Source organism: Euphorbia lathyris, chromosome 5, assembly GCF_963576675.1.
Source record: "Euphorbia lathyris chromosome 5, ddEupLath1.1, whole genome shotgun sequence".
In the NCBI taxonomy this organism is placed as follows: Eukaryota; Viridiplantae; Streptophyta; class Magnoliopsida; order Malpighiales; family Euphorbiaceae; genus Euphorbia; species Euphorbia lathyris.
Window position 1 is genome coordinate 84,330,059 of NC_088914.1, and position 67,251 is coordinate 84,397,309.

Genomic DNA, 67,251 nt, shown 5'->3' on the forward strand with positions numbered 1-67,251 from the left:
AACGAATAATATGTACTAATATCTATAGAACACATGAACAATTATTTAGAACAAGATTTTTTAGATTATGAAGAACATAGAAATTATGAAGAACACATGTACCTCTTTCAATAGTTGAAGACAGAGAAATTTCATGGTTATCATCATTCTCCTGTAGATCATTGTCTATTATTTCATGCAATTCCATTGTTTCGGAATAGAATCTGAATGATTTCCAATCTGTTTCAGATTTAAGCAATATCTGAATAATTGTAAACATAAAAAACAGAACACAATTTAATATTCATTTATAGTTGTTGGAGATAAAATTACCTGATTGATGCTATTTCTTTGACTGTAGATCGTTTTTTCTTAATCTAATTTGCAATTTTAGATTATTTTTGGAGTGTTTAATGACGGAACGTTGATGAAGGAGGTCGATCTAATTGACGATGATGAAGAACGATGATGGAGGAAATGATGGAGAACGATGATGAAGAAGATGATTGAGATCGCTGATGAAGAACGATGATGAAGAACGGTGATGGAGAAGATCTGAGAGATTTGATCGTTTTTTGATCGTGATTTTGCTGTGAGTGATTTGCGTGATATTTCATTGGATTAGAAGGTGTTTTGTAGAATGACCAAAACGGCGTAGTTTTATTTGGTTCTCACCTATCAAAGTGTCCTCATCTAAGGGAGGGTTCTCACTTGATCCCTCCCCTATATATATATATATATATATATATATATATATACACACACACACACACACGCGCGCGCGCGAAGATTTAAAGGCATGTGTGCGCGAAGATTTAAAGGCTATATGAGTTATTATAACAAGAAGATTTACAAAAGATATTTAAAGAGATAAATAAAAAGAAAATCAATAAGATAATTAGGGATGCAAGTGGGGTGGGGATTTCCCATCCCCGGGGTGCCCCACCCCGATGGGGACGAGAATCACCGATAAGAATCCCCATGGGAATTATTCCCTATTATAATTAAAATCATGCTTTAAATATTATAATTTATAACAATTAACTTAAATTAAATAGACTTATTTTCAAATAAAAAGTTAAATAGAATAAATACATATTAGCCAAAGACTAAATGGATATTTTTCCTAACCTAAACTAAACTAAAGGCATAGTATCTCTGTCATTCTTTCGTACAAAATCTAGAATTATAAAGGAAACGAGAAAAGAAATATATACTTATTTAAAAAAAATATAAATGGTGATTCCCCGCGAGGACTGGGATGTGGAATAGGAAAATAGTGTTTTTAAACGGGGATCGGGATTCCCCACAGGACGGGGATGGGGGACAAATCTGTCCCCATCTAACTCGCGGAGACGGGGACGAGGAATCCCCGACTAGTCAAGGATGGGGATGGGAAATGCATTCCCCCCCTGTTTGCATCCCTAAAGATAATCATCCTTAAGCAATAGTTATACAAATCGAGTTACTCTTTATCACTAAGTTCCCATCATTCAAAAACTCTATTTCCTTTATATGAATGCATAAATTGAACATCCCACTACCGATCCCTGATATTTTATCAACGAGAAATCACATTGGTTTATCACAATTGTTGCTATTTACTGTTTGTAGTTATTCTTACTTCTTTGTTGTTTGTTGTTATAATATGTGATATATATTTAATTGATTTTGCCATCCACAAAATATTTTTCAATCACTTAACCAAACACTTTATATATATGCATATATATTAAAGGTTTCATACATCATTTGCCCCCTGAACTTGTCCAAAAAGCTTGATTGGCCCCCTGAACTTTCAAAGTGTCTTGACAGCCCCCTGAACTTGCATAAAATGTTCAGTTAACCCCCTGAACTTGCGTAAAATGTAATCAATTGATCACTCGGTCGCAAAAAAATAAGTTAAATGTGGAAGATGTATTCCACGCATCTTAGAATGTTATTACATAATTAAAAAATAGATTAAAAATGAAGTTATTGATTGCTCAACTATACAACTTGTCTTTTCTATTCTAAGCACCGTATACTCCGATTTCGGTTATTTTTTAAGACTCGTGCAATACATCTTCCGTATTTAACTTACTGATGATCCGCGAAGCCAACCGGACCGAATCATAAACATGGGCCCAACCTAAACTTAAGCCCACGGTTCAAGATTAAATGGGCTCCTAATAAAGGAGGAGGCTAACCGCCCCGAAATCCTAACAAGGCACTAAACCACCCACTCAAACAAACGAGACCACGTTTGTGGCCACGTAGAGGACGTGGCACAGAAAGAGTAACCGCCCTCGGCGGTTACCTAGAAAGGCTTATAAAAGAGATAAGAAAGCCAAAAGAGGGGTAAGTTCACATTTTTTCCTCAATACGATTATCAATCTACTAGAATTCCACATAAAACTGACTTGATCATCGGAGAGTTTTCCCGGAGATCCTGTCTCCGGTTTTGTTTTGCAGGTAACTACGACGAGGATCATCCAATCAAATCTGGCAAGTTATCATTGGTGCGGTGAACGTGGACCTTTTTTACCAACATCTGGTTAAAGGTACACCAAGAACATGTCAGAGCCATCACGAACAACCGGAGTTACAACCAGATCAACTAGTATGAACTCGAGAGGTCCACGGACTGTGAGTTCGCAGCCTGCGAGTACACAGCCTGTGATACCCAGCTCGACGAATCCTTCAGGACAGTTGAGTCCATTATTGGAGGTCCAAGTGCAAACTGAGATGGAGATGTCGAATAGTGAGTTTGTGCAAATGGCAGGATAGGTCTTGGCTACGAATATGAGCCAAGCGGCTGGAGATCGAATGATTAGTTTATTAACTGCAATCGCAGATCACAATACCGCTGTAGCGGCTGCCCCACAAGAACCCGTTGTCACTTCGACACAACCATCGACTATTCCTGCCGTATCTACGCTTCCGCAGTCATCTCAAGAGACGAATCGGGTGGGTCCGAGTAGTCGCATGACACCACATAGCCATCCAGGCAACTACTCGCACCAAGATCCTAATATGACGGTCCATCCGACCTGGCAAACATCCCAACCGATGTCAGGAATGCAAGGAATTTTTCCGCTACAACAAACGGAGCCCTTTGTCCACAGACATTCAGAATTGATGACATCTGGAGCGAATGTGTCTGGGGGGGAGCACACTTGGAATTTTGATCCTATAACTGGACAGCGGTTAGACCCACAGTGAGAACAAGTGTCGACACAGTATGGCAGGTGGATATCACCCAGAATTCACCAGCAGCGGATGGAAGAAGTTTGGTGGGAACCCAATACTGGATTGGAAGATCAACTGCGAAGCATGATGGAGCGAATGGGGTACACCCCTAGGGCGAGAGCGGTGGTGCAGAGTGATTCGCCTTTTGCCCCATCGTTGCGGGAATTTATTCCAGATCACAGAATAAATGGGGATCCAAATTCTGACCCTAAGGCGCATGTCAGGAACTATAGAGAGTTAATGGATGTTGCAGGAGCAAGCGAAAGCATAATTTGTCGATTGTTCTCGACCACTTTGGGTGGAGCAGCATCCGATTGGTTCCGATCTCTACCCACCGAATCCATTCACAACTGGACTCAGTACAGTCGTGATTTCTGTGCAAAATTCGTGGGCTGTAAAGCGGCAGATGTGACGGATAGGCAGCTGAAAGAGATCAAACAGAGAAATTATAATTCCCTAAGGGAATTTGTTGTAGCATTCAACGATATTCTGGTGCGGTTGCAGAACCCAGATATCGTGAGCATTCGCAATATAATGGCAGATGGAACCACAGATTGGAGCATGCGGGAGGAAATCATCCGCAACAAGCCACGCACAGTGGCCGAACTCATGAAGATAGCAAATGAATTCATGGAGGTGGATGATGTTAACAGGGAACATAGAGCTCAAACCCGGCGAGAGAGAGATGCGGCTAGATCCACTTCGGACAATCGGCGCCATCAAAATCAAACCCAATCTAAGGGTAATTTTGTTCGGAAAGGCGATCGCTCCTTTCAATGGGGGGGATATCAAACACCATTGAACACGACTCGCCATGAGGTGTTACTTTGGATTGAAAAAAACCCCCAGAAGAAGGATGTGCAGTTTCTTGAGGCGAAAGGTCGAACCAGTTTGGGGCGATATCCTAACAAATACTGCAGGTTCCACAGATTGAACGGCCATGACACGAATGATTGCTACGAATTGAAGAGGGAGATTGAAAAGCTGATTGAGAGAGGAAAACTGAGTCAATTCGTTAGAAAAGAAACGATTGATGAAAAAGCAACACTCCCACGTGAGATAGAAGCAAGACCAGAAAAGAAGTAGAAAAAAGGAGTGATTAACGTAATAGCAGGCGGGATCTATGAGCCTCCAACAAAAAGGGCTCGCCGTGAACAGCGAAAAAGCAACACGAGTAGGGGGGATGCCTTCAATTATTCATTTGCGTGAATCACGGAGCCGCATGCGGATGCGTTGGTGATTACGGTGGCCATTGAAGGATGGGACGTCAAGCGGGTCCTTATTGATACAGGCAGTTCTTGCAATGTTATTACTCGAACTGCATTCAACCAGTTGGGAATTAACGACGAGCGAGTAGAACATACGTTCATGGATGTAACTGGTTTTGGAGGTCAATCATCTCAAACAAGTGGATAAGTGGTGTTGGAGACAGAAATGGGCGATAAGAATCTAAAATGGAGAGGTGATCTGGAATTCGCAATTGTTGATCTCCCATTGGCCTATAATATAATTCTGGGGCGTCCGTTCCTGTCGGAAACGGAGTCGCTCATTTCAATGAAGCATTTGACATTGCATTTGCCAACACACCAAGGGCGAGTCATTATTGAGGGTGATCAACTTATATCTCAACAAGCTTATACATTGTCACTTGAAACAAAGCCAGATGAAGAAGATAAAGTTGATGAGAAGTTGCCGGCTGAAGCGTTAGGAGAAACAGAATTATTCGCCATTTCAAATGACAAGAAAGTAAGGATAGCGGCAGGACTTCCAGAGGAAACGAAGAAAGCCATTACCGAGGTGTTGATCAAATGCGAGTCGGCATTCGCCGCTCCAGATGAAGTGCTGAAGGGGATAAGTCCAGAAATAGCAACGCATCGTTTGAATGTGGACAAAAGTGCAACCCCAGTGCGACAGAAAAAGAGAGGACATGCTCCAGAGTGGTAGAAGGCGATTGAAAAAGTAGTGGTGGATTTGCTAAAATCAGATGCAATTCGAGAGGTCACTTATCCGGAATGGCTAGCCAATGTGGTGCTAGTCAAAAAGCCGAATGGAACGTACAGAATGTGCGTAGACTTCAAATATTTGAATAAAGCTTGTCCGAAGGATATGTATCCGCTACCTAACATTGATATATTGGTAGATGGGACTGCAGGATTTGAAGCTTTGTCATTCACCGATGTGAAATCCAGTTACCACCAGATACCAATGGAGAAGGCGGATGAGATCAAGACGTCATTCATAACTCATCAGGCAACTTATTGCTTCAAGGTGATGCCCTTCGGACTGAAAAATGCGGGAGCAACCTATCAACGGATGATGAACAAAATATTTTCAGACAAATCAGGCGGGAACTTCTCGATCTATGTAGATGACGTGATCATTAAAAGCAAGAAGATGCAAGACCACCCGCAGGATATTAAAGAAATCCTGGAAGTACTGATCAAATATGGCCTCAAATTGAACCCGGAGAAATGCACGTTTGGGGCGAGAGCAGGGAAGTTCCTGGGTTTCATTGTTAGTGGCAAAGGAGTTGAGGCGAATCCTGAGAAGGTTAAAGCAGTGATGGAGATGAAGACTCCAAGGAACATAAGAGAAGTACAGCGACTCAATGGGCAGTTGGTGGAATTAGGGCGGTTCATATCATGCTCGGCTAGAAGATGTCTACCTTTCTACAATGCCATTAAAAAATCTAAGTCCTTTGAGTGGACGCCGGAGTGTCAAGAGGCATTCGAGGGAATAAAGCGATTACTATGTTATCCGCCCTTAATGAGCAGGCCAGAGGATGCAGAAGATTTATTTCTTTATGTATCCATCACCAGCACGGCGATATGCACTGTAATGGTGCGGGAAGAAGAAGGGCAACAATATCCGGTGTACTACGTGAGTAAAGTCTTAAAGGATGCAGAACTTCGATATTCGAGGTTAGATAAAATGGCCCTCGCGGTGATAACCACGGCGGCTAGGTTGAAGCCATACTTCCAGGCACATACTATCATTGTGAGAACTGGAATCCCAATGCGAAAGGTATTGCAGAAACCTGACGCATCCGGGCGATTAATGGAATGGTCAATTCGCTTGGGAGAATTCGACATTCGTTATGAAGGAAGACCAACTTTGAAAAGTCAAGTACTTACCGATTTCGTGAATGAGTTCACGTGGGATGAAGACGAATGTCCAAAAGCACAAAAAGAAGAGTGGAGTATGTTCACAGATGGGGCGTTATCCACCGATGGAGCTGGACTGGGAGTCGTCATCAAGGGTCCGGACGTTATTCGCCTATACTATGCAGCAAAGTTAACATTCAAAACTACTAACAATGCTGCAGAGTATGAAGCAATGATATGCGGATTGAAGTTGCTTAATGAACTTATGCCAGAAAGAGTGGTAATCTACAGCGACTCTAAACTCATGATAAATCAGATCACAAAAAATTATCTGGTGAAACAGGAAGATCTGGTTAAATACCATCAGGTTGTCGGTAGATTGACGCAGGAGTTAACACATAAAGGAATCGTCTGGGAGATGGTGCATGTTCCAAGGGGCCGGAACACAAAGGCTGATGAGTTGGCGAAAGCGGCAGCTAGTAGGGACCCATGGAATCAGAAAGCGTGTAATTTGGAAATAAGGTCGTCACCAGCATTTGAAGCCGATCAGATTATGGTCGTTGATGAGCTAGAAGATGATGAAGATTGGCGGAAACCCATTCGTCAATATCTGGAATATGGGGATTTGCCGGTTGATAAAAGTGTGGCCAGAAAGCTAATTGGGCAGTCATCAAGATACTCAATTCGGGATGGGACTTTATACAGGAAGTCATATACATGTCCATGGTTGAAATGTATTAGCCGCAATGAAGGAGATTACGTGCTGAGAGAACTCCATGAAGGAATTTGTGGTGCGCATGAAGCATCCGCGGCGTTGGCGAGAAAAGTCAAGTTGATGGGATATTATTGGCCAAAGGTGGTAGAAGATTCCCAGAAAATGGTAGCGGAATGTCACAACTGTCAAATCCATGCTAATGAAAAGAATGTCCCAGGAGGCGAACAAGTAACTATAATGACGGCGTGGCCATTCGCAACATGGGGGATTGATATAGTGGGGATATTCCCAGAAGCAACAAGGAAGAGGAAGTACTTGGTAGTCGCAGTGGACCACTTCAGCAAATGGGTAGAAGCAGAGGCAGTAACCACTCAAACACCTGAGCGAATGATCGAGTTCTTATGAGAGAACATTATCATGCGGTTTGGAATCCCACAAACGCTTATAACCGACAATGGTACCCAGTTCAAGTGTGTCAAATTCAAAGCATATTGCGAAAGCATGGGGATCAAGAATCATTTTTCCTCCGTAAATCATCCCCAATCGAATGGTATGACAGAGGTTACCAACAGGGCCATGATTCGGGGAATCAAGAAGCGACTAGGGGATAAGAAAACAGGTTGGGCGGATGAGATACCTCATATGTTATGGGCATATAGAACTTCTGTAAAGGCAGCAACAGGCGAAACACCTTTCTCGCTGGTTTATGGAGCCGAAGCAGTCCTACCTGTTGAAATCAATTCGCCTACGGATCGGGTAATTTATTACTGCGACACCCAAAATCCTATCAACATTAGAGATGCATTGGATTCTGTTGAAGAACGAAGAGAAAAAGCTTACATGCGAATGGTAGTATATCGCAATAGAATCAAGAAGTATCATGACAGAAGGGTGCGAAAGGTGATAATCAATGAGAGCGATTTGGTCTTGAAAAAAGCAGATAAAATACAGTCTAGAGAAGGCAAAGGCAAATTAGGCGTCAACTGGATCGGACCTTACAGGGTATCCAAGAAGTTGGGACCATCAACTTTTGAAATAGAAGAAATGAGCGGCAAAAAGCTCCCGCGCACCTGGAATCTAGAGAATCTACGCCTATATAAACAGGCCAAGTAGTTCAGGGAAATGACGAGTACTCTTTTTCCTTTTATGAGTTTTTTCCCACTGGGTTTTCTGATAAAAGGTTTTAATGAGGCTTGGATCCCACACAGTTTATGTATCCATGTAATGAAAAGTCTTTTTCTTCAATAGCAAAATAAAGACATTACAACAGTTACAATTATTCAATATGTTACAATTGAATGCAGGTCCTTTTGAAACTGATAAACTTAAACACATAAATGTGTTGTCTACAACAGAAAGGCGGATGCATTATGCATCATTCGCAAAACCCTATGGTTAATCTTAAACACATAAATGTGTTGCCTACAAAAGAAAGGCGGATGCATGATTACGCATCATTCGCAAAACCTTATGGTTAATCTTATGATTATTTGAAAGAAAAATTATAAGGCATAAAATTAAGCGAATAAACGAGTACTCAAAAATTGCAAAAAGGGTCTGGCCACCCTAATAAAAACAAAACTAACTACGAAAAATTACAAGTATGAAGTCGGCAAAAGGCAAGGGTCGCATACGAAAATAACCGGCATTAAGGCAACGAAGAATAAAACAGCAATTGCACATATATGAAAAGCGGCAGGTGAAGAAAGCAAAGTCGCTCGATTGATATATATACTGGCAGTTTGTTACATACAACAGTTCAGATATAAATAAAATTATACTACAGTTCCTTCTCCTTCGCCTCTATTGCCCCCTTCGCCTTCAGCGGCTCCTTCATCTTCTCTAGTGGGGTGCCCTTCGCCTTCAGCGGCTCCTTCATCTTCTCCAGTGGGGTGCCCTTTCGCCTTCAGCGGCTCCTTCATCTTCTCCAGTGGGGTGATCTGCTTCAAGCGAATCCCCAACAATCAGATCAGTAACCGCATCAGAGCGAGGTACCTCTTGTTCAACGTGAGAAACATCTTGTGGTGCCCCTTCTTCTACGTTCTGATTTGGGATCTCGCGGCTGGTTGGAGAGTCATTGGGACTCTGCCAGTCAAGGAGAAGTACCTCATCCATGTCAGCATCCTCCGCCTCCAACTTGTCCCATTTTTCAGCTAAATCCTTTTCAGGGATGGAAACTTTGGGGCGGTTGAGTACTAGCTCTGGATTCCCATGTTCATAAGCTGCATGGATTCGCTCTCCATACCAGTAGATACGGGAGCTATCTTCAGATATGGTCTCCTCCGTCTTCTTCTTTTGCATCTCCAAGGCTTCCTTGGACGAATTCAGGTCATCAATTACTTTCTAAAGCTCATTGGATTTCGCCTGAAGTAATTTAAGAGCTTCCTCCCTCTTGCCGATGGCCTTTTGACAGGCACCCTCGAGAGTCTTCACTTGGTTTTGAGCATCATCGAGAAGCGACTTCTGAGTCGCCAATTCGGTACCAAGGTGTTCCAGCTCTCTCGCCCTTTCAGCATCCCTACAGAGGGCACCCTCAGCGAAATTGATAATCTGCACATTAGGCGATACATGAATGAAAGAGCAAAAAGAGGCGTATATTTGAAAGATAGAACATGAGTGAAAAACAGTATACCTCTATGGCACGCTTCTCAATTCCCTCCATGGCAGTTGGAAGCGGCACCTTTTCGCGGATGCGAGAGGCAGATGGGAGTCGTCCAAGGACATTGCCTATAGAAGAAACAATGTCCTTACAAGAAAAGCTCACAGCCTTACCAAAGGTTCTAGTCCACCATCCGCTCATATCGGGGATCGGCTGCGAATGCGTAAGGAAAAGGGTCAGGAGAATACGATGAGGCGAAAAGTAAAGAAACCGAGAAACGGGAAAATAAAGAAGGCAAAACTATAATACCTCGTGGATGGGAGTGCAGTACTTTTCCTTTGATGGGGAGGATACGGGCGTACCTCCAACAGGCAAGATCACTGAAGTGTTTTTCTTCTTAGGGCGGGAAGACTCTACATCCGCATTGTTCTTCCGTTTCCGATTTAATGTAAGGTCCTCAGAAACGGGGTCCGGTGGCACGGAAACAATGGCAGTACAAGTCGCCTCGACAAAAGGAGACGCCCCCACAGATGGATTCGCCCCTGCGGATGAGGTCGCTTCCGCCAGCCGTCTCTTCCTCCTCGCCAAAGCTTTCGCCTCTCGATCTGCAGCGAGTTGGGATAAAGGGTCACCCCTGCAAAGGGTTAAAAGAATTCATCAAAAGGGAAATAAACTAACAATACCTTGTACGAAAACGCGATAAGGGATATAGACAACATGATCTCCCTCGCGATAGGCAATCGCCACTCGACTCCTTAACATATGGAATGCCTGATCATACGTCCATATGAAAGGGGGAGTGTTCTTCAAGAATTTTATAATGGCGGATTCTTCCTTGCTCGGATAACCAAAGTTCAAACTCTTTACATTAGGTCGACCCCAGCGGCGAAGAAAATTTGGATTCTCTTCATTAAACTTGATGAAGAAATAAGACTTATCCCACTCGCGGATTTTGTTCGACTTCTCGTCAAAGCCGTAGTAACCGTTCTGTCGGATGAAGGTATAATACTCCCCCGAACTTTTGAAGTGGTGAAGCTTGGAGAAGATCTTGAGCGAGAAGGGGACCTCTAGACAATCTGCCAAAAATTTATCCAGGGTCAAGTCGGCCCATCCATTGGGGTGCAGTTGTCCAGGTGCGATTCCATAACCACCAAGGATAGAAGCAATCTCATCCGCCAGCGGATACGTGAAACCGCAGATAATTTGGGCGACAAAAATGGTAAAATACCCCTTTGTGAAGTCGCCGGGACCTCTATTTTCCTCGGGAATGCTTGTTTCCAGGCCTTGAAGCCAGGGATACTGCTCCCGCAAGTCGTCAATCGTCTCGCGACAAACTAAGCTTCCCGACCTATCCTTCTTCGGTAATAAGCGAAGAGTTGGGATAGGTGGTGGAATCAACTTCCTAGGGTCGAAACCTAGGCCCTCATCAGTCGTATTCGCCAGATGGAGAAACTCGACGGGATGAGAATCAGACCTGGGAGAGCTAGTTGAAACTTCATCAATCATCTCATCAACCTCATGAGACACCTCGCGATTGTAATTTTCGTCGAAGGGGGTGAAATCAAGCTCAGGGTTCGACATATCGGTAAGAGGAACGAACAGAAAGAAAATAGTTGAACGAGTTACAAGTTACAGAAAGGGAAACTTACATGTGAGAAAGAATGCAGAGAAAAACGAACGCAAAAGGGTTGATGCCGGAGAGGAAATGACAGAAAACGAAAAGACCACTTTCGAATTTTGAATACCCAGACAAAGATGAAGAGTTGCCTAAAAACATATGAAAAGACCCTAAAGGGCTCTTGTCAAACTAGGGGGGAGGCATGTGATGATCCGCGAAGCCAACCGGGCCGAATCATAAACACGGGCCCAACCTAAACTTAAGCCCACGGTTCAAGATTAAATGGGCTCCTAATAAAGGAGGAGGCTAACCGCCCCGAAATCCTAACAAGGCACTAAACCACCCACTCAAACAAACGAGACCACGTTTGTGGCCACGTAGAGGACGTGGCACAGAAAGAGTAACCGCCCTCGGCGGTTACCTAGAAAGGCTTATAAAAGAGATAAGAAAGCCAAAAGAGGGGTAAGTTCACATTTTTTCCTCAATACGATTATCAATCTACTAGAATTCCACATAAAACTGACTTGATCGTCGGAGAGTTTTCCCGGAGATCCTGTCTCCGGTTTTGTTTTGCAGGTAACTACGATGAGGATCATCCAATCAAATCCGGCAAGTTATCACTTACTTTTTTTGCAACCGAGTGATCAATTGATTACATTTTACGCAAGTTCAGGGGGCTAACTGAACATTTTATGCAAGTTCAGGGGCTGTCAAGACACTTTGAAAGTTCAGGGGGCCAATCAAGTTTTTTGGACAAGTTCAGGGGGCAAATGATGTATTAAGCCTATATTAAAATAGTAAACAATCTACAAAAGTCAATCAAATTGAGAGTCAAATTACTTACTTTAATTAGTTATATTTGCATATTAAATGATGAAAATGGTCTCTAATCGGTAAAGCACAACACTTACATATCAACATTCAAATTTAATAGAAAACACTACTAATATAGAATAAATAAAATGCAACCGGAGCAAGGGTCTAGCCAAAACGGGATATTGGGCCTAAACTAAGGGCCAATATCAGCTTAAGAAGGCATCCAGTTTTACACGTGGACCAATGGGAGTTTCAAATTTCAATACCATGCTCCTAATCCCTAGATCACGTTAGAAATTACGAAGTGACATGAAATGGATTAGGATCCGAAGCTAACCAATGGTCTACACGTTGTTCATCTACTTATTAACTACTTTCAAGTTTCTTTTTACTCCAAAAGAACACTTCTGACTTAAGCATCAGAGAGGAGACGCAAGATTCTGACCCTTCCCTAGTCGTTTTTTGTGATTCAGGTCATTGGAAATATAGGGCCTACGAGTTCACCAACAGCTCCATCATTAGTATGATATTGTCCGCTTTGGGCCAAGCCCGCACGGATTTGTTTTTGGGCTCCTTCCCAAAAGGCCTCATACTAATGCAGTTGGTGAACTTCTTTATAAACTACGCAACTCCCTTGTATCTTTCCAATGTGGGACTTGGGATGTATACCCAACAATCCTCCCCTCAGACCAAGGACCACAAGCCTCCCCTTCAGCGATAATCTGTCTAATCATCTTGTACCGCCGCCAACCCGCGAAACACGCCGCCTAACCACCACAATATGAGGAAGACTTTCGACATAAGGCACCAAGCACAGATTTCCCATCGCGAGGTCACACTGAGAGCCTCCCACATCTCCTTAGATCTCATGCACGTTCTCCCAGCCGAACCATCGGCTCTGATACCATTTGTAGGGCCCACGAGTTCACCAACAACTCCACCATTAGTATGATATTGTCCGCTTTGGGCCAAGCTCGCACAGATTTGTTTTTGGGCTCCTTGCCAAAAGGCCTCATACTAATGTAGTTAGTGAACTTCTTTATAAACTACGCAACTCCCTTGTATCTTTCCAATGTGGGACTTGGGATGTATACCCAACAGGAAAGCAGGTCAGAGATCATTTTAAATATCGAAGACATCAACTACTATAATGTAATAATAGCATAAATACACTACGAATGATTTGTGATAATTAGGAGCTATTTGGTTCAGCTGTTAGTTGGTAGTTGATATTGTTGTAGTTTTTGTTTGCTGTTGTTATTAGGTGATTAAATATTAGTATGTTGTAAAGTTGTGATGAACTGTTACTATTAGGCTCTGTTCTTTATCGCTGAAAAAAATTGATCTGAACTGAACTGAATTGAATTGAAATGAATGCTACTGAACTGAACTGAACTAAACTGAATGCTACTGAATACTGAACTGAACTAAACTGAATGCTACTGAACTTAATTGAATGATACCGAACTTAACTGAATGCTACCGAACTTAACCGAACTTAACAATAATGATGATATTAGACTTTAAAATAATTTTAATGATAATATTGGGCATTAATAAACTTATAATAATAATGGTTCTAATAATAATAATAATATCAATAATAACTAAATATATTACTCTCTCTATTCCATTATATAGGTCATTCTAGCAATTTGGTTTTCCCCCCAAGTATAAGTCATTCTAGGATTCCAAGAACTTTTAGTTTAGTTTTTTGGTCCAAATATTAAATTTTTTATATTGGTACATGTGTTTTTAACATTCCAATGTTTATTCCCCAATAGTGACATGAGAGATAATTTTTTTAGTTAACCAATATATTTCTTAATTTGTGTGAAATATCCTAGAATGACCTATATAATAGAATTGAGGGAGTATTAAAGATAAAACTAAATTGAATATCAAATAAAAATTTGGCTCGATAAATGCCTATGAAATTAAATAAAAATGAATATAATTTAAATTAAAAATACAAATTACATACAAACACAAACTGTCTTTTCGGTCATGAATCTACACTTCACACATGCGTCATTTTATCGGCCACAAATCACAAACATATGTTGGGATGTGAAAAAAATAAAAAAAATATATATTGTCTTTTCTACGAATTAGACAAAAATATTCAAAAAATTCATCGATTTTATAAATATTAATCTTCAATTATATTATTAAATTATAAAAAAAATTAAATCATTTTTTTTGAAGGAATTGATATGCAATTGGTGCAGAATAAGGAACAAAAATATATCTGTTTTGTAATAGTATATGAAATTGACCCAAATTATCAACATTAGGGGTACAATTGCTCTTGACTACCAACGTTAGGAGTAAAATTGCACTATTTTAGACATTAGGAGTAAAATTGCTCCTGACCCAAGACGTTAAGTGTATTTTTACACCTTAACTCTACAATTAATTGTAAAACCTATCCCATAAATCTAATTTTGTCCATTAATAATTGAAGGGGGAAAAAGATATAATTCCTCATTTTCAAACATGGATGCATAAACTACTATTTCTTGACTTTTATCTAATTTATAGATAAATAATAATAATAATAATAATAATAATAATAAATAATGATAAATTATGAATAAATAATAATAATAAATTATATATAAATAATTATAATTATAATAAATAATGATAAATTACTGAATGCTGAAACTGAATGCTGAAACTGAATGCTGAACTGAAATGAACTGAATTGAACTAAACTGTACTGAACTGAACTGAACTGAATTGAACTGAACTGATTGTTACTGAAATTAAGTAATAAAGAACAATTCTATGGATTGAGAGAGAGAAACTGCATGTTTAGAGATAAAAGCTCCGAAAATTATGATTTGAAAATTCGAAAATGTAGTTCCATAGTAAATGTGGTATAAAACTATTTAAATCTTGAAATTTTCTAATTTAGATTATCAACTGTCAAAATTGATAATCTCAAGCCAAAAGTTCGTAGTTTTGCTAATGACGAGGAATTTAGTAAATCGATAAAACCATAGGGTATATTTGGAAATTGTCCAATAAAAAATACAATACAAATAATAAAAAGGGTAAATAATTATGAAGTCCTTATGTTTTTGGTTAACATATTAGTAGGTCCATCATATTGTTATAAGGTCATTTAGTTTTATTTTAATCAACTCTTTAGTCCTTTCATTTGTTTTTATAGATGAAAGTCCAAATTGCCCCTAGTTATTTATATAAAAAAACTTATCTTTTAATGCCAAAATTTAATCTAAGTAGCTTTCATGAAGTTTATGAAGTATGTATACACCAAAATTTATATAATTGTATATACTAATCATTAAAAATGTAGTTTTATTCTCTTAAATTTTTAGTTTTTAATATAATGACTTTAAACTAACATTAAATATTAAAAAAAAATTCTTCATTTATAAAATTTATTAGAGTTAAATAAATATTAATTTTTATAGAATTTATATAGTTTTCCTCCTATTTTGATAATTTTTGAAATATTTTCATTCATTTTTTTAGTCACTAAATTTTTAGGTTACTAAATTAAAGTTCTATAATTATATAAAATTCAATAAATTAATTACTCAATATTGTAGAGATTATGTAGGAAAAAAGGAGAAAAAACATAAAACAGGAAAAATAGATGTTTTATTATTAAAACATAGAGTAACAAGTAATTTTGGTATTTTAAAGTTTTTTTGATATAGTTTGACCATTGACTCAAATATAAGGACTAAAGAGTTGATGAACACAAAAATAGAGGGACTAACTAATGTATTAAGTAAAAACTCATGGACCTTATAATTATTTATCCTAATAAAAATAATATAAATAACTAAATAATAATTAAAAATTAAAAATAATAAGTTTGTTGAATGTGGCAAAACTTTGTTCTTTCAGCAATAATATTATAGAATTAGAACATCTCCAACAGCCTCTTAGTTTGACTCTTAAGTTAAAATTTGTGGAGAGAGAATTAGAAATCAGCTCCGACAGTCTCTTAGTGGCTCCTCAAATCACTAAGAACTTCTCCATCCTATTAACAGAGAGCCTCTCTCCACCTCTTAGTCTTTCTTAATTCATTTTTTCATTAATAATTTACTATTGAGTAGTCCATCTCCTTTCACTATTATAGATAGAACAATAATTAATAATTTTAATGATAAAATAATAAATAAGGAGTGGATATAAAAGTATTATTGAACATGATATATCTTAGTCACTCTTAAATCACTAAGAGTCAATTATTTATATTATTTTTAGAGAGTGCACTAACAGTCTCTTGGAGATACTCTTAGTAATAATATTAAAGGAGAAATATCTTTGAAAATTAGAACAATAATTTTTGGAACATCAAATATGTACAAACACCTTTTCATGAAAAGCTCGTTTTTATATATCTATAATAAGATATACATGTTAATGAATTAATCGGAGAATTAGGAAAGTGAACCTTAACTCTACAATTAATTGTAAAGCCTATCCCATAAATCTAGTTTTGTCCATTAATAATTGAAGGGAAAGATGCAATTCCTAATTTTCAAACATGAATGCATATTTTAATTTTTTTTATTAAACGATGTATACTTTAATAAACTACCATTTTTTCACTTTTATCTAATTTATAAATAAATAATAATAATAAATAATGATAGATTATAGATAAATAATAATAATAAATTGTATATAAATAATTATAATTATGATAAATAATGATAAATTATTGAATGCTAAAACTGAATGTCTATTGAAATTAATTGAACTGAACTGATTGTTACTGAAATTAAGTAATAAAGAATAGGGCTATGGATTGAGAGAGAGAAACTTCATGTTTAGAGATAAAAAAACTCCAAAAATTATGATTTGAAAATTCGAAAATGTAGTTCCATGGTAAATGTGGTACAAAAGTATTTAGATCTTGAAATTTTCTAATTTGAGGTTATCAAAGGTCAAAATGGATAATGTCAAGCTAAAAGTTCTTAGTTTTGCTAATGATGAGGAACTTAGTAAATCGATAAAACCATAGGGTATTTTGGAAATTGTCCAATAAAAAATACAATACAAATAGTAAAAATTATCTAAATAACTAAATAATAATTAAAAATTAAAAATAATAAGTTTACTGAATGTGGCAAAACTTTGTTCTTTCAGCAATAATATTATAGAATTAGAACATCTCCAATAGTCTCTTAGTTTGATTCTTAAGTTAAAATTTGAAGATGGAGAGTTAAAAATCAGTTCCAACCACTTCTTAGTGGCTCCTCAAATCACTAAGAGTCTCTCCATCCTCTCTATTAATAAAGATTCTCTCTCCATCTCTTAGTTCTTTCTTAATTCAATTTTTTATTAATAATTTACTATTAAGGAGTCTCTCTTCTTTCACTATCGGTAGATAGTAACAATAATTAACAATTTTAATGATAAAATAATAAACAAGGAGTGGATATAAAAGTATTATTGAGGATGCTATGTCTCATTTACTCTTAAATCACTAAAAGTCAATTATTTATATTATTTTTAGAGAGTTCATTAACAGTCTCTTGGAGATGTTCTTAGTAATAATATTAAAGGAAAAATATGTTTGAAAATTAGAACAATAATTTTTGGAACATCAAATATATACAAACAACTTTTCATGAAAATCTCATTTTTGTATATCTATAATAAGATATACGGGTTAATTAATTAATTAATCGAAGAATTAGGAAAGTGAACCTTAAACACCTTAGCTAATGTATTGAAACTGTCTTCTTCTTCGTCGTCATCGTCATCTTCTTCTTCTTCCATTACAGAACGGAATTCTCCGCTACTACTAAAGTGGTCACAATCCATTTTCTTCCAACTGCTAGCAAATGATATCTCATCATCAATATTACTGCTTTCTTCTGCTGCTGCTGCTGCTGTGATTTCACAACCTTCTTTTTTAATCTCGACACTAGGAGAGTTGATTAGTGGTAATAAGATTGTTTGATTATTGTTAGGTGAAACATTGTTCCTTGCTTTCCATTGCCAATTCCTTAGCCCTTTTATTACTCTTTCACTGAATACTGTTTTCTTTTCTCCACAACCCATCTGTTTTCATTATCAAAAAGTATTAATAAGCAGTTGCAGAATCAAAATGTAAATATCGAGGTGTAGGAGGACAAAACTTTAGTATGAAACGCAAACTCATGCTGTCAAATTTGTCGCAAAAATATTTGTTTAGGATGGAATTTTTATCGGTGAATATTATGTTTCGTATAAGGAAACTCCCGCCTTTTGTGGTACATTTTATATGAGTTGTTAACCAATCTATCAAGGAAAAAGTATAACGAGGCTATTGATCTTTCATTTTTTAATTCATTTTCTTTAATTTAGATATATTAAGCTTATGATCTTTGATTCGATCAATAGAGTGTTATTTATTTCACATGCATTTAAAACTTGTATTTTCATAGTTTAAAAACAGTTTTTGATATGTGTAGTTATGTATAGGAAAACAATAAAAAAACCTTCATTCAAATGGTAAAAAATATAGTTGCAAACACATATAATTAATAAAGTTTTTTTTTATAAGTGAATTAGATGTTCACAACTAACTAATTTAGTAAGTAAAAGCTTAATGAGACGAAAAAATTAAAAATAAAGGATTAGATGCTTAATCTATTTAAATAAAATATTAAGAGCTTAATGAACCCAAAAAGAATAGATCAAGGTCTCACGATATTTTTCCCATTTATCATTAATGACACGATGATATGTTCATGATATGATAAATTGACTTAATGATATACTTAATGCATTAGGAGCTCCTCAACTTGGTCCAAAAGTAGATTGTTCCATGAACTTATAAAATGTCTCATCATTCCACTGAACTTTCTTAAGCTGATCTATCGACTGATCTCATGAACTTGCTATTGCGATATATTGGGTCTATAAACTTGCATAAAGTGATATACATTTAATTTCTTTAAAGGGTTCATGAGACATTTTGTAAGTTCATGGGAAAACTCGGTTTTTTTTTTTTTTTTTTTTGCAAACTTTAGAGAGTTCCTAATGTATTAAGCCCTTTAAGTTCATTTCAAAAATGTTACTAAACTTCATATTTGAATATTCTAATAAAGTCATTTCGTCTAATATATGAATAAAAACTCACTGGAAAATTGTCCTTGCATGTATGGTTATATATAAATTAAGTGCCGAATCACATAAAGATGTGATTTTTTAAAATAAAGTTTATAGCTTAGGATGTACCACCTGTTTGCAAATATTCTATCACGTCAGCAATAGTTGTTTGACTTATATCCTTCTTAATTAATATATAGTCAACTATCTACTGTGTAACATCATCATTTTAATAACTTTTTATATACAAATTGACCAGAATAACTTTATTGAAATCACAAATGAAGTTTTACGATCTTAGTGAATTAGACTCTAAACTTTAATAACCATCAATATATTCCTAAATTACACTTGTATTGTAATTAGGAGAAAGGTAATACCTGTGTGACGAGTGCATAAATTGGGAGAGTTACATAACCACAAAGGAGTTGAACAATTATGCCTGTTGTAATGCTGATTACAGCATCTTTTGTTCCTTGATTCATACATGATCTTAATCCATATTCATACTGTTATTAGCCATTAAATATAGTCAATTTTAGCTAATTAAATCAGGATATTCATAAATTAAGGGAAAATTCAAATAAAATAAAATTTAATGACGATAATTTTTTTTGGTAACAAAATGATATTTGTAGTTTTCTATGTTTGAAAATGAATTAAGGAGAGATATGCGTACCCATCCCCAGGTGAAAAATGCAAGCTGAAAGGAATTCTGCAATGAAATTAAAATTAGAAAGCAATTAATAATATGTCATTAATTTGATAAATTAATACCTGGATTAGGATAAACTGAATTAGATAGAGAAGCAGGTTAGGGCGATTAAACCAGAAAAAGTCATTGCTAGGCTTAACAAGAAAAGTGCCTTGAATAACACTACTTTGCTTGCAACTCTCCACACACATTTTTGTTATTATGGTCTGTAGCTTCGTCCCTACTGCTAAAGCAAGCTGCAATATTTCCCATAAAATGAAAACGGTGAAATTCATTTGGTCATTAGGATCTATGTGAACACTACTGATATATATTCGGGATTGAATTACCATTAGAGGAAGAAATGGTAGCCAGTAGTAGTCGTGAAACTCTGCAGAAGAAATTAAATGCAATGGTGATCGAAAATTGAGAAATATGGACAAGGCTAATGAAAGGAAAAGGTTTTTGAAATTCCTTTTTTACCTTGTGCACTGAAAAATATGAAAAGTAAGCACATCATCCAAATCCATAACCTGCAAAAATTATTTATAATAGGATATATTTTTACAAAATGGACTTCATAAGTTCATATGTATAATATTATGTTAAATTGTAGAATGATTATTATTTATTACTCTAATTTACTTTGAGTTATAAATTTAGGGAGTTTTCTTGGCAAACTCGTAAACAACCTATGATTGCCGGTTCAGCTACTGAAAGTGTTGTAGCTCGAACTCAGAAAATAGGAACAGACCGAACAAAATTAAATGGGCAGAGTCGCGGACAATGTCGCTTTCTTTAAGACGTTCGCGGAACTGCCGGAATTTAGCAAACAATATGAACTCCGGTCGCCTCCAGGATAAAACAGCCCTCTTAAATATGATTTTCGTATTGCACCGTACGAAAATCGTTCTGTATACACTCTCTGTTTAACTTGCTCAGTTTTTCGAAAAGATAAAGAATGAATGAAAAGTAAATTGTGTTTGAAGGCAGTCTCTGATCACCTATTTATACAAGAAAAAAGAGATGTTGAGAGCTCTGATTTCATGGAGAAGGTGAAGGAGGAAAATCAGGAAGACTGGGTTGGTGAAGACACGTTCAGAGCAAAGTAGACGTTGTGAATAACGTTCACAAAGACTGAATCAAAATGTAAATAATCATTTTACACCACACCAACCCAACCCGGCCCGGTCGACGGACGGCGCGCGCGTGTGTGGTGGTCAACCAAAGAGATAGGTCCTCACCCTTTCACAAAAGTGGGTACCCCTTGGGGCACACCCCAAGCATGTGAGGACCTTCCTTATATCACGCCATAACCTTTTCAGAGTGTAGTTCTAGTAGCCCGTGTGTAGACACCGAGTCGGAGGACCTGTGACGAAAACCTGAAATAAGACGGTCGAAGCGATTGATTCCGGAAGTTTGGAAAAATATATAAAGAATAATAAGCTGAGGAAAATTAACGGCACGGCGCGGGCACGCAACGGCATCCCGCACGCGGACGACGATGGTCGACGCCCGCTTGACGGCTCGAGACGTGCGCGCGGCGTCTGTCGGACGCACCGCGAGTGGCACGCTCTCGACGCCCGGGGCAACGCCTGGGACCGCTGGCGGTGCCCGCCCTCGTGGGCCGTTGAGCACACGTGCCTGGCGGCGCGAGGCGCGCGTCCGGCGGCCGCGACGTGCGAGCGTCTAGCTGCGCGGAACGCGCGCTCGGCGGCCACGGAGTGCACGCGTCCGACGGCGCGGGGCACGCCCCGGGGGTCGCCGGGCGGACACCCAACCACGTCGGGCGAACGCCCAACGCGTCGGGCGGACGCCCGACGAGGGTTGGGCGCGGGCGCCCAATCTCGCGTTGGGCGCTCGCCCAACGAAAGTTGGGCGGTAGCCCAACACTAGGTTGGGCGGCCGCCCAACCACAATGGGCGACGCCCAATTTTTTTTGGGCGTCGCCCATTGTTCCGGGATCCGTTTCCCTATATAAGGGCACGGATCCCAAGAAGAAAAGGAAGAGGCTTTTTTGGGGAAAACTTTCTCACTCTAAACATTTTTAGAGAGAGAGAGAGTGGATTTTTTTTGAGAAAAATATTTTTTTTCTCAAAAATTCCAAATTTTCTAAGTTCAATTTTTACTAAATTTTTATTAATATCGGGAGCTCGCGGTTCGTGGAATCAATCGGCTTCGACTGTCAGATACCGAATCAAAGGTATTATCCGAGGACTAGACTCTTTATTTTATTTAATTTATTCTCTCCTTCTATTTATTTTTTTATGCTATAGTTTTCATTCCTTTAGTTATTTATTTATTTTGTCACGTTTTATTTAATTAACGTATTTATTTAATTTTCGTTTCGTGTTAAATAAAACTCGGGTTTTGTTTTAAAATAAAAACCTCGTTTTGGATATCCCAATACGAACCGTGATCCGATAAAAAGGTAGTTCGGGTATCGAAAATGTTGTAATTATAAGTTTTTAATTTAAAAGAGGTTTTCAAATAACGTTTTAAAATAAAAACATCGTTTTAGGAACTTCCGTTTTCGACTATGATCCATCTTTGGTAGTTCGGAAGTCCAAAACGATTGAATTAGATTTAATTTAAAGCTTTTGAATAAATCTGGAAAATATTGGAGTGCTGCTGTAATTTGCCAATTCTGTCACTAAATGCTGTTTACCGACGGATTTTCCGTCGGTAAATCTGCCAAAATGTAAAAAATACCATTTCGGTCCCTTTTTCTTAACTTTTAGACTTTTAATCCTTAGTATATAAATATATAATAATGTAATATATTCTTTTCAAATTGTTTTAAAACTTCAACATATATAATTATTTTAGGAGATTGGTATTCCATTTTTTATTCTAATTTTTTGTACATGTACATATTACTTTCTTTTTTATTATTATTCATTTAAATTACATTAAATTCTATTTTAAATGTTATTTACTTGGGCATTTTGGGAGATAATTAGTAGATATTGGGGGATGAACATATAGTCTTTTTGACATTAGGATTATATTAGTTATGTATATATATATATAGTTTTGGGGTATATTTGGGTTATCTTAATTATTGTTAAATAAAATTATTTTGAGTGATAAAGGCTATTTTCCTATTTATGAATTTCATTCACTATTTTCTTATGTTTAAAGTATAAATATATTATTTTCATTATTCTTTCTTATATATGTATTAGATAATATATTTTCTTTTACTCTTATTTTATGTCTTTTGGGCTAAAATGTGTAAATATATATCTATATTATTTTCTTTATTTCTTTTGGTCATTTATAAGTCCATGTTTCAAATGGGCTTCACTTGGAAAAATTAAATTTTGGGCCTAAATGTGTTTATTGATGTAATTATAATAGTTAGAGAGTCCATTAAATAAGTGGGGAAAATAAGTCACAAAAAGAGAGTTTTCAATTAAATTATTTAAGCTAATGAGCTTTCTTAAATCTCTAATGTAGATAAATAGAGTCATTTTGGTTGATATTTCAAATCGTCTTCAAAACACCACGTTTTAAAACCTTAGTCCGTTCCAACGACGGATTAAGCGAACATTGTAATCAAAATCGTTTTCTTTGTTAATAATGGAGATTTTGAATCGCTTTCTTAATGAATTTGTACAAAATAAAATTGACTTGTATGTTTAACCACGTTTTCTTATTAAAAGGCTTTTACTTTAACGTTTTCAATTACTCGAGTCGTTCCAACGGCGACTCGGGTAAGCTTCATCAAACGGGGTTTTAAAACGCACCTAAATCGTTCCAACGGCGATTAAGGTGCGAACCATGTAATAAACATCGTTTTGGAGAAATAAGTTAATGTAGGATAGACACACAACATAACATTTAAATACGGTTGTAAATAAATCACTTCTTTCTTCCCCCTCTCTGTGTATGTATAAACATAAATGGGTGATTCTTTACTGATGTGGCTTTTCAATATCATATGCTCAAAATGGTTTCCAAAAAGAGAAAGAAAAGGGTTTCAAATGAATTTTAAACTTAAAGAAGTATACGATTAGTCCGTTATCGCCTAACATGCTGAGTAGGAGGCCGGTGGTTCATAACCGGGCGATGTCGGGGTGCCTAGTAGCATTTCTCTGGAAAGGAGCTAGCCTTCTCGGCTCGTACCTAAGTTTCCCGAACCCACACCGGTCTCCCGCAAGGGATCGGTGTTCATTTTCCCATTCGTGGGTGGCGACTCTTCCATATCTCCGAGCTCTGGCCCTGCCGAGCAGCTTGATTCCACGATTGGTTGCTTTCGGCGCCAATCACCGCTTACGTCGCCATGAGGTTGTCCACCCCCCGGTCCGCCCGGGAGATTAGGCCGCGGTACCTCGTCTAACAAGTGGCGACTCTGCTGGGGAAGCGAGAAATTTGATTCCGGAAAGCATGCACTAAGCCCTTAACGAGGACGGATCGTTTTACTTCTTTTCGTATGCATTCACGAGCATTATTGCAAACCCTTTGGGTAATTTCCGCGAAACCTCTAGCGAGAGTCCATTCGTCGCTCGAAAGAGGATAGCGTAAGTTCCCCCTTACAGTAAGGCGCCAGAGGGTCCCCATCCATTCGTTAGGGGCGAATCTGTGCGGTCCGGTGAGGTCCCGAGGTCAGCCGTGTCAGCATATAGTAGCCTTAGAAGTTTCCATAGGATTACCCGTTACTATTTTTGATGTGATAAATGAATCAGTTCGTGTTTTCAAACCGCCATGATACGTGTCTAATCCTAAACTATGTAAAGAAAATGAGACGATGCGTTAATATATACTCATGAATCGACATACTAGTTACCCTAAAACATCGAAACGATTTGAACTAAAGACGACTTAGTCATCTCATATGAATGAACATGTGCGACCCGCCTTGTCCCTTTCGGTGTCCCAACGAAGGCACGTGTTCAGGAAATACGTTATGACGTAAGCACGTATTAGTATGAATCGGTTCGGTGTTAAGGATAGTTACATTTCGATACAAGAGACTATATTAACGGTAGCCGTTATTCACATTCTTTAAATAAATTGGGATAAAACGAGATCACGACGAAACAAAAACGAAGAATATTTTTGTTTCGAACGACCTTGTTGTAACGTGAAAAGTTTCACACAAGTAGCCCGTCCCTTCCGAATAAAAGACGAGCTTTTACGTTATGCCTTGTGTCATTCTTAAGAGAAATGGACGTGTCCGCAAAAGGTGACTAAGAAAATAAAGAAAAGAAAAATGAACTAAATGACCAAAATCATTCCGAATCTACGATATATATCAATATCGAGAGTAGTTAAAGAAAATAAACCAATGTCGTTGAATACGTGCCTCGGACGAGTGTATACCCCGTTTAAAATCTCGAAGCCGAATTAAGCCAAACCATATAATTGCGCCATATGGACGAGACTGCGGGTTTTGACTAACGACTCGATCATTTCGACCGTTACCAAAACTGCAAGAAATATGGCCTGATATACGTGTTTGCTTAAATTCGCGTCTAAAGGAAGGAAAACGGTGATATCCTCGCTTCGAATAAACACGCGATTCTACGAAACATTGATTTTCTATAACCACACTGAGATGATATATCTCGTGGATTGGGAGGAACAAAGAGTTGTAATTAGCCGAAAGATTATCGTGCGCTCAAAATAAGACTCGCCGTCTTTTCACGTAGCAAAATGAGCAAACGAATTCTCGACGCTAAGAACAAACACGTTACGCGATGAATCCGTTCCCTAAAATAAAATCCAAAAGTGATTCCATCACTAAATAAACACGTGGTTACGTCTCTCGATAGATCCAAAAGGTCCCGTTGTAATCCAAAAATCGAGACACGAACCCACGCGAACAAAAGGGAACGAGTCATTGACAATAACGAACGATTGGACTAGAAGAATAACTCGAACCACGTCTAAAAACTGAGATGCGCCCAAAGGGAGTCAAAACCCGAATTAATGCGTCTCACGAAAGGACGACAGATGAGTTATTCTGAAAGAACAATCCAACTTGGTCGATTTCTTAGTCACTGAACGTTGATACGTCAAAACGAACTGTATTGTCTGATGAATGATTTATTTTCCCGAAATAATCGACGGCATCACGCGTCCCCTGGACCGCAATGTGAGCAAAAAAACCAAAATCCTAGGAAAGAGACCTGGACCAACGAGTGTGTGGAGGAATAAGGGTGGAAGAGAGATGTTGTGATACATGTAAATAGAACTAACGTTTGTTCTTCTTATCTTATAATCGTAAATAAATAAACGCACACACCACGAATCATGCATATGAAATCATGCATACATACTAATGGATACCGTTCGCGCAGACGTCATCATTAAGCGGTTGTGGTTTCGCGAGAGTAATCGGCTTGTCAGACAGTTTGATCAGTTGCGAGTAGACAGTTTCGAATCAGTAGTTGTGGCTCCTGAATCATCTTCATCCGAGTATACTCAGTCTTCTGTCAGTATGTCTGCAACCGACGAGAAGGTGGCTGAATTGGAGAATTCTGTGAACAATATCAACGACCAGCTGGCCGCAATCTTGGCCCAGCTAGCTGAGTTAGCACTGAAGGACAACAAGAGTGGTAGTAAGCGTGCTGAGAATGAGGTGAACGATGGCCCTCGCTTTGGGAATGAGGAGGATTATCAGGATTATGTCCGAAAACAGTTAGAGAAGGAGAAAGCTAAAGAAGAGGAGTGGAGGCAACACATCACACAGGAAGTGCAGGACTTGCACGGAGGAAGCTCCGAAAGTCAGGATTTTTATAACTTGAAGAATTGCTTGACAGCAACAACTTTGCCTCTGAAATTTCGTCTCCCCGACATGAAAAAGTTCGATAGAACTGGAGATCCCACCGCTCATATGAATCAGTACGTTGCGGTAATGAAGCACACGATCCTGACCGAGGATCAAGTCTTGGGGCTGTTTAACACTTACCTGGAGGGGGCTGCCCTCACATGGTTCCATGCGCTGCCAATGGTGATAAAGAAGGATTGGAAGGAGTTGGCGAAGTCATTCATCGCTCAGTATAGTTTTAATACCATGTTGGAAGTCACTTTGAAAGAGTTAGAGAGCACTAAGCAGCAGGCTGGGGAATCCCTTTCAGACTTCGTGAAGAGATGGAGGGCTAAGGCCGCGGTCATGAAACAGAAGCCGCTTGAGCAAGATCAGATCCGAATGGTGATTGGCAATACGTTGCCGTATATTAAGAATGAGTTGAGATATATGCCGTTCACAGATTTCAATCAGATGTATAGTTGTGCCTTGACTGTCGAAGGCGATGGGGAGCCGAAGAAAGCTTATACCAAGTGGACGAAGTCTGGATATAGTGCCGGAGGGCCTAGCGCGAGTACGGAATCTGCGACAGTGAAAGTGGTTGATCTTAATACTATCGAAAAGAGGCGGTTCGCCAAGTTCGATCAGACCTATGCGAAAGTTTTTGAACGTCTGCAGAAGAAGGGGTTGTTGAAATCCCTTACCCCGTATAACAAAGCTCAACCTACTCCGCAGATTCAGGCTAGAGGGTATTGTGAATTCCACAGCAGTTATGGACATACGATTGAGAATTGCGAGAGGCTGAAGCACGAAATCCAAGATTTGATTGAGGAGAAGAAGATAGCTGATCCTTCGTCAGCAAACCCTTCCGTTAGGTGCAATCCATTGCCTAATCATAGGGTGAGCGTGATCGGAGTTGGTTGGACGGAAACTGTAGTGATGGAATCTTTTGAGGAAGATGTAGAGGAGTTGTTGGACTTCGTCGAAAGAAGCAATGTGGGAAATGGTTTGTATGTGTCCTTCTTGGGTCAGGAACAAGAGGAAGAACCAATGGAGGAGGGATCAGATGGTGGAGCACCATATGACGAGGATAGTGCCGAAGAGACCGGTGAAGGGGCGTCTCGGACTATCGTGCCAAATTTGGGTTTGTTCAGTGGAGGAAGAGATCCTGAAGTGCACTTGCGTGAGTATATGCACGACATGTTTATTGAATCCTTCGGGGTAGATGAAATTGCTCAGTGGTTCCACCATTCGCTGGTAGGTGAGCCTTTGCAATGGTTCCATTCATTGCCCGACTCTTGCAAGCACGATTGGGATCGGTTGTCGGATTTGTTTCTTGAAAAGTATCAAAGAGCTGAGGATAGAACCGCGGAGCACTGTGCAATGCAGATTGGACCCATCAAGCGTCCATTGCCAAGGGTGAGCAAGTATAACGGCAATAAGGACCCTATGGAGCACCTTCACTTCTATTTGTCGGCTATGACAGCCTTGGGTTTCAAAGAGGAAGAGATCACTAGCTTGTTTTGTAATTCATTGATGGGTGAACCGCTGATGTGGTACATGTCGCTGCCGATGTATGTTAAGACCGATTGGGCAGCTATGACGAAGAGATTTATCAAGGAACATACGGTATGGATGCTAGCAGAGCAAACTCCTGATTCCCCGTCTTACCAAACACCTGATGCGGTGTTAGCAATGCCTAGGTATGGTGGATACCGGGATCCTGTAGAGCATGCGAGGATATTCCGCGATCATATGTATAACGCTGGATTCCCACAGTGTGAGTTGCATGAAAATTTTCCGGAAACCTTGATGGGAGAAGCCTTATTATGGCATCAGGGTCTGTCGGAGGAAGAGATGTGTCATTGGGTACCACTCAGAAATGCCTTTGTGGCGAGATACGAAATGTACATTCCGTGGACGGGATCCCTGGATGATTTGGACAGGATTAGGCAATTCCCCGAGGAGGCATTCGTGGATTATGCTAGGAGATGGAGGTTCAAGTATGCCTTATGTCGGGTCACTTTGAGCGATCAGGAGCAACTCATGTGTATCCGAAAAGGTGCTATTCCACTCGTCGCTAGAAGAATGTATGGAGTGTTCCTCAGGGACTATGAAGAACTGATAGGCTGGACACGGTATGGATCGTTGGACCCTTCCTATGTAAATCCGAACGTCCCTCACGTAATGGATCTGATGGTCGTGGATATTTGGGGAAGTTCCTCGGACGAGGAGGGTATCAATCAGAGAGTTCCGATCAACATCTGGGATGAGTCTGATGATAAGCTGGAAATGGCTGCTAGCACCGAAGGAAAGATTCTGCCAGGTTTCGAGATCTTCAATAAGACTGGGGCAAAGGAGAAGCAAGGAGATCATGATGCCGAGGAGCAGGTGATCACTATTGAGGCCACTGTGGGAGCGGTGGATGAGCCCATTACCTCCAAGACTTATGAGAAACCTGAGAACCCTGTCGATGACAACTAGATTACCGCTTTGTTTGAATCTGATGATGTACTCACCAATACTATCAATGAAATGAATTCTGATTTTGCTTACTTGCTTAATGTTGATTCTGATCATTCCATGCATTCTCATTCATATAACATGCCTACATTTGAAATCAATGCAATAGAAATGTCAACTTTAAATCTTGGCACGGATGAAAATCCTAAACTTATACAAATTGCTCAAGAATTAACTACTGAAGAGAGGAAAGAATTTGAGAGAATAGTTAAAAAAAAAAACGAAACAGTGTTTGCTTGGACATACGAAGACATGCCAGGAATCGATCGATCAATCGTAACTCACCGTATTCCGACGTACTCCGATACTAAGCTCGTGAAACAGAAACTCCGACGCATGAGGCCGGAATGAGCAGACAAGATCAGAGAGGAAGTGAAGAAACAGTTAGAAGTGGGGTTCATCGAAGTAATCGACTATCCTCCTGGGGTCACAAATGTAGTGCCAATCGCGAAGAAGGACGGTAAAGTGAGAATGTGCGTCGATTGCCCCAAAGAATTCACATTGACTCACCTCGACGTATTAATCGACAGTGCTGCATCGAGCGTCTTGCACACAAATGTTGACGGCTTCATGGGCTACATGCAGGTTCAAATGGCAGAAAAGCACAAGGCAAAGACCTCGTTCGCAACTGAGTGGGGAACGTACTGCTATTGGGTAATGTCGTTCGGTTTGAAAATACCGGGGCAACTCATCAACGGATGGCTACGACAATGTTCCATGATATGATACACAAGGAGGTGAAAGGTTATGTGGACGACATGATGGTCAAATCAGAGACAAGAGAAGGGCATTTTGCCGCGCTCGAGAAGTTTTTGGCCCGAATTGCAGAATTCAAGCTAAGGTTAAACCCGAAGAAGTGCTTTTTCGGCGTCTCGTCGGGGAAAATCTTAGGCTATGTAATCGGAAATAAGGGAATTAAGGTGGATCCTGATAAAGTAAAGGCTATAAAGGAAATACCGGCGCCGAGAAATGAGAAAGAAGTGAGAGGGTTTCTGGGGCAGGTTCAGTATATCAGTCGGTTCATAGCGAGACTCACCATAATCTGCGAGCCAATCTTTAAATTGCTAAGGAAAGACCAACCCGCTGTTTGGAATGATAAGTGTCAGCAAGCTTTGGAGAGCGTCCGGAGCTATTTGTCTAATCCGCCAGTGTTGAGACCGCCTAAACTGGGAAAGCCGCTTCTCCTCTAGGTAGCGATTGAGGAGCGATCTATCGGAGCAATGTTGGCTCAAGAGGGAGACACCGGTGTGGAGCACGCGGTGTATTATTTGAGTAAGAAGTTCCTGGAGTACGAGCTCAAGTACAACATGATCGAAAAGACATGTGTGGCAGTGGTGTGGTTGACAAAGAAACTGCGGCACTATTTCCAATCGTATAAAGTGATCATTATTTCTCGGATGGACCCCGTGAAGTATCTATACCGAACTCCATCCTTGACGGGGAAGTTAGCCAGATGGTTGCTGCTTTTATCCGAGTTTGACATTGAATATGTGACGAAGAAGGTTATCAAAGGAAGGGCCGTGGCAGAGTTTCTGGCTAACCAACCCCTGAATGCAGAAGAGGAAGAATTAAGCTATGATTTCCCCGATGAGCACTTGAACGCAATCGAAGTTATACCGTGAAAAATGTTCTTCGACGGAGCAGTTAATTCGAATGGAGCCGGAGTAGGAGTACTACTTACCTCGACGGAAGGAGAAAGGATCCCGATGGCCAAGAAGTTATCCTTCCCTCTCACTAATAATATGGCCGAATATGAAGCGTGCATTTATGGTTTAGAGTCATTAGCAGCACTAGGAGCATCATATGTCGAAATTTGGGGTGACTCCAAGTTGATCATCGAACAGGCACAAGGAAACTGGGAAGTGAGAGAAGAAAGGCTACGTCCATATCTAGATCAACTAGAAGGGTTGGCACAAAGATTCAAGGAATGTCGTTTCTATCATATTCCTCGAGCACAGAACCAGGCGGCAGATGCCTTGGCTACTTTGGTGTCAGTTTGGGACAACCCCCGGAACCTTGCTTCGAAGCCATTGGTACTGAGAAGATCTCACAAACCATGTTACGAGGACGTAATGCTGTTAGGGACAGATGAAAAACCATGGTATTTCGATATCGTGAGCTTCATGAAAAGTGAGACATACCCGGCTGAATCAGAACTTAGGGATCAGGCTGTGATCAGAAGGTTAGCCCGGCAGTTCGTCGTCCACAACGATTTGCTTTATAAAAGGCACACCGATGGGTTACAACTAAGATGCTTGGATGCGGGGGAAGCCCGCGAGGTGATGGAATCAGTACATTCGGGAATTTGTGGAGCCCATATGGGAGGAGCAGTACTAGCTAAGAAAATTATTAGGCAAGGCTTTTATTGGCTCACCATGGAAAGAGATTGTAACGAGTATGCGAAGAAATGTCACGATTGTCAAATCCACGGCGATTGCAGTCATCTTCCGGCCATGGAACTACATGTGCTAGCACCTATTTGGGCCATTCGCTGCCTGGGGCATTGACATCGTCGGCGAAGTAAGGCCTAATGCTTCAAATGGACATAAGTTTATTACAGTCGCCATCGATTATTTCACCAAATGGGTAGAAGCAGAGTCGTTTGGAAAACTGGGATCCAAGCAGATGAGAAAGTTCATTGAAAAACACTTAATCACCAGGTTCGGAGTGCCTCATCACATGATCACGGATAACGGGGTCCAGTTTCAGGGGGAAGTAAGGAATCTTTTCCGAGAATATGGCATTGAACATCACAGGTCTTCTCCGTACCGTCCACAGGCTAATGGGGCAGTAGAAGCAGCTAATAAGAACCTTAAAAGGATCCTCGTAAAGACGGTGGAATCACATCGGAATTGGCATGAGCACCTCCCACTCGCGTTGTGGGCTTATCGCACGACAGTCAGAACCTCGACTGGGGCAACACCATTCTCCTTGGTATACGGAACAGAAGCGGTCCTGCCGATTGAGATCGAAAAGCGATCGTTGAGAATCGCAGTGGAAGCAGAAATTCCCGAGGCGGAATGGGTAAAGAGGCGATGCGAGCAGTTGGCTTTAGTTGATGAGAAAAGGATGGAAGTCATTTACCATGTACAGTTGTATCAAAGAAGGATGGCTCGGGCTTTCAATAAAAAAGTCAAGACCAGCCCTATCAAAGAAGGAGATTTGGTGCTGAAACAGATCCGTGTGACGCACACCGACCCGAGGGGGAAGTTCAGGCCTAACTGGGAAGGACCATTCGTCGTGAAGAAGATACTAAGCAAAGGAGCGGTGAAGTTAACCACAATGGACGGCATGGAATTCTCCGAACCTACCAATCTGGATAGGCTTAAGAAATACTTTTCGTAAAAAAAAAAAAAAAAGAGAAAAATAAAGAAAAATTCCCGATAGGTCGAAAACCCGCAAACGGCGACCTATGCAACAATAAGGGAAATCCCAATGGGTGAAAACCCGAAAGGGCGCTCATTTAAAAATTCCGGGATAGTAAAAGGAGAGGAGGAAAATCGCCGGGATCTGAAAACCGAAAGGCGGGTCCTGGTAACAATAGTTATAACTTGAGCAATTACAAATACAATGTATAAGAGACTAAGTATTTTTGTTGTTTGTAAATAAATAAAGGCATGAATATATTTGACGAGAATGATTGGAATCATCATAATCTACTGAATGCATGGTAATATGAATCACGAGTTATACATTTCCTATCCTACTTTTCATAAAAAGCCTACCTACTATCCACCCCACTCCCTATACATCAGCTATACATCGGAGAAACCCTAATAAAAGCTACAAAGCAACAATGAAAGCTACGAGCCTAATACGGAGGGAAGTCCCAATAGTTCTCAAAATCTCTCAGGTGAGATGCCTGCTCCGCAGATAGTGTCTCCTCGGCAGCACGCGCTCTCTCATCAGAAGTTCGCGCTCTCTCATCAGAAACCCGTGCTCTCTCATCAGCAGCTCGTGCTCTCTCCTCTGCAGCAAGACGTCTGATCGACTCATCACGCGCCCTCTCCTCGACGGCAAGGCGACCCTCAGTCTCCCGTCGCATCACTTCCGACCAGTGGTCGTTCCTCTCTTGATACACACGACCAACTCGGGCATCATCTTCCCGCACTAGCTCACTCTGTTTCCGCTCATGGGCATGAAGATCACTCTACAAAAAAAAGAAAAAAAGATAAGAGGCAGCATAGGCAAAAACATAAATCATACATACATGCATACATTTCACTACACTAAAGTACATTAATGATACATACCAGGTGGTCGGTGCAGCGCAAGCTGAGGCGATCTCGTAGGAAGCCGGATAGATCCACGTAGTCTGTACAGGTCTCCCTAGTGGTCAGTGAAGCGTCCGAGGGATCAAACGGGACCCTCGAGGAGAAGATAGGAGGGGCCGCCTCAAATCCCGCATAAGGTGTCCCAGACTCGTCATAGCGGATCGTAGCATAATCCCTCCCGTAGCCTGGTATAGGCACGCCTATGGACGATCTCTCCGGTCGGGCTGTGCTGGAGGACTCACCGACGAAGTAGGGCTGCTCGCGTGCTGGTGTCTGAGTCTGAGTGCCATCAAAAAAATCAGATAAGTGGGCACTCCTCCAAGATCCCTCCTGCAAAAAAAAAAAAAAAAACACACAATAAAACCTCCGAGCATATCATGAATAAAATGAAAAGAGGACGGAATCACTTACCGGAACCTCCGCCTGACCAAAGACGGCCTCGACCGCCTCTCTCGAAAACACGTCCGCCACTGGATCTACCTCCATCGCTGCCGTCGGGGCATCCCTCGCGCTCAGTAAAGTAGACAAATAAGGCTCGCGGCCCCCGGCATGAATCCAGACCACTCTACCGACAAAACGGCGGGTCAGATCTCGACGAATGGTCGATAAGGGCAGAGTCCGTACCGCGAACATAGAGATGGGGATCTCACCCGGCGTCCAATGAGCGTCTCTAACCCCGGTAATGCCTCGATCCCCTAGATACCACGCCCGCACGCAGGGGCCGGTGAGCACACACTGCTGCTCTTGGATCATCGACACGTATGCATACTCAGGGCCGAAGTCGAGGTCATCCCACCTGAACTGAATCTAAAGCAAAATACACAAAGAGAAAGTCAGAAAGGCTCAAACCAAAATCCGGCACGATGGGGCAAAATCTACCTGACTCAGGGTCAGCGAGTCGATCCGATCCAGAAGCCGTGACACTGTCCGACTCCTCTCAGCGCTCAAGTCGAAGTCCCTCCATCGAGTCATAAATGGCGGCCTCGGCACTCTCGGTCGAGGTCGTGACCGGCTAGGAAGGATGTGTCTCTCGTATGCCCACACCTGCGGTAAAAACAAGGACTAGGAGTGTGAAAAATGCGAAAAAGATAAGACGGATAAGTCAAGAAGGCGTCTCGTACCAGCAGGGCAAAGGTATAACCGCCGAAGTCCTTGCGCTTCCGGCAAGTCAGATCCAAGAACTTGTAAAGAAAGGCTAAGCCTGCCCCTACCCAATCATAAGAAGCCGCTGCATCCAGATCGCTAAGTGCCTGAATGAGACCTGCGTGTACCTTCCCGCCCTTCGTGCGGAAAATCGTCTCACTCAGAGCATATACTAAGAAACTACGAACCGCCAGGTCGGTAGCGTCAGTCTCGCAGAAATCACGTCTACTCAAGAGGCTCGCGGTAGAGACAAACTTCGCCGGAGTAGACTTGGCGCATAGACGAACTCCCAGTCCAATCAAGGTAGCAAGCCTAGCGGGGTCGACCCGTGGTCGCATCATACCAAAGTGGAAGGGGACGGGAGTGTTGCTCCCTCGCAATCCTATCAACAGCGAAAAATCTCGAGGCGAGATGGTCATCTCCCCAAAGGAAAGGTGGAAGGTGTGGGTCGAGTCAACCCACCGCTCGTATAAGGCCCGTAGGCCAAAAGGATCGCATACCCCGTTGGTGCGGGGCAGCGCTGCAATAAAGGGCTCGAAGCCCAACTCCTGCACACGGGCTCTCGCCGCGGCACCTAGCCTATCATACCATGAGAGAACCTCGGCGGTGGTCCCCGAAATCTCAATGAACTAAAAAAGAACAAGATAAGAAAATTTAAATACAGCTCCTAAAGCAGGCAATTGAAAAGAACGCGTTAAGACTAGGTATTCTTCCATTTTCTAACCTAGAGACATCCGGTCAGTTAGGACCAATTTTCTGCAAAAATCTCTCATGTAGGGTCCTTCACGTAAGGTTGAGTCAATTCTTTGATCCACTCTCGTTTGCAGCGACGAGGAGCATAGATTAGGTTCTACTATTCACGTGCATTAGCTAAGTTTTTACTATTCACGTTTTTACTATTCACGTGCACTATTCACGTTGTCACTATTCACGTGCATTAGCCAAGTTTTTACTATTCACGTTGTCACTATTCACATGCACTATTCACGTGCGTTAGCTAAGTTTTTACTATTCACGTGTACTATTCACGTTTTTACTATTCACGTGCATTAGCTAAGTTTTTTCACGTTGTCACTATTCACGTGCACTATTCACATTTTTACTATTCACATCGTTTACTGTTAGCATGCATAAATTCGTAGGGTACGTGTAAATAACGGAATTCACGTTTTCTAGCTAAAGTCCTCTAAAGCAGCCTAAGAGTTAGCATGCAAATCATGTTCGTATAGGAATGCTAAAGCCTAGAGTTCAAATCAAATAAAAGTGAGAAACCACTTACCTCGTTGCAGCGTGTCCTGCTCAAGTGTGTTGTAGGGTCGTGGAAGGTATCCACTCTATCCAGGTTTACGTAAACCTCGTCCATACCTCTGGTGCCATCCCATTCGTCTAAATCCATCCCGAGAATAATCCAAATTGAAGTCTAGTGAGAGAAAAAGGAGAAAGAAGGTGTGGGGTTGAAATGAAACCCCACCACCTTATATAGGAAAATGGAATGGCATTCCCGTAAATAGTGAAAAAAGTACGATTTGACATAAAGGTAAAAAAGTAAATAATTAATTACCAGGTGCACAGACCTCCGATTTGCAGTCCGTTTCAGCCTGCATTTCTCCCAGACAGTGACTAACATTGTCAAAACATCAATTCTAGACAACAACTAATTTTTACAGAACAGTGACACCAGTCGAAATACAGACGACAGTCAGCAGAAAAACAATCAGTAGTCTATTTCATTTCGGACTCAGACGTGTGCCCATCGAATCGTCGAGATGATAGCTCTAGTGAGAAAATACAGACAACCGTGTGGTAAGAAAATCTAGAAACAGAACCCGCTTTTTTGCCATTTGACTCACGGTCGCAGACCGAAGTTGCTTTTGAGCCATTTGACTCTCGGTCGCAGACCGGAGTTGCTTTTGAGCCATTTGACTCTCGGTCGCAGACCGGAGTTGCTTTTGAGCCATTTGACTCACGGTCGCAGACCGGAGTTGCTTTTGAGCCATCTGACTCACGGTCGCAGACCGGAGTTGATTTTGAGCCATTTGACTCACGGTCGCAGACCGGAGTTGCTTTTGAGCCATCTGACTCACGGTCGCAGACCGGAGTTGCTTTTGAGCCATCTGACTCACGGTCACAGATCGGAGTTGCTTTTGAGCCATCTGACTCATGGTCGCAGACCGGAGTTGCTTTTGAGCCATATTTACCTAAGACCGTTGAAATAGGGTAGCTGTTTAGCCATTATCCCCGTGATCTTGAAATAGGGTAGCTGTTTAGCCATTATCCCCGCAATCTTGAAATAGGGTAGCTGTTTAGCCATTATCCCCAGAGTCGTAAATCAGGGTAGCTGTTTAGCCATTATCCCCGCGATCTTGAAATAGGGTAGCTGTTTAGCCATTATCCCCGTGATCTTGAAATAGGGTAGCTGTTTAGCCATTATCCCCGCAATCTTGAAATAGGGTAGCTGTTTAGCCATTATCCCCACAGTCGTAAATTAGGGTAGCTGTTTAGCCATCATCCCCGTAATCTTGAAATAGGGTAGCTGTTTAGCCATTATCCCCGCGGTCATAAACTAGGGTAGCTATTTAGCCATTATCCCTGCGATCGTGAACTAGGGTGCAGCCCGAAGCAGAGTCTGATGCAGTCAGAGAGCAACGCCAGAGCGCGCAGCGCAAAGGTCAGGTATGTTTCCTCCTACTCGTTACGTGTCTTTTACTTTTATATGTTTTACATTGCATGTGTTACGTTAGCAAAAACGTTTTCGAACCACACACATCACTGTCAAAATAGAAAAGTAGGGGCAACTGTAGACACCGAGTCGGAGGACCTGTGATGAAAATCTGAAACAAGACGGTCGAAGCGATTGATTCCGGAAGTTTGGAAAAATATATAAAGAATAATAAGCTGAGGAAAATTAACGGCACGGCGCGGGCACGCAACGGCATCCCGCACGCGGACGACGATGGTCGAACGCCCGCTTGACGGCTCGAGACGTGCGCGCGGCGTCCGTCGGACGCACCATGAGTGGCACGCTCTCGACGCCCGGGGCAACGCCTGGGACCGCTGGCGGTGCCCTCCCTCGTGGGCCGTTGAGCACACGTGCCTGGCGGCGCGAGGCGCGCGTCCGGCGGCCGCGACGTGCGAACGTCTAGCTGCGCGGAACGCGCGCTCGGCGGCCACGGAGTGCACGTGTCCGACGGCGCGGGGCGCGCCCCGGGGGTCGCCGGGCGGACACCCAACCACGTCGGGCGAACGCCCAACGCGTCGGGCGGACGCCCGACGAGGGTTGGGCGCGGGCGCCCAACCTCGCGTTGGGCACTCGCCCAACGCCGTTGGGCGATCGCCCAACATTGTTGGGCGGCCGCCCAACAAGGTTGGGCGGTAGCCCAACACTAGGTTGGGCAGCCGCCCAACCACAATGGGCGACGCCCAATTTTTTTTGGGCGTCGCCCATTGTTCCGGGATCCGTTTTCCTATATAAGGGCACGGATCCCAAGAAGAAAAGGAAGAGGCTTTTTTGGGTTAAACAAACATTTTTAGAGAGAGAGAGAGTGGATTTTTTTTGAGAAAAATATTTTTTTTCTCAAAAATTCCAAATTTCCTAAGTTCAATTTTTACTAAATTTTTATTAATATCGGGAGCTCGCGGTTCGTGGAATCAATCGGCTTCGACTGTCAGATACCGAATCAAAGGTATTATCCGAGGACTAGACTCTTTATTTTATTTAATTTATTCTCTCCTTCTATTTATTTTTTTTATGCTATAGTTTTCATTCCTTTAGTTATTTATTTATTTTGTCACGTTTTATTTAATTAACGTATTTATTTAATTTTCATTTCGTGTTAAATAAAACTCGGGTTTTGTTTTAAAATAAAAACCTCGTTTTGGATATCCCAATACGAACCGTGATCCGATAAAAAGGTAGTTCGGGTATCGAAAATGTTGTAATTATAAGTTTTTAATTTAAAAGAGGTTTTCAAATAACGTTTTAAAATAAAAACATCGTTTTAGGAACTTCCGTTTTCGACTATGATCCATCTTTGGTAGTTCGGAAGTCCAAAACGATTGAATTAGATTTAATTTAAAGCTTTTGAATAAATCTGGAAAATATTGGAGTGCTGCTGTAATTTGCCAATTCTGTCACTAAATGCTGTCGGATTTTCCGTCGGTAAATCTGCCAAAATGTAAAAAATGCCATTTCGGTCCCTTTTTCTTAACTTTTAGACTTTTAATCCTTAGTATATAAATATATAATAATGTAATATATTCTTTTCAAATGTTTAAAACTTCAACATATATAATTATTTTAGGAGATTGGTATTCCATTTTTTATTCTAATTTTTTGTACATGTACATATTACTTTCTTTTTTATTATTATTCATTTAAATTACATTAAATTCTATTTTAAATATTATTTACTTGGGCATTTTGGGAGATAATTAGTAGATATTGGGGGATGAACATATAGTCTTTTTGACATTAGGATTATATTAGTTATGTATATATATATAGTTTTGGGGTATATTTGGGTTATCTTAATTATTGTTAAATAAAATTATTTTGAGTGATAAAGGCTATTTTCCTATTTATGAATTTCATTCACTATTTTCTTATGTTTAAAGTATAAATATATTATTTTCATTATTCTTTCTTATATATGTATTAGATAATATATTTTCTTTTACTCTTATTTTATGTCTTTTGGGCTAAAATGTGTAAATATATATCTATATTATTTTCTTTATTTCTTTTGGTCATTTATAAGTCCATGTTTCAAATGGGCTTCACTTGGAAAAATTAAATTTTGGGCCTAAATGTGTTTATTGATGTAATTATAATAGTTAGAGAGTCCATTAAATAAGTGGGGAAAATAAGTCACAAAAAGAGAGTTTTCAATTAAATTATTTAAGCTAATGAGCTTTCTTAAATCTCTAATGTAGATAAATAGAGTCATTTTGGTTGATATTTCAAATCGTCTTCAAAACACCACGTTTTAAAACCTTAGTCCGTTCCAACGACGGATTAAGCGAACATTGTAATCAAAATCGTTTTCTTTGTTAATAATGGAGATTTTGAATCGCTTTCTTAATGAATTTGTACAAAATAAAATTGACTTGTATGTTTAACCACGTTTTCTTATTAAAAGGCTTTTACTTTAACATTTTCAATTACTCGAGTCGTTCCAACGGCGACTCGGGTAAGCTTCATCAAACGGGGTTTTAAAACGCACCTAAATCGTTCCAACGGCGATTAAGGTGCGAACCATGTAATAAACATCGTTTTGGGGAAATAAGTTAATGTAGGATAGACACACAACATAACATTTAAATACGGTTGTAAATTAATCACTTCTTTCTTCCCCCTCTCTGTGTATGTATAAACATAAATGGGTGATTCTTTACTGATGTGGCTTTTCAATATCATATGCTCAAAATGGTTTCCAAAAAGAGAAAGAAAAGGGTTTCAAATGAATTTTAAACTTAAAGAAGTATACGATTAGTCCGTTATCGCCTAACATGCTGAGTAGGAGGCCGGTGGTTCATAACCGGGCGATGTCGGGGTGCCTAGTAGCCTTTCTCCGGAAAGGAGCTAGCCTTCTCGGCTCGTACCTAAGTTTCCCGAACCCACACCGGTCTCCCGCAAGGGATCGGTGTTCATTTTCCCATTCGTGGATGGCGACTCTTCCATATCTCCGAGCTCCGGCCCTGCCGAGCAGCTTGATTCCACGATTGGTTGCTTTCGGCGCCAATCACCGCTTACGTCGCCATGAGGTTGTCCACCCCCCGGTCCGCCCGGGAGATTAGGCCGCGGCACCTCGTCTAACACCGTGCGTTTATGGCCTTGCACGTCTATCCCGGTTTAATGAATGCTCTAGAGTTTTGCCCTAAACTCATAGGAAGCGGCCTCACTTCCACATTCATATAGGTGAGTCTATCAAAAGTACTCCTTTAGCTATGTACTTCACTCCAAATGGAGTATAGACTTCATTAAGAGTTTCTATTATCTCAACCTCAAATCGCTTCAGGATATTCATGCTTCTAATTGCATGGTCTGACTCATATTACAACACAACTTGTTATTGCCCTTTGAACCTATTTCTTGGGATCTCCAGTCTATAGGTTGGGTTACCATTGTGTGTAACTCATCACTGTAGGGGCATAAGTCCCATACTCTTTGCCGTATCATGGACTTTCTCTCTAGCTAATCCTTTCGTCAAAGGATCGGCTAAATTCTCTTCTGAGCGTATGTGATCCACTCTAACAGCTCCTTTAGTGAGTAGCTCTCTCATAGTGCTGTGCTTACGACGTATCTGTCGTTTCTTATCGTTGTAACAACGATTCTGAATCTTAGCAATAGCCGCGGTACTATCGCAGTGGATCAATACAGCTGGAATCGGTTTTTCCCATTGGGGAATCTCAGCTAACAGACTTCTCAACCAACCTGCTTCTTAACTAGCCACAGCTAGTGCAATCAGTTCTGATTCCATGGTTGATTGAGCTAGAATAGTCTGTTTCTTAGACTTCCATGAAACAGCACCACCAGCTATATTGAAAATATAGCCACTAGTAGCCTTGGAATCATCTGATAAGGTATTCCAGTCAGCATCACTATATCCTTCAAGGACTGCTGGAAACCTTTGATAATGTAATCCAAGTTTCATGGTTCTTTTAAGGTATCTCATGACCCTTTCTATAGCATTCCAATGCTCCACACTAGGTCTACTAGTAAATCTGCATAGCAATCCTACGACATACGCGATGTCGGGTCTAGTACAATCAGTGGCATAACGAAGACTGCCAATTATGCTAGCATACTCTGATTGTCTTACACTGTCTCCAGTGTTCTTAAAAAGTTTTATACTAAGGTCATAAGGTGTACATGCAGGTTTACAGTCAAAGTAGTTATATTTCTTTAGTATCTTCTCAATGTAGTGAGATTGATCTAAAGAAATTCCAGTTTCAGACCTAGTTATCTTTATGCCAAGAATGACGTTCGCTTCTCCTAGATCTTTCATGTCAAAGTTCTCACACAACATTGACTTAACATCATTTACAACATGAATATTAGATCCAAAAATAAGCAAGTCATCGACATATAGGCATATAATGGTGCAAAGACCATTTTCATATTTATAGTAGATACACTTATCACTTTCATTCACCTTATAGCCATTTGAAATAATCAAGTTGTCAAATTTTGCATGCCATTGCTTAGGTGCTTGTTTTAGCACATATAAAGACTTATCTAACTTACATACCTTATGGGCTTGACCAAAGACTACAAAGCCCTCAGGTTGATCCATATAAACCTCTTCTTCTAGTTCACCATTCAAAAACGCAGTTTTAACATCCATTTGGTGCACTACTAGATTGTGCACAGAAGCAATAGCAATCAAAACACGTATGGACGTGATCCTAGTGACAGGTGAATAAGTATCAAAGAGATCAACATTTTCTCTTTGTCTAAAGCCTTTAGCTACAAGGCGAGCCTTAAACTTATCTACTAAACCATCAGGTTTCAGTTTCTTCTTAAGGATCCATTTACAACCTATTGGTTTACAACCTGGTGGTAAGTCTACTAAGTGCCAAGTTTGGTTCGACTCAAGTGAGTCCATTTCATCATTAATGGCTTCTTGCCATAAATCAGCATCTAATGAGGTTAAGGCTTCTTGTATAGTAAGTGGATCCTCTTCTACTGTGAAAGCGTAAAAGTCAGAACCAAAGTCTTTAGATACTCTAGGTCTCTTACTTCTCCTAGGTTCAGATTCCTCAATCTCTTTTTGTACTATAGGTCTAGTAGCAGGTATGCTACTAGATGATGCACCCCCACTATTTCTTAACTTAAAAGGAAATCTATCTTCATAAAAGTCAGCATCGTTCGACTCCAATATGACTTTTGCATTCAAATCATAGAACCTATATGCTTTGCTATTCACATCATATCCAATAAACACACATTCATAAGCCCTACTAGCAAGTTTGACTCTCTTAGGGTCAGGAATCCTAACATAAGCCAAACAACCCCAAGTTCTAAAATATGATAGACTAGGTGTTTTATTTTTCAAGATCTCATAAGGGGAGATTTTGCTCCTTGATTTAGGGACCCTATTTAGCACATAGCAAACAGTCAAAAGGATTTCTCCCCACCAATGTGAGGCGGCACCTGAACTAAGCATAATAGCTACTACAGATTCGGTAAGTGTCCTATTTTTCCTTTCAGCCTTTCCGTTCATTTCTGGTGAATAAGGTGCTGTGGTTTTATGTATAATACCATGTGTTTTATAGAAATCAATAAACAGGCTAGAACCATATTCTGTGCCTCTATCGCTACGAAGTCTCTTGACTTTCCTATTGTATTGATTTTCTATTTCAACTATGAATAACTTAAACATGTCAAACGCTTCACTTTTATTTTTCATAAGATAAACAAAAGTAAAGTCAGAAAAATCATCTATAAAGGTTATAAAGTACCATTTGTCATTTCTAGTCAACTTTCCATCTAATTCACATATATCTGAATGAATTAAATCTAGAGGTTCAGAATCCCTAACAACAGATTTATGAGGTGTTTTTGTGATTTTTGCCTGACTACAATAATCACATTTAAGAAATTCATTCAGATTCAATTTTGGAATTAATCCTAAGTTACTCATATTTTTAATGATACGCTTATTAACATGACAAAAACGAGCATGCCAAACATTAAAAGTACACAAGGAGTAAACAGAAGCATTCACTTTATTAATCTCAACATTCAACTTAAACATGCCTTCACTAGCATAACCTTTTCCTACAAATACATTGTTCTTAGTCAAAGTAAATAAATCTGCTCCTATAGTCTGAGTAAAACCAGCCTTGTTGAGTAGATAGCCCGAAACCAAATTTTTTCTCATTTCTGGAGTATGCATCACATCCTTTAAAGTTAAGGTTTTTCCAGATGTGAAGTTCAATTCCACACTACCAATTCCAGCAACAATAGTGGTATGAGAATCACCCAATAACACTTTCTTATCTTCGGTCACAGCACTGTATGTTTTGAACATACTTCTATCATAGCAGACATGGCGAGAAGCACTAGTGTCTACCCACCACCCATCTGATCCACCTATGAGGTTGATCTCAGAAATCATAGCAACAAAATTATGTTGCTCTTCAGTCAGGTTAACACTAGGAGTAGTGTTTGGCCTGTTCCTGCACTTACGTGCCATATGACCTGGTTTCCCACAGTTAAAGCATAGGAAAGCAGCATCATTTTTAGGTGGTTGTTGCTGTGGCCTATTTTGGTTCCTTTGAAGGTTCCAATTCAAATTAACTCGAGTGTTGCGGTTTTGGATTGGTTTGCGGTTCTGATTCTTAAAATTCTTTTGAGTGGGTTTCAGAACCGCAGTGGACCTTTTAGTGCTATTAGAAACAATAAGCACTTCCTCTTTTAAATCTTGTATTCGAGCTTCCTCCTTAATTCGGAGGCGAGTAATCAAACTTTCCATCGAAAATTCTTTTGTTTTGTGCCTCAAAATATTTTTAAAATCTTTCCACGAAGGAGGCAATTTGTCAATTATGACAGCAACTTGAAATTGATCGTTTAAAGGCATACCTTCTGAAATAATTTCATGTGCTATCTTCTGTAATTCATGATGAGATTGAATTTCCACTGACTTGTCATCTGGAATTTGAGGTAGCGACTTACAGCGTATTTTTTCGATCCGGCCTCCTCAGTGTCATACTTCCTCTGCAGAGCTTCCCAAATTTCTTTTGCTGTTTTTTCTTCAGCAGTGTAGTAATCATACAGATCGTCAGTCAGTCCATTGAGTATATAATTTTTGCACATAAAATCATTTTCTGTCCATCTCTCAGCAGCACGAACAGCAGCATGAACATCTGCCTCGTCACCATCTTCAGGAACAATTGGTTTTTCCGAAGTCAGAACAGAAGCTACCTTCTTTGTTGTGAGGTAGAACAGCATCTTCTGTCTCCATCTTCGAAAATGAGCTCCTTCAAACCGGAATGGCTTGTTAATCTCAGCAATCCCATTTGATTGTTCGGTAGCCATCAGCAGCAATTGAAACGTCTTAAAATTGTTGTAGCTCGAACTCAGAAAATAGGAACAGACCGAACAAAATTAAATGGGCAGAGTCGCGGACAATGTCGCTTTCTTTAAGATGTTCGCGGAACTGCCGGAATTTAGCAAACAGTATGAACTCCGGTCGCCTCCAGGATAAAACAGCCCTCTTAAATACGATTTTCGTATTGCACCGTACGAAAATCGTTCTGTATACACTCTCTGTTTAACTTGCTCAGTTTTTCGAAAAGATAAAGAATGAATGAAAAGTAAATTGTGTTTGAAGGCAGTCTCTGATCACCTATTTATACAAGAAAAAAGAGCTGTTGAGAGCTCTGATTTCATGGAGAAGGTGAAGGAGGAAAATCAGGAAGACTGGGTTGGTGAAGACACGTTCAGAGCAAAGTAGACGTTGTGAATAACGTTCACAAAGACTGAATCAAAATGTAAATAATCATTTTACACCACACCAACCCAACCCGGCCCGGTCAGACGGACGGCGCGCGCGTGTGTGGTGGTCAACCAAAGAGATAGGTCCTCACCCTTTCACAAAAGTGGGTACCCCATGGGGCACACCCCAAGCATGTGAGGACCTTCCTTATAAACATCTCCACCAAGTGCTTTGAAAGCAATGTGGGATGTTTTTCACTTGAAAAAACTTAAAGACACATGCATGGGCCAATTTCATAAATTATAAATGGGCCAAGCTCGACAGAAAGTGAATAGAAAGCAGTTGTAAATGCTACAGCTGAACTATTCTGGCTTCTGTCATTACTTGCAGACTTAGGGTTCCGATTCAACAACTTATACAACTGTGATGTGACAATATGGGGCTATTTATCTCACATCAATCCGGTGTTTTATGCTCGCACGAAGCATATTGAGCTCGCTATCACTTTGTTCGTAAACAAGTTCATAATGGTTTTAAATTGTGGCATCGGCTTTGGGGGGTGTTAGAGATAATTATCCTCATTATCCCTCACTAATTATCTTATACTAACAAGATAATTATTGAATTATAACTAGTGTCTTTATCATGTTAATATTCTTATTAGTAACCTAGTTGAACTATACTTACATCTCTGTAATTACTATATAAATGTATCATTAATACAATCCTAATTAAGGGAATACAATTAATCCTCTCTATTTCTCACTAAACCCTAGCAGGCTCTCTCTCTCTGCCATAATTAGTTGATTTCAACAAGTATTTGGTTCGTACACAGATAACAGAAAGAAATCCAAAAATGAATATTTGGAGAAATAAAATAAATAACTGTAAATTCTACTATTTGTTTCTGTCTATTCTAGAACTGGAATGATGTAACCAATATGTTAAGAGTTGTGATTTTTTTATAGCAATTTTTATACCCACATGTTCTACATTAATAAATTAATCACTTATAACTATTACATCAATCAATAAAATAAAAAAAGATAAGAAATAGAGAATTAAAATAAAATTAATCAAAGAAAATAATGGGAATTAAGTACTGCTTTTACTCTGTTTTTTACATTAAACATGGGAGGCTAAAGAAATTCAAGATCATTTTAGAAAATATATCGAGGTGATTAGTAAAAAAATGTGTATCATGAAGTACTTGTATAAAACTTAAATAAAAATATATTTAGTAGAAATTAATTAATTTATACATATTAAATCAAAATAATATGTATTATAAAATAAAAGAAATGTTTAATATATCTGTTGTTCTCTATATTTGTTCCAAAACTTCAACAGTCCTCTAAATTTTTAAAAGTTCAAAATGACCTCCTATTCGTGTGTAATTGCGTTTAATAACCCCCATATTCTTCTGAAATTTCATTCGATAATCTCATATTCTTATCCAATTTCATTCAATAACCCCAAAACTTCAGTTCGCCCGTGAACTTTCAAAAGTTTCTAATCGTTTATCTATTTGGGATTTTCTTTAGACACGTGACAAGAACTTTGATACGTGGCTGAGCGTTATAGCTATATTAATTCGAGAGCCTAAGTTGCATATTGCTTTAGAACACTTATTTTCTATCTCAAATTCATTATGAAATGATGATATGTTATTATTGGTGTATATAGAAATTAATTATCCTATCAAATTCAAATATTAATCTCCATAAAACCTTAGTTTCTTTACCTAATCCGAACGACTTGTTCAAAATCATCATCGAAAGAAGTTGCTAGAAACTCTTAGTAATTGAAATCGTTGCTACTTTCACCATAATTAGCCTGTCAATTGGTAACCATAAAAATGCATTACTATATATATATAATGTGGCATAATTAAGAGAAGATGATTTTAATTACCAGGATGAATCCATTACGAAGTGTGAAGTAATCGGACTTTGAAGCTGAGTGACTGAATTGCCGAATGAAACATATCTAAATCAAATCATCACATGAACGCTATCAATTTATCAGATTTTGGAGATCACATAAAGAAATTGAAAAATAGTAGCATAAGGAGCGAAGGGTAAATGGACAAAGTTGTATTAAAAATCACAATTATTAGACTAAGCATCATCCAGGGCTTCAGTGCCAGACGAATACAGATTTCAAAAGTTGGGGGTGACAATTTGCACCTCCAACAATCCCTTTTTGGGAAGATAGGGGGCTCAACCATCCCACTCAAGGGTGGTCCCTAAAAGCCGGGGTTCTAGGACACCCTCGGGCCACCCCGTCTCCACCCCTGGTCATAGATTCCATGTCAATTTATTTAAAGATTCTTAATACACTTTAATTACAATGAAAATTAATATTTAACGACAAATATTTTTTTTCCATATTTTCTTTATATATTTTCTTCTGAATCAGGGGAGTCAACAATAAGTCGGTTGTGTTAAAATAATAAACTTAATTTTATTATAAAATTATATATATATAAAAAAATAAAAAAATATATATAAAAAACAAGACAAGAAATAAATATTCACATGTCATAGTTAGACTTTCAAGTAATGTTTTTGTCCATAAGCCTAAAAGAAGTAAAAAACAAGTAGTTGGGAATGGACTTTAATTTATGGACATAAATTTGACAAAAAATTGTGGTTGTTATTATTTTTTGTTGTGATATATGGAAATGGAGTGATGTAATATGCCTATAAATGAAACTTCATGTAATGTTTTTCGTGTGCCAAAAGAAATAAAAAATGAAATTGAGTGCATAGAGTAATATGTGAGAGTGGAGAGTTTTTTTTGTCTATTTTATGCTATTCCGAAAAACAAATCTTAATCCCTCCAAATTTCATACGTAGTCCTCCCGTCCTTGATAAATTATAATTTTAGTCTCTATACTTTAACAAAATGATATCAGAGCCACATTACGAGAGTCAGTCTTCCGCCAAACAGACCCTATAAAAATGTCAGACGGTCTCAAACTTCCTTATCAATACCCTCAGTTCACCAAAACCAATTATTCAAGTTGGTGTATTCGAATGAGGCGTTACTCGGATGTCAAGATGTCTGAAATATTGTCGAAAAAGGCTACATAGTCCCAAGCAACGAGACAACGTTGCCACATGCAGAAAAAGATACTCTGCAGAAAAATCGCAAAAGTGATCAAAAGGCGCTTACTCTCATCCATCAAGGTTTGAATGTATTAATGTTCGAGAAAGTAGCCGAAGTTACCACCGCCAAACAAGCGTGGGAAATCCTATGAGTTTCTCTTCAAGGGAAGGAGAAAGTTAAAAAAGTTCGTTTGTAGATGCTGAGAGGAGAATTTGAGATAATGAGGATGAAAGAGACGAAAGCCATTAGTGATATCTCATCCCGAGTAAAATTTGTCATAAATCAGATGTGACAGTATGGAGAAAAAATTGAAGAGTCCAGAATTGTTGAAAAGATTCTGTGATCACTACTACCAAATTTTGATTACGTAGTGGTGGCTATGGAGGAGTCCAGAGACATCAATGAAATGTTTGTTGATAAAGTTGTAGGGTCATTCCAAGCACGTGAGGAGCGGTTTGAGAAACAAAGAGAAGATTCCATAGAACAAGTCTTAGCAATGAAGACTATGTTTAAAAGTAGTCAGTCCGATAGAGGACGCGGAAGAGGTCGAGGAGGAAATGGTAGAGGATGAAGACGTGGAAAAAGTCAAGGCAGAAATGAAAACGGCAACAAGAACAATGACATAAGCACTCAATTCACCAGAGGCAGAGTAAGAGGCCGGGGACGCAGTCAAGGAAGAGGAAACTGGAGGGCGAATAAAGGACGCGACAAGTCCAATATTCAATGTTATAATTGCTCCAAGTATGGTCTTTACGCGGTAGAATGTTGGACTCCTGCTAATGAGGTAGAGGAGACTGCCAATAATATTCAAGATGAGGAAGTAACTGGTACAATGTTACTTACCTATGAAGGTGAAGAAAATCGTGAAAATAATATATGGTATCTTGACAATACGACAAGTAACCATATGTGTGATGACAAAAAGATGTTCGTGGAGCTCTATGAATCCGTTCGCGGTAATATTGTATTTGGAGATTCCTCCAATGTTCCTATTACAGGCAAATGAACCATTCTTATTCGGCTAAAAAATGGCGCTCACCAGTTTATTGATAATGTTTATTATGTTCCTAACATGAAAAGCAATATTTTGAGTTTGGGACAGTTATTGGAGAAAAATTATGAAGTTCACATGGTGGATCGGAAACTACTCCTGTTGAATGAGAAAAAGGAATTGATTGCATGAGTACCCATGGCGAAAAATAGAATGTTCACAATTAACATTCAGACGGACGTGGCCAAAGGTTTGAAAGCTTGTTGGCTTTGGCATTTACGGTACGTGCATCTCAATTTTGGAGGATTGAAGCTGTTGGGATAGAAGCAGATGGTAAACAAATTGCCTCATATTGACCAGCCTCATCAACTGTGTGAAGGATGTTTTGTAGGAAAACAATTCAGAACCACTTTTCCAAAGGAGTCCATGTCAAGAGCAAAGACACCGCTTGAGCTAGTTCACAAAGACGTGTGTGGGCCGATCACTCCACAATCCCTAGATAAAAATAAATATTTTCTACTTTTCATTGATGATTATAGTAGAAAAACTTGGGTGTATTTTTTGAAGAAAAAATCAGAAGTTTTTGAGACATTTAAAAAATTCAAAGCCCAAGTGGAGAAAGAAAGTGGTCATTTTATTAAGACACTCAGATCAGACAGAGGCGGTGAATACATATCCATCTCTTTCAAGAAATTTTGTGAAGAGCATGAAATCCGTCATTTCCTTTCAGTTCCTAGATCACCTCAGCAAAAATTTACCGAATGATGAACCAACAGATGCAGTGGCGAAAGTGTTCAGTCAACGACTCGGAATTCACTACAATGAAGTTTTTGCTCCTGTTGCCAGAATGGAGAGTATCAGACTGGCAATTTCTGTAGCTGCTCAACACGAGTGGAAAAGGAAATTTATATCCAAGAACCACCTGGGTATGTTGTGAAAGGTCAAGAAAATAAAATACTAAAATTGAAAAATGCACTTTATGTTCTCAGGCAAGCACCACGAGCCTGGAACAGTCGCATTGATAAATCTTTTCAAGAAAATGGTTTTGTCAAATGCCCACATGAATATGCCCTGTATGCAAAAGTAAAAATGGAGATATGTTACTTGTTTGTTTGTATGTGGATGATCTCATTTTTATAAGGAACAATCCTAAAATGTTTGAAGAGTTCAAAAAGACAATGGCTCGTGAGTTCGAGATTACTGACATTAGTCTAATGTCATATTATCTTGGCATTGAAGTGAAGTAGAATGACGACATAATTTTTTATTTCTCAAAGTGGTTTTGCAAAGGAGATCTTCAAGAAGTTCAAGATGGAAATTTGCAATTCCGTTAGCACGCCAGTTGAATGTGGAATCAAGTTGACCAAAGATGAAGATGGAGAAAGAGTCATTCCCATGACATTCCGAAGCTTGATCGGATGTCTCAGATATTTGACTTATACACGACCAGACATTCTCTATGCAGTCAGCTTGGTGAGTCGATACATGGAAGCTCCAACACTATCACATTGGAATGCTGCCAAAAGAATTCTCTGTTATGTTAAAGGTACAACTAATTTGGGTTTACTTTATTCAAAATCTAATGATTTCAAATTAGTTGGGTACAGTGATAGTGATTGGGCTGGTGACAAAGATGACCGGAAAAGTACAACTGGCTTTGTATTTTTTTTGGGTGACACGACATTTACATGGAGTTCAAAAAAGCAACCGATCGTGACGTTATCTACATGTGAAGCTGAATATGTCAATGCAACATCATGTGTCTATCATGCAATATGGCTCCGAAGATTGTTAAAGGAATTTCAGATGGAAGAATGTGAACCAACGGAAATTTTTGTCGATAATAAATCGGCATTGGCACTAGCAAAAAATCCAGTGTTTCATGACCTGAGCAAATACATTGACACGAGATATCATTTTATTCGGGAGTGCATTGAGCAAAAGGAGGTGATACTGAAGTACATGAAGACGCAAGATCAGATTGCAGATATTTTTAAGAAACAGTTAAAATATGATGTGCTCAGTCATTTGAGAGCTCAATTGGGAGTCACGAAAAATTAAGTTTATGGGGGCATGTTAAAATAATAAACTTAATTTTAGTATAAAATTATATATATATATATATAATAAGACAAGAAATAAATGTTCACATGGCATAGTTAGACTTTCAAGTAATGTTTTTGTCCATAAGCCTAAAAGAAGTAAAAAACAAGTAGTTGAGAATGGACTTTAATTTGTGGACATAAATTTGACAAAATTGTGGTTGTCATTATTTTTTGTGATATGTGGAAATGGAGTGATGTAATATGCTTATAAATGAAACTTCATGTAATGTTTTTAGTGTGCCAAAAGAAATAAAAAATGAAATTGAGTGCATAGATTAATATGTGAGAGTGGAGAGTTTTTTTTTTTTGGTCTATTTTATGCTATTCAGAAAAACAAATCTTAATCCCTCCAAATTTCATACCCAGTCCTCCAGTCCTTGATAAATTATAATTTTAGTCTCTATACTTTAACAGGTTGATCTCCCTAAATTCGTTCCTAGGTGCATGAGATTCGTTGTCAACATTTAGAGTTTGATACGCATATACTGTGTAGTATAAGTCATATGTTTTTGAAAGTCTTGTTGTTTAGGAAATTGTATTCATATATATGGCTTTAGAAGCAGTAATGTTAAAATAAATTAATAAACTTAATACGATAAAAAATAATGAAGTAATATTATTGTTCCAGAAAATATGTGAAATGTTATAGTTGATGAAAAAAAGAAAAAAGAAAACAGAGACAAAAAGACAAGCCTATGTGACATGCAAAGGAGGTACTAAATGAAACAAGACGAAAAGTCTTATCCTGTAGAATATAGACACAAAATAGCAAGTGGTTTATGGTCTAGACAAGTATATGGATAAAATTAGAAATCAGATTGGCCATTATTTATTAAATATATCGGTGATTTGCTTTTTAAATTGAGCTTTGTAATAGGCAATGTGTGTGTGTGTGTGTATGTGTGTGTGTCCATGTGTGTCAGAGTGCAAGAAAATAAAACTAAGTTTGTGTTTGTGTCATATTTTGTCCTCACAATTTTACATCTTTATTCCTTATTAAATTACAAATTTAGCACCTCTATTTCAATAAAGTGGTATCAGAGTTTAGATTAAGAGAGTTTATTCTTCCACGAAATACTATATATTTTTTTAAAATTGAGTGTTTGAAAGACCCTATAAAAATGGTAGGCAGTTCCAATATCTCTTTCCACTACCCCCAGCTCACAAAAACCAATTATGCAAGTTGGTGCATTCGAATGAAGGCAATACTCTGTTTTCAAGAGGGTTAGGACATCGTTGAAAATGGCTACCAAGTTCCAGTAGACGAATCGCGGCTATCCTAGGCAGAAAAAGATGTTTTGGAGAAAAATCGTAAAACGATCAAAGGGCGCTTGATGTCATCCATCAAGGCTTGGATGAATTAATGTTCGAGAACGTAACTGAGGCTACAACCTCCAAACAGGCATGAGACATTCTACGAGTGTCTTTTCAAGGTGAAGAAAAAGTTAAAAAGGTTCGTTTGCAAATGCTAAGAGGAGAATTTGAGACGACGAGGATGAAGGAGACGAAGGCCGTTATTGATTACTCATCTCGAGTAAAATCTGTCGTGAATCAAATGCGATAATATGGTGATAAAATTGAAGATACTAGAATTGTTGAGAAAATTTTATGATCGCTACTACCAAAATTTGATTACGTAGTCGTGGCAATAGAAGAATCCAGAGACATCAGCACAATGACTGTGGATGAAGTTATAGGGTCGTTACAAGCACGTGAAGAACAGTTCGAGAAGCGTATAGAAGAATCGAAAGAACAAGTATTGGCAATGAATACTTCGTTTAAACAAAACAAAAGTAGACGAGATGGTTTTCATCAATCCTTGAACACGATTTTCTCAATTGTAAGCCTACACTTACCCCAACCATTCTAAATTAGAAGTCATCTGCTATACAAACTCCTTTACAAGATATTACTGCATATCGCGGACTCATTGGCAGATTATTGTATGTCACACATACCAGACCTAAAATAGCATGTATAGTCAATACTCTTTCCCAAAAATTTTAAAAGATTACTTGGCCTCGGTCTATTCTCTCCTATAGTTTACTCCTTGTAGGTTCAGGCTTTCTCTGATTCGGATTAGGAAACTTGTTCGGAGACTAAGCGGTCTATCACTGGCTATGCGGTAACTTTGGGGTATCTCTTGGCGATCCAAGATACAAAGTAGTGTGTCTCGATCTTCTTTTAAGGCTTAGTATAGAATTATGGCTTTGTATCTTGTGAATTGTAGTGGATACTCAACCTTTTAAAACATATGCACATTTCTCCCTCATCTTATAAACTTATGTTTCGTGACAACATATTTGCATTCCACATTGCTCAAAATCATGTATTTTATGAGCAAACAAAACACATTCATATTGACTGGCATGTCATAAACAGATCTATATAACAATTACTAGTAAATGTTGGGACTCTCAAAGGGTAAATTGGGCCTAAAATCACTCAAGTTTGAACAATATTCCAACAAGTTCATGAAAAGTTAATTTTGTATCAACAAAACAATTTGTTTTTCCATTTTCTGCTAATAAAATCACTTTAAACATTTCAAGCAAAATTCTCACCGAAAATATTGACTATAACGAGCTTAATCAATTCAATACATAAAAATTAGGGATTGCTAAGTAGTTACCTTTGCCATGCCAAGAAACATAGTTAAAATGCAGTAGAAAACATGACACACTGCTAACACTGAAATGAAATTCTTAAGTTGTCCTACTCCTTCCCTTGATATCAGTGATACCATTCCCTGCATTATGGATATAACCAATATAATTATTAATTTTTCTTCTCCTACAAAACTTTTTAACAGGAACTACTCATTTTTTTTAAATTATACTTATAAGAAGTTTAATTTTAACCTTATGGTAGAAATCCTACTTTAATTTTACTCTCGAAAAAAACCCACTCAATTTTGTGCTTTCATATATAAGAGATAATGTGCAAAAATACGCCTAATATTCATAAGCAGAAGCAATTTTTATCCTTATCGTCTAAATGGTGCTACTTTATCCTTAACGTTAACAGTGGAGAGCATTTTTACCTCAAATATTGGCAAGTTTGGTCAATTTCAGATATTATTATAAAACACAAATATTTTGTTCTTTATTCTGCACCAATTGCAAGTAAGTTTATTCTTAAAAAAGATTTATATTTTTTATGATTTAATAATAGAATTGAAGATTAATATTTTTAAATTCAGTGAAGTATTTGACTTTTTTTGTCCAACTCATACAAAATACAATATATTTTTTTTAATTTTTTTTAAAAACATCACGTTTAATCATATGTTTGTGATGTGTTACTAATCAGTGACAAAATGACGCACATGTGAAGTATAATGGCAAGATTAATGACCGAAAAGACAATTTGATAAATAATTTCTCCAATTAACCCAACTTATCAACATTAAAGTTAAAATTGTTCTTTGTTGCCAGCGTTAAGGATAAAATTGCATCAAACGTTATGGGTAAAATTGCTCTTAGGTTTAAACGCTAAGGGTATTTTTACACCTTATCCCCATATATAAATATTCTTGAATATTATAACTAATCGCTCGAAAAAGGGTAAATATTTTTTTTGAGTTTCAACTATATGGGCTAACATTGGGCTAACATTGAGTTTCAACTAAAGAGATGGAGAAGATGGTACGATTGATTTTTATTTTTTTATTTTGGGGCTGTTTGTGATAATTAGATAATAAGGGGGTTTAGTTTCTAAAATAAATAAATATAAGGACCAAATTAACTCTTTTCCTTTTGACTTTTAACACCATTATTCAATTTGGTATGTGTTTGCTAATGAAATGAACCTCAAGGTACCATTTTGCAATCTTTTAAACCACACGGGTGTTGTTCGAAAACATGTGTAACCACAAGGTTTATTTTTGTACTTTTCCCAATATTTAACTCATATCTAATATTTTTAACAAATACAATAAAGATAAATATCAAAATTAAATAGTAGGTTTTTCCCAAAAGAAAAGTGTAATTCTTAAAACATGTTTTCGGTGACAAAAAGTTCACTTTTATGGGTAGAAAGATATAAATCCATTAATATTTATAAGTTAAATTATGATCATCACCCCTCATTCATATCCATCGAATAAAAAAAAAACAATCTCACGGACAGCACCGCCGGATGCAACCACAAAAGCACAAAATAATTGCTTTAGCTTGGTTGATTTGATTAAAATAAAAAACATTGGACAAGTGTAGAGCAAGTAAAACATTACAAAAATATGGAAATGTACTCATCTTCCGAACAATTTGACCGCAGTTTTGTGTGAAAGGAATAAATCCAAAGATGTGGTCATTATCAAGCCACATGTCCGAAACTTTTTCTGTCATCCAACAAATGGGTACATTCTTGAAAATGATGCGCTAAAATTTATTAAGCCAATTTTCCAAATATTTTAAAAGTTTCACTTGCTTAAATATATCAAGCCTTCTTTTTCACTGCCAAATGACATGTATTGCTCCATGTAGAAAGTCTTTTTGGCCTTGTGGTTGAAAGAACTAGATGAATGACGTTTCTGTTACAACTAAAAAAGAGTGGATTTCAGCTTAGTTGAGCGTGCCAAGATTAAAATTCTTGTTGGAAAAATGGTGTCAATATTCTTCATTTTCAGACAATTTTCTCCATTCTAATAAACCATCTTTGATTAGATCGTCGAATACAGGCTTAAATGGTGGATTGAGGTAGGGGTGCTCGACACCCCAAAAGGATGGAAGAGAGAGTTGCTTTTTTGTGTGTTGTAGATTATATGATTAGATTTAATTTTAAAATTATAACTATTTATTTATAGTTGATAATTGAGTATCTCTAATTATCTACATAATTGTGACCGATACATTTCTTATATGGACGAATATTTAACTCATCGAATATTTTTAACAAATGCAACAGAGATAACTCTCAAAATTAAATAGTGGAGTTTTTCCAAAAGAAAAGTGTAATTCTTGAAATATGTTTTCGGTTAGAAAAAGTTTAGTTTAGGGGTAGAAGGATATAAATCCATTAATATTTATATGTTAAATTGTGTTGGTCCATTGTGGGATAGAATCTAGTTTCAAAAGGGGGAGGGGGAGTGAATGGAATTGTTGGATAAATTTTAACCTTTAATAAATTTCTCACAATTTTAGTTCAATAGCACAAGACAAGGCAAGCTCGGAATCAGAGGCAAGCTTCGTTTGCTGCGTTAAGCACATATAAAGCTTGATTTTGCTTCTAGACGTTTTGCACAGAGGGCGGCTTAACTGGAAGAACCTCTATATGACTTAAGATATAAACGGTCTATTGATCACAATAGTCAGAAGCACAAGTTAAATATATAATCACAAAAGCAAGCAATATATCAGAAGCAGTAAAATCAGGAGTTAGAGAAATAGTTACTCATCGATTTATATTAGTTGGGCCTCCTGCCTACATTCGGTCCTTATAATACATTTTTCCGGGTTTCAATCAACTAGTGAAATCTTTCAATAGGTAAAGCACAAACCCTTACAATAAATACAAAGGTTCTGTAAAGTACTGTCCTTTACACTCCACACTCAGCTATCTATCTACCTCTTTTGCTACTCACTTATAACCGAAGCGAACAGAAGAGCTTCTGATCTTTTTAAACTATTGATAAGTTTGTTTTGAATTAGAACACAATGAAAAACTACAAGCTATTACATGAATGAAAACAATAATATCTATAGGCTTTTTGCTTTGCTTTTGGAACTTCAATGATGATTCTGTCTAGATTTCAGCATTGATGATCAAGTCCAAATGAAGCAAATGATGAGGCTTTTATAGTGACACTTTGATGATGAATCATTTCGAATTCCAAAATAACTGTTGGAGGGAAAGGCTCCCTTCTGTCGCTTCCATCCTCAACAATCAGTACAAAAACCTACAGTTGTGTTTTTCTTTTCATGCTGTCTTCGGGAGACAACATGCTTCTGATTGCTGCCAGAATCAGACTGACTGTTTGCACAAATAGGGTAAAGATTCCAAGTTGACCACGGGACAAACTGTCTGCTCCTTGCACTTCTTTCCTTATATAGAGGTGCAATACTAGTTGTCTAGAGTCAACGTTTATCTTGCCAGATATGCCTTAATCTTCATCTTCCGAAACAAGTAATCCTACTTTGGCGTGGGCTTTACTTCTAGATACTTCTAGCTGTTGGGATGAGCTTAGTGTTTTGGCCTTTGATCCAATTCAAAGCCTTTATCTATTTTCCTTTCTTTAATTCATTTAGTTAAACATACTTAACAAACCATTAGTTCAAATAAAGCAATATCAAATTTTAATTCTTAAATAATTATGGAATATTAATTTCTTTTTAATATTTTTGTCATAATCAAAATTAGTGTGGAAATTGCGTTTCAACAGATTGTCCCTCGTTCTTATTTATTGAATTAAAAAAAGAACCAACCTTATGGACATTACCGCCCGACGCAACCCCAAATCACAAATTAATTACTTTAGTTCGGTTGATTTGATTAAAATAAAATAGTGTTGGACAAGTGTAAAGCAAGTAGGACATTACAAAAGTAGAGAAATGTCCTCATATTCCGAAAAATTCGAGCAAAATCTTTGTGTGAAAGGAACCAAAGTTGTGATCATGATTAAGCCATGTGTCCGAAACTTTATTTGGCATCCAACATGGAACGTACTACATTCTTGCAAATGATACACCAAACTTTTTTAAGTCAATTTTCCAAATATTTTAAAAGTTTTCATTTGCTTAAATATATCAAGTCTTCTTCTTCATTGTCCACCTAGTTTATATTTTGAAACATCCAAAACACAGATCAAAGTTTTTGTGAATTTTTTTTTTTTGAAAATTTGCTTTTGGATTTTTTGTGGTCTTTTACAGGATGGTGATTAATGGCAATAAAAATGACAAAGTTAGAGCGAAAATTGAGGAATGTAGAGATACAGTGGTATATGATGGGCTATGTTCCTAGCGTTTCGCTGGAGAAATTGCCCATACTTACTCTAGTGCTTATACCAGTTCACGACAGTGATTGGTGGAATGATGTTTTTTACGACTACTCTTGATTTGCTATTGCCATTTCAAGTTGTTTTTTTCTTATATTTTTTGTTTGAACTTGATAAGTCTCTGCAAAAGGAATTTGATAGATGTATTTTAGGTTTATTATGCTCTATTTCTCCAGTATATATTACAGTTTTGACTTCACGATTACTTAGGAGTTTATTCCTATTGCTTTTTGAGCCATGCCATAGTTGGTTTTAGATATCTTTGGAATCCAATTCTACTTTTTGAGCTCAAGATTTGTTATTTTCACCTGACTTTATATAAGATTTTATTCTAGTAAACCTTGCAATTATAAGTTACCATTAATTATGTGATCTGCAAGTATTTCACATTTTGAAATTACAGAAAGTAACAATTTGTTAGATATATCTGTTGAACATGCAAAGAAATGTGGAAACTATTATTCGAATTTTTTTTTAATTGTTTTGCTATATAATTGCTTATGGTTACTCAACTACATGGAACTAGTTCATCAGTGGAACCCCATGTCATAAGCTTTCCAAATACTAGTTCCACATAGTTGAGTAACCATAATCACTTATATAGCAAAAATATTAACAACAAATGCGAAAAGTAGTTTCCGCATTTTTTTGCATGTGGGACAAATAAATTTAACAAATTATTACTTTCTGTAATTTGAAAATGTGAAGTAGTCAATTTATAATTCTATAATATTCATCTGTTTCATATTAGAACTTTTTTTTTATATTTTGCTCATGAATTACGATTTCCTTTATTGTTAGTTTCTTTGCTTGATCCGGACAACTTGTTTAAAATCACCATCAAAATGGAATCGACACACTATATTTCAAGTATATTATTGAGATTCCAATGGTAAAATCATATGTATAAACAATTTGTAATCCTTATGTGAATTATATATATATATATACATATATATATATACACACACACACACACGAAGATTTAAAGGCTATATGAGTTATTATAACAAGAAGATTTACAAAAGATATTTAAAGAGATAAATAAAAAGAAAATCAATAAGAAAATTAGGGATGCAAATGGGGTGGGGATTCCCCATCCCCGGGGTGCCCCGCCCCGATGGGGACGAGAATCACCGATAAGAATCACCATGGGAATTATTCCCTATTATAATTAAAATCATGCTTTAAATATTATAATTTATAATAATTAACTTAAATTAAATAGACTTATTTTCAAATAAAAAGTTAAATAGAATAAATACATATTAGCCAAAGACTAAATGGATATTATTCCTAACCTAAACTAAACTAAAGGCATAGTATCTCTGTCATTCTTTCGTACAAAACCTAGAATTATAAAGGAAACAAGAAAAGAAATATATACTTATTTTTAAAAAATATAAATGGTGATTCCCCACGAGGACTGGGATGTGGAATAGGAAAATAGTGTTTTTAAACAGGGATCGGGATCCCCGTGGGGACAGGGATTCCTCGCAGGACGGGGATGGGAGACAAATCTGTCCCCATCTAACTCGCGGAGACGGGGACGAGGAATCCCTGACTAGTCAAGGATGGGGATGGGAAATGCATCCCCCCGTTTGCATCCCTAAAGATAATCATCCTTAAGCAATAGTTATACAAATCGAGTTACTCTTTATCACTAAGTTCCCATCATTCAAAAACTCTATTTCCTTTATATGAATGCATAAATTGAACATCCCACTACTGATCCCTGATATTTTATCAACGAGAAATCACATTGGTTTATCACAATTGTTGCTATTTACTGTTTGTAGTTATTCTTACTTCTTTGTTGTTTGTTGTTATAATGTGTGATATATATTAATTGATTTTGCCATCCATAAAATATTTTTCAATCATTTAACCAAACACTTTATATATGCATATATATTAAAGGTTTAATACATCAGTTGCTCCTGAACTTGTCCAAAAAGCTTGATTGGCCCCCTGAACTTTCAAAGTGTCTTGATAGCCCCCTGAACTCGCATAAAATGTTCAGTTGACCCCCTGAACTTGCGTAAAATATAATCAATTGATCACTCGGACGCAAAAAAATAAGTTAAATGCGGAAGATGTATTCCACGCATCTTAGAATGTTATTACATAATTAAAAAATAGATTATAAATGAAGTTATTGATTGCTCAACTATACAACTTGTCTTTTCTATTCTAAGCATTGTATACTCCGATTTCGGTTATTTTTTTAAGACTCGTGCAATACATCTTCCGTATTTAACTTACTTTTTTGCAACCGAGTGATCAATTGATTACATTTTACGCAAGTTCAGGGGGCTAACTGAACATTTTATGCAAGTTTAGGGGGCTGTCAAGACACTTTGAAAGTTCAGGGGACCAATCAAGTTTTTTGGACAAGTTCAGGGGGCAAATGATGTATTAAGCCTATATTAAAATAGTAAACAATCTACAAAAGTCAAATTGAGAGTCAAATTACTTACTTTAATTAGTTATATTTGCATATTGAATGATGAAAATGGTCTCCAATTGGTAAAGCACAACTTTTACATATCAACATTCAAATTTAATAGAAAACACTACTAATATAGAATAAATAAAATGCAACCGGACTAAGGGTCTAGCCAAAATGGGATATTGGGCCTAAACCAAGGGCCGATATCAGCTTAAGAAGGCATCCAGTTTTACACGTGGACCAATGGGAGTTTCAAATTTCAATAACATGCTCCTAATCCCTAGATCACGTCAGAAATTACGAAGTGACATGAAATGGATTAGGATCCGAAGCTAACCAACGATCTACATGTGGAAAGGCGTTTGGCCACCCAATCAGGAGCTGAGATGTGTAAAGTACATTTGCACTTTAGGCATGTAATCATCTATAAATAGTTTTGGAAATTGTGCTCCAGGTACACACGTTGTTCATCTACTTATTAACTACTTTCAAGTTGATTTTTACTCCAAAAGAACACTTCTGACTTAAGCATCAGAGAGGAGACGCAAGATTCTGACCCTTCCCTAGTCGTTTTTTGTGATTCAGGTCATTGGAAATGTAGGGCCCACGAGTTCACCAACAGCTCCACTATTAGTATGATATTGTCCGCTTTGGGCCAAGCCCGCACGGATTTGTTTTTGGGCTCCTTCCCAAAAGGCCTCATACTAATGCAGTTGGTGAACTTCTTTATAAACTATGCAACTCCCTTGTATCTTTCCAATGTGGGACTTGAGATGTATACCCAACAATCCTCCCCTCAGACCAAGGACCACAAGCCTCCCCTTCAGCGATAATCTGTCTAATCATCTTGTACCGCCGCCAACCTGCGAAACACGCCGCCTGACCACCACAATATCAGGAAGACTTTCGACATAAGGCACCAAGCACAGATTTCCCATCGCGAGGTCACACTGAGAGCCTCCCACATCTCCTTAGATCTCATGCACATTCTCACAGCCGAACCATCGGCTCTGATACCATTTGTAGGGCCCACGAGTTCACCAATAGCTCCACCATTAGTATGATATTGTCCGCTTTGGGCCAAGCCCGCACAGATTTGTTTTTGGACTCCTTCCCAAAAGGCCTTATACTAATGCAGTTGGTGAACTTCTTTATAAACTACGCAACTCCCTTGTATCTTTCCAATGTGGGACTTGAGATGTATACCCAACAGGAAAGCAGGTCAGAGATCATTTTAAATAACGAATACATCAACTACTATAATGTAATAATAGCATAAATACACTACGAATGATTTGTGATAGTTAGGAGCTATTTGGTCCAGCTGTTAGTTGATAGTTGATATTGTTGTAGTTTTTGTTTGCTGTTGTTATTAGGTGATTAAATATTAGTATGTGGTAGAGTTGTGATGAACTGTTACTATTAGGCTCTGTTCTTTATCGCTGAAAAAAACTGATCTGAACTGAACTGAATTGAATTGAACTGAATGCTACTGAACTGAACTAAACTGAATGCTACTGAATACTGAACTGAACTAAACTGAATGCTACTGAACTTAATTGAATGATACCGAACTTAACTGAATGCTACCGAACTTAACCGAACTTAACAATAATGATGATATTAGACTTTAAAATAATTTTAATGATAATATTGGGCATTAATAAACTTATAATAATAATGGTTCTAATAATAATAATAATAATAATAATAATATCAATAATAACTAAATATATTACTCTCTCTATTCCATTATATAGGTCATTCTAGCAATTTGGTTTTCCCCCCAAATATAAGTCATTCTAGGATTCCAAGAACTTTTAGTTTAGTTTTTTGGTCCAAATATTAAATTTTTTATATTGGAACATGTGTTTTTAACATTCCAATGTTTATTCCCCAATAGTGACATGAGAGATAATTTTTTTTAGTTAACCAATATATTTCTTAATTTGTGTGAAATATCCTAGAATGACCTATATAATAGAATTGAGGGAGTATTAAAGATAAAACTAAATTGAATATCAAATAAAAATTCGGCTCGATAAATGCCTATGAAATTAAATAAAAATGAATATAATTTAAATTAAAAATACAAATTACATACAAACACAAACTGTCTTTTCGGTCATGAATCTACACTTCACACATGCGTCATTTTATCGGTCACAAATCACAAACATATGTTGGGATGTGAAAAAAATAAAAAAAATATATATTGTCTTTTCTACGAATTGGACAAAAATATTCAAAAAATTCATCGATTTTATAAATATTAATCTTCAATTATATTATTAAATTATAAAAAAATTAAATCATTTTTTAGAAGGAATTGATATGCAATGGGTGCAAAATAAGGAACAAAAATATATCTGTTTTGTAATAGTATATGAAATTGACCCAAATTATCAACATTAGGGGTACAATTGCTCTTGACTACCAACGTTAGGAGTAAAATTGCACTATTTTAGACATTAGGAGTAAAATTGCTCCTGACCCAAGACGTTAAGTGTATTTTTACACATTAACTCTACAATTAATTGTAGAACCTATCCCATAAATCTAATTTTGTCCATTAATAATTGAAGGGGGAAAAAGATATAATTCCTCATTTTCAAACATGGATGCATATTTTAATTTTTCTTATTAAACGATGTATACTTTAATAAACTACCATTTCTTGACTTTTATCTAATTTATAGATAAATAATAATAATAATAATAATAAATAATGATAAATTATAAATAAATAATAATAATAATAAATTATATATGAATAATTATAATTATAATAAATAATGATAAATTACTGAATGCTGAAACTGAATGCTGAACTGAAATGAACTGAATTGAATTAAACTGTACTGAACTGAACTGAATTGAACTGAACTGATTGTTAGTGAAATTAAGTAATAAAGAACAATGCTATGGATTGAGAGAGAGAAATTGCATGTTTAGAGATAAAAGCTCAGAAAATTATGATTTGAAAATTCGAAAATGTAGTTCCGTAGTAAATGTGGTATAAAACTATTTAAATCTTGAAATTTTCTAATTTAGATTATCAACGGTCAAAATTGATAATCTCAAGCCAAAAGTTCGTAGTTTTGCTAATGACGAGGAATTTAGTAAATCGATAAAACCATAGGGTATATTTGGAAATTGTCCAATAAAAAATACAATACAAATAATAAAAAGAGTAAATAATTATGAAGTCCTTATGTTTTTTGTTAACATATTAGTAGGTCCATCATATTGTTATAAGGTCCTTTAGTTTTATTTTAATCAACTCTTTAGTCCTTTCATTTGTTTTTATAGATGAAAGTCCAAATTGCCCCTAGTTATTTATATAAAAAAAACTTATCTTTTAATACCAAAATTTAATCTAAGTAGCTTTCATAAAGTTTATGAAGTATGTATACACCAAAATTTATATAATTGTATATACTAATCATTAAAAATGTAGTTTTATTCTCTTAAATTTTTAATTTTTAATATAATGACTTTAAACTAACATTAAATATTTTAAAAAAAAAATTCTTCATTTATAAAATTTATTAGAGTTAAATAAATATTAATTTTTATAGAATTTATATAGTTTTCCTCCTATTTTGATAATTTTTGAAATATTTTCATTCATTTTTTTAGTCACTAAATTTTTAGGTTACTAAATTAAAGTTCTATAATTATATAAAATTCAATAAATTAATTACTCAATATTGTAGAGATTATGTAGGTCCTCCTTAATATTAGAGGTGTGAAGATTAGTAATCAGGAGGAGTATAAGGACAGACACTGCTGGGCCTTGACTAATAATGGTTCTTATTCTTGCAAATCGGCCTATGAAGCTTTTACCCCTAATAGGGCTGATCCTCCCTTGGAAATTTGGAAGTCCATTTGGGCCCTCAAAGTCCCCTACCGCATTAGGAGTTTCCTATGGCTGGGAGTCAAAGATAGGCTCCTCACGAATGCAGATAGACACAGAAGGCACTTGGCTGTATCTGGTGCCTGTAGCAGATGCAGCGGCCATGTGGAAACCTTGTGCCATGCTTTGAGGGATTGCCCGAATAGTAGAAAGGTTTGGGAAGGGGTCCTTCCTCACCACATCCTTCCTTCCTTTATGGGGTTCTCTGATATTGACTGGTTCTCTGAAGGCGTTAATGAGAATTTGTTGGCCAGTATGGAGCACGGGGCTATTCTCTTCGCTATTATTTGTCACCAAATGTGGAAATGGAGGAATGAAGAGTTATTTGCTGAGAAGACTGTCTTTATTCCTGACCTCCGGTTTTACTTCTCGAAAAAACTCTCTTTTATTACAAAGAGTTTTGAAGGAGAGCCCCTGGTTCACCCCTCCCCGGTTAAAGAGGTCCAGTTAGTTGGTTGGAGGAAGCCCAGGGAAGGGGTTGTCAAGTTGAATACGGATGGCTCCTGCCTTAGTAATGGCAGAATTGCTGCTGGTGGAGTTCTTCGGGATGCTGGTGGCGCCTGGCTGGCTGGGTTTACCCATAACTTAGGTACGGGCTCCTCCTTTACTGCGGAGCTCTGGGGGATCTTGTCTAGCATTAAACTCGCCATTCGCATGGGTGTTAAAAGACTTTCGGTGGAGTCTGACAATTTGGAGGCTATCAACAGGATTTCGGATAGACATGTTGTTTGTCTTAAGAGTCAGAATCTCATTAAAGCCATCTTGAGGCTTCGTCCTGCCTTCGATTCTCTTACCTTCTCCCATATTTATAGGGAGCAAAACCGTGTGGCGGATCGCTTGGCAGGTGCTGGGCATGGGGGGATATTAGGTGTTTCTACCCTTTCCGTTCCTCCTTCTTTTCTGTTACCTTCTCTTCTTGAGGATAGGATTGGGGTCAGTCTTCCTAGACTGATCCCGGGTTAGGTTTTTGTTTGTTTTTTTTTCTTCCCTTCTTACCAAAAAAAAGTAGAGATTATGTAGGAAAAAATGAGAAAAAAACATAAAACAGGAAAAATAGATGTTTTATTATTAAAACATAGAGTAACAAGTAATTTTGGTATTTTAAAGTTTTTTTGATATAGTTTGACCATTGACTCAAATATAAAGACTAAAAAGGGACTGACTAGTGTATTAAGTAAAAACTCATGGACCTTATAATTATTTATCCTAATAAAAATAATATAAATAACTAAATAATAATTAAAAATTAAAAATAATAAGTTTGTTGAATGTGGCAAAACTTTGTTCTTTCAGCAATAATATTATAGAATTAGAACATCTCCAACAGCCTCTTAGTTTGACTCTTAAGTTAAAATTTGTGGAGGGAGAATTAGAAATCAGCTCTGACAGCCTCTTAGTGGCTCCTCAAATCACTAAGAACTTCTCCATCCTATTAACAGAGAGTCTCTCTCCACCTCTTAGTTCTTTCTTAATTCATTTTTTCATTAATAATTTACTATTGAGTAGTCCATCTCCTTTCACTATTATAGATAGAACAATAATTAATAATTTTAATGATAAAATAATAAATAAGGAGTGGATATAAAAGTATTATTGGACATGATATATCTTAGTCACTCTTAAATCACTAAGAGTCAATTATTTATATTATTTTTAGAGAGTGCGCTAACAGTCTCTTGGAGATACTCTTAGTAATAATATTAAAGGAGAAATATCTTTGAAAATTAGAACAATAATTTTTGGAACATCAAATATGTACAAACACCTTTTCATGAAAAGCTCGTTTTTATATATCTATAATAAGATATACATGTTAATGAATTAATCAGAGAATTAGGAAAGTGAACCTTAACTCTACCATTAATTGTAAAGCCTATCCCATAAATCTAGTTTTGTCCATTAATAATTGAAGGGAAAGATGCAATTCCTAATTTTCAAACATGAATGCATATTTTAATTTTTTTTATTAAACGATGTATACTTTAATAAACTACCATTTTTTCACTTTTATCTAATTTATAAATAAATAATAATAATAAATAATGATAGATTATAGATAAATAATAATAATAAATTGTATATAAATAATTATAATTATGATAAATAATGATAAATTATTGAATGCTAAAACTGAATGTCTATTGAAATTAATTGAACTGAACTGATTGTTACTGAAATTAAGTAATAAAGAATAGGGCTATGGATTGAGAGAGAGAAACTTCATGTTTAGAGATAAAAAAACTCCAAAAATTATGATTTGAAAATTCGAAAATGTAGTTCCATGGTAAATGTGGTACAAAACTATTTAGATCTTGAAATTTTCTAATTTGAGGTTATCAAAGGTCAAAATGGATAATGTCAAGCTAAAAGTTCTTAGTTTTGCTAATGATGAGGAACTTAGTAAATCGATAAAACCATAGGGTATTTTGGAAATTGTCCAATAAAAAATACAATACAAATAGTAAAAATTATCTAAATAACTAAATAATAATTAAAAATTAAAAATAATAAGTTTACTGAATGTGGCAAAACTTTGTTCTTTCAGCAATAATATTATAGAATTAGAACATCTCCAATAGTCTTTTAGTTTGATTCTTAAGTTAAAATTTGAAGATGGAGAGTTAAAAATCAGTTCCAACCACTTCTTAGTGGCTCCTCAAATCACTAAGAGTCTCTCCATCCTCTCTAT

At 37.8% G+C, this 67,251-nt stretch overlaps 1 pseudogene; it reads right to left on the reverse strand.

The window, feature by feature from the left end:
- Nucleotides 1-17,603: 17,603 nt before the first annotated feature.
- Nucleotides 17,604-53,952, reverse strand: LOC136229909 (MLO-like protein 6; annotated as a pseudogene).
- Nucleotides 53,953-67,251: the final 13,299 nt, after the last annotated feature.